The sequence below is a fragment of the Gorilla gorilla genome, chromosome 4 (assembly GCF_029281585.2).
Source record: "Gorilla gorilla gorilla isolate KB3781 chromosome 4, NHGRI_mGorGor1-v2.1_pri, whole genome shotgun sequence".
Lineage (NCBI taxonomy): Eukaryota > Metazoa > Chordata > Mammalia > Primates > Hominidae > Gorilla > Gorilla gorilla.
Window position 1 is genome coordinate 187,271,322 of NC_073228.2, and position 72,089 is coordinate 187,343,410.

The following is a 72,089-nucleotide window of genomic DNA, read 5'->3' on the forward strand; positions in this document are numbered from 1 at the left end:
TAGCGGTGTTTGTATTTCCATGTTCATACAGATAGCGGTGTTTGTATTTCCATGTTCATACAGATAGCGGTGTAGATATTTCCATGTTCATCCAGATGGCTGTGTAGGTATTTCCATGTTCATACAGATGGCGGTTAAGATATTTCCATGTTCATACAGATAGCGGTGTAGATATTTCCATGTTCATACAGATAGCGGTGTAGATATTTCCATGTTCATACAGATAGCGGTGTTTGTATTTCCATGTTCATACAGATAGCGGTGTAGATATTTCCATGTTCATCCAGATGGCTGTGTAGGTATTTCCATGTTCATACAGATAGCGGCGTAGATATTTCCATGTTCATACAGATAGCGGTGTAGATATTTCCATGTTCATCCAGATGGCTGCGTAGATATATCCATGTTCATACTGATGGCGGTGAAGATATTTCCATGTACATACAGGTAGCGGTGTAGATATTTCCATGTTCATACAGATAGCCGTGTAGATATTGCCATGTACATACCGATAGCGGTGCTGATACTTCCATGTTTATACAGGTAGCGGTGTACATATTTCCGTGTTTATAAAGATGGCTGTGTAGATATATCCATGTTCATACAGATGGCGGTGTAGATATTTCCATGTTCATACAGATAGCGGTTTAGATATTTCCATGTTCATCCAGATGGCTGTGCAGATATATCCATGTTCATACAGATGGTGGAGAAGATATTTCCATGTTCATACAGATCGCGGTGTAGATATTTCCATGTTCATACAGAGAGCGGTGTAGGTATTTCCATGTTCATACAGATAGCGGTGTAGATATTTCCATGTTCATACAGATAGCGGTGTATGTATTTCCATGTTCATACAGATAGCGGTGTAGATATTTCCATTTTCATGCAGATAGCGGTGTATATATTTCCCTGTTCAAACAGTTATCGGTTTAGATATTTCCATGTTCATAAAGACAGCGGTGTAGATATTTCCATGTTTATACAGAGAGCGGTGAAGATGTATGCATGTTTACACAGATTGCCGTGTACATATTTCCATGTTCATCCAGATGGCTGTGTAGATATATCCATGTTCATACAGATGGCGGTGAAGATATTTCCATGTTCATACAGATAGCGGTGTAGATATTTCCATGTTCATACAGATAGCGGTGCTGATATTTCCATGTTCATACAGGTAGCGGTGTAGATATTTCCATGTTGATACAGATAGCGGTGTAGATATCTCCATCTTAATACAGATGGCGGTGTAGATATTTATATGTTCATACAGATGGCGGTGCATATATTTCCATGTTCATACAGATGGCGGTGTAGATATTTCCATGTTCATACAGATAGCGGTGTAGTTATTTCCATGTGTAAAGAGATACCTGTGTAGATATTTCCATGTATATGCAGATAGCTGTGTAGCAATTTCCATTTTCATGCAGACAGCGGTGTATATATTTCCCTGTTCAAACAGATAGCGGTGTAGATATTTCCATGTTCATACAGATAGCGGTGTAGATATTTCCATGTTCATACTGAAAGCGGTGTAGATATTTCCATGTTCAAACAGATAGCGGTGTATGTATTTCCATGTTCATACAGTTAGCGATGTATATATTTCCATTTTCAAGCAGATAGCGGTGTATATACTTCCATGTTCAAACAGTTAGCGGTGTAGATATTTCCATGTTCATAAAGATATCGGTGTACATATTTCCATGTTTATACAGATAGCGGTGAAAATGTAGGCATGTTTACACAGATAGCGGTGTAGATATTTCCATGTTCATCCAGATGGCTGTGTAGATATATCCATGTTCATATAGATGGCGGTGAAAATATTTCCATGTTCATACAGGTAGCGGTGTAGGTATTTCCATGTTCATACAGATGGCGGTGTAGATATTTCCATGTTCATACAGATAGCGGTGTAGATATTTCCATGTTCATCCAGATGGCTGTGTAGATATTTCCATGTTCATACAGATAGCGTTGTAGATATTTCCATGTTCATACAGATAGCGGTGTAGATATTTCCATGTTCATACAGATGGCGGTGTAGATATTTCCATTTTCATACAGATAGCGGTGTAGTTATTTCCATGTGTAAAGAGATACCTGTGTAGATATTTCCAAGTATATGCAGATAGCTTTGTAGCAATTTCCATTTTCATGCAGACAACGGTGTATATATTTCCCTGTTCAAACTGATAGCGGTGTTGATATTTCCATGTTCATACAGATAGCGGTGTAGATATTTCCATGTTCATACAGATATCGGTGTAGATATTTCCATGTTCATACAGATAGCGGTGCTGATATTTCCATGTTTTTACAGGTAGCGGTGAAGATATTTCCATGTTTATACTGATAGCGGTGTAGATATTTCCATGTTTATACAGATAGCGGTGTAGATATTTCCATGTTTATACAGATAGCGGTGTAGATATCTCCATCTTAATACAGATGGCGGTGTAGATATTTATATGTTCATACAGATGGCGGTTCAGATATTTCCATTTTCATACAGATGGCGGTGTAGATATTTCCATGTTCATACAGATAGCGGTGTAGTTATTTCCATGTGTAAAGAGATAGCTGTGTAGATATTTCCATGTATATGCAGATAGCTGTGTAGATATTTCAATTCTCATGCAGATAGCGGTGTATATATTTCCCTGTTCAAACTGTTAGCGGTGTTGATATTTCCATGTTCAGAAAGATAGCGGTGTAGATATTTCCATGTTTATACAGATACCGGTGATGATGTATGCATGTTTACACAGATAGCGGTGTAGATATTTCCATGTTCATCCAGAAGGCTGTGTAGATATATCCATGTTCATACAGATACCGGTGTAGATATTTCCATGTTCATACAGATAGCGGTGCAGATATTTCCATGTTCATCCAGATGGCTGTGTAGATATATTCATGTTCATACTGATGACGGTGAAGATATTTCCATGTTCATTCAGAAAGCGGTGTAGATATTTCCATGTTCAAACAGATAGCGCTGTATGTATTTCCATGTTCATACAGATAGCGGTGTAGATATTTCCATTTTCAAGCAGATAGCTGTGTATATATTTCCAAGTTCAAACAGTTAGCGGTGTAGATATTTCCATGTTCATAAAGATAGCGGTGTAGATATTTCCATGTTCATACAGATAGCGGTGTTTGTATTTCCATGTTCATACAGATAGCGGTGTTTGTATTTCCATGTTCATACAGATAGCGGTGTAGATATTTCCATGTTCATCCAGATGGCTGTGTAGGTATTTCCATGTTCATACAGATGGCGGTTAAGATATTTCCATGTTCATACAGATAGCGGTGTAGATATTTCCATGTTCATACAGATAGCGGTGTAGATATTTCCATGTTCATACAGATAGCGGTGTTTGTATTTCCATGTTCATACAGATAGCGGTGTAGATATTTCCATGTTCATCCAGATGGCTGTGTAGGTATTTCCATGTTCATACAGATAGCGGCGTAGATATTTCCATGTTCATACAGATAGCGGTGAAGATATTTCCATGTACATACAGGTAGCGGTGTAGATATTTCCATGTTCATACAGATAGCCGTGTAGATATTGCCATGTACATACCGATAGCGGTGCTGATACTTCCATGTTTATACAGGTAGCGGTGTACATATTTCCGTGTTTATAAAGATGGCTGTGTAGATATATCCATGTTCATACAGATGGCGGTGTAGATATTTCCATGTTCATACAGATAGCGGTTTAGATATTTCCATGTTCATCCAGATGGCTGTGCAGATATATCCATGTTCATACAGATGGTGGAGAAGATATTTCCATGTTCATACAGATCGCGGTGTAGATATTTCCATGTTCATACAGAGAGCGGTGTAGGTATTTCCATGTTCATACAGATAGCGGTGTAGATATTTCCATGTTCATACAGATAGCGGTGTATGTATTTCCATGTTCATACAGATAGCGGTGTAGATATTTCCATTTTCATGCAGATAGCGGTGTATATATTTCCCTGTTCAAACAGTTATCGGTTTAGATATTTCCATGTTCATAAAGACAGCGGTGTAGATATTTCCATGTTTATACAGAGAGCGGTGAAGATGTATGCATGTTTACACAGATTGCCGTGTACATATTTCCATGTTCATCCAGATGGCTGTGTAGATATATCCATGTTCATACAGATGGCGGTGAAGATATTTCCATGTTCATACAGATAGCGGTGTAGATATTTCCATGTTCATACAGATAGCGGTGCTGATATTTCCATGTTCATACAGGTAGCGGTGTAGATATTTCCATGTTGATACAGATAGCGGTGTAGATATCTCCATCTTAATACAGATGGCGGTGTAGATATTTATATGTTCATACAGATGGCGGTGCATATATTTCCATGTTCATACAGATGGCGGTGTAGATATTTCCATGTTCATACAGATAGCGGTGTAGTTATTTCCATGTGTAAAGAGATACCTGTGTAGATATTTCCATGTATATGCAGATAGCTGTGTAGCAATTTCCATTTTCATGCAGACAGCGGTGTATATATTTCCCTGTTCAAACAGATAGCGGTGTAGATATTTCCATGTTCATACAGATAGCGGTGTAGATATTTCCATGTTCATACAGATTGCAGTGTAGATATTTCCATGTTCATACAGATAGCGGTGCTGAAATTTCCATGTTTATACAGGTAGCGGTGAAGCTATTTCCATGTTTATACTGATAGCGGTGTAGATATTTCCATGTTTATACAGATAGCGGTGTAGATATTTCCATGTTTATACAGATAGCGGTGTAGATATCTCCATTTTAATACAGATGGCGGTGTAGATATTTATATGTTCATACAGATGGCAGTTCAGAGATTTCCATTTTCATACAGATGGCGGTGTAGATATTTCCATGTTCATACAGATAGCGGTGTAGTTATTTCCATGTGTAGAGTGATAGCTGTGTAGATATTTCCATGTATATGCAGATAGCTGTGTAGATATTTCCATTTTCATGCAGATAGCGGTGTATATATTTCCCTGTTCAAACAGTTAGCGGTGTAGATATTTCCATGTTCAGAAAGATAGCGGTGTAGATACTTCCATGTTTATACAGATAGCGGTGAAGATATATGCATGTTTACACAGATAGCGGTGTAGATATTTCCATGTTCATCCAGATGGCTGTGTAGATATATCCATGTTCATACAGATAGCGGTGTAGATATTTCCATGTTCATACAGATAGCGGTGCAGATATTTCCATGTTCATCCAGATGGCTGTGTAGATATATCCATGTTCATACAGATGGCGGTGAAGATATTTCCATGTTCATACAGATAGCGTTGTAGATATTTCCATGTTCATAAAGAAAGCGGTGTAGATATTCCGTGTTCAAACAGATAGCGGTGTATGTATTTCCATGTTCATACAGATAGCGGTGTAGATATTTCCATTTTCAAGCAGATAGCGGTGTATATATTTCCATGTTCAAACAGTTAGCGGTGTAGATATTTCCATGTTCATAAAGATAGCGGTGTAGTTATTTCCATGTTTATACAGATAGCGGTGAAAATGTATGCATGTTTACACAGATAGCGGTGTAGATATTTCCATGTTCATCCAGATGGCTGTGTAGATATATCCATGTTCACACAGATGGCGGTGAAGATATTTCCATGTTCATACAGATAGCGGTGTAGATATTTCCATGTTCATACAGATAGCGGGGTAGATATTTCCATGTTCATACAGACAGCGGTGTATGTATTTCCATGTTCATACAGATAGCGGAGTAGATATTTCCATGTTAATCCAGATGGCTGTGTAGTTATTTCCATGTTCATACAGATAGCGGTGTAGTTATTTCCATGTTCATACAGATGGCGGTGAAGATATTTCCATGTACATACAGATAGCGGTGTAGATATTTCCATGTTCATACAGATAGCCGTGTAGATATTGCCATGTTCATACCGATAGCCGTGATGAAACTTCCATGTTTATACAGGTAGCGGTGTACATATTTCCGTGTTTATACAGATGGCTGTGTAGATATATCAATGTTCATACAGATGGCGGTGTAGATATTTCCATGTTCATACAGATAGCGGTTTAGATATTTCCATGTTCATCCAGATGTCTGTGTAGATATATCCATGTTCATACAGATGGTGGAGAAGATATTTCCATGTTCATACAGATGGCGGTGTAGATATTTCCATGTTCATACAGATAGCGGTGTAGATATTTCCATTTTTATGCAGATTGCTGTGTATATATTTCCCTGTTCAAACAGTTAGCGGTTTAGATATTTCCATGTTCATAAAGATAGCGGTGTAGATATTTCCATGTTTATACAGATAGCGGTGAAGATGTATGCATGTTTACACAGATAGCCGTGTACATATTTCCATGTTCATCCAGATGGCTGTGTAGATATATCCATGTTCATACAGATGGCGGTGAAGATATTTCCATGTTCATACAGATAGCGGTGTAGATATTTCCATGTTCATACAGATAGCGGTGCTGATATTTCCATGTTCATACAGGTAGCGGTGTAGATATTTCCATGTTGATACAGATAGCGGTGTAGATATCTCCATCTTAATACAGAAGGCGGTGTAGATATTTATCTGTTCATACAGATGGCGGTGCAGATATTTCCATGTTCATACAGATGGCGGTGTAGATATTTCCATGTTCATACAGATAGCGGTGTAGTTATTTCCATGTGTAAAGAGATACCTGTGTAGATATTTCCATGTATATGCAGATAGCTGTGTAGCAATTTCCATTTTCATGCAGACAGCGGTGTATATATTTCCCTGTTCAAACTGATAGCGGTGTAGATATTTCCATGTTCATACAGAGAGCGGTGTAGATATTTCCATGTTCATACAGATTGCGGTGTAGATATTTCCATGTTCATACAGATAGCGGTGCTGAAATTTCCATGTTTATACAGGTAGCGCTGAAGCTATTTCCATGTTTATACTGATAGCGGTGTAGATATTTCCATGTTTATACAGATAGCGGTGTAGATATTTCCATGTTTATACAGATAGCGGTGTAGATATCTCCATTTTAATACAGATGGCGGTGTAGATATTTATATGTTCATACAGATGGCGGTTCAGAGATTTCCATTTTCATACAGATGGCGGTGTAGATATTTCCATGTTCATACAGATAGCGGTGTAGTTATTTCCATGTGTAGAGAGATAGCTGTGTAGATATTTCCATGTATATGCAGATAGCTGTGTAGATATTTCCATTTTCATGCAGATAGCGGTGTATATATTTCCCTGTTCAAACAGTTAGCGGTGTAGATATTTCCATGTTCAGAAAGATAGCGGTGTAGATACTTCCATGTTTATACAGATAGCGGTGAAGATATATGCATGTTTACACAGATAGCGGTGTAGATATTTCCATGTTCATCCAGATGGCTGTGTAGATATATCCATGTTCATACAGATAGCGGTGTAGATATTTCCATGTTCATACAGATAGCGGTGCAGATATTTCCATGTTCATCCAGATGGCTGTGTAGATATATCCATGTTCATACAGATGGCGGTGAAGATATTTCCATGTTCATACAGATAGCGTTGTAGATATTTCCATGTTCATAAAGAAAGCGGTGTAGATATTTCCATGTTCAAACAGATAGCGGTGTATGTATTTCCATGTTCATACAGATAGCGGTGTAGATATTTCCATTTTCAAGCAGATAGCGGTGTATATATTTCCATGTTCAAACAGTTAGCGGTGTAGATATTTCCATGTTCATAAAGATAGCGGTGTAGTTATTTCCATGTTTATACAGATAGCGGTGAAAATGTATGCATGTTTACACAGATAGCGGTGTAGATATTTCCATGTTCATCCAGATGGCTGTGTAGATATATCCATGTTCACACAGATGGCGGTGAAGATATATCCATGTTCATACAGATAGCGGTGTAGATATTTCCATGTTCATACAGATAGCGGGGTAGATATTTCCATGTTCATACAGACAGCGGTGTATGTATTTCCATGTTCATACAGATAGCGGTGTAGATATTTCCATGTTAATCCAGATGGCTGTGTAGATATTTCCATGTTCATACAGATAGCGGTGTAGATATTTCCATGTTCATACAGATAGCGGTGTAGATATTTCCATGTTCATCCAGATGGCTGAGTAGATATATCCATGTTCATACAGATGGCGGTGAAGATATTTCCATGTACATACAGATAGCGGTGTAGATATTTCCATGTTCATACAGATAGCCGTGTAGATATTGCCATGTTCATACCGATAGCCGTGCTGAAACTTCCATGTTTATACAGGTGGCGGTGTACATATTTCCGTGTTTATACAGATGGCTGTGTAGATATATCCATGTTCATACGGATGGCGGTGTAGATATTTCCATGTTCATACAGATAGCGGTTTAGATATTTCCATGTTCCTCCAGATGGCTGTGTAGATATATCCATGTTCATACAGATGGTGGAGAAGATATTTCCATGTTCATACAGATGGCGGTGTAGATATTTCCATGTTCATACAGATAGCGGTGTAGATATTTCCATCTTCATACAGATAGCGGTGTAGATATTTCCATGTTCATACAGATAGCGGTGTATGTATTTCCATGTTCATACAGATAGCGGTGTAGATATTTCCATTTTTATGCAGATAGCGGTGTATATATTTCCCTGTTCAAACAGTTAGCGGTTTAGATATTTCCATGTTCATAAAGGTAGCGGTGAAGATATTTCCATGTTTATACAGATAGCGGTGAAAATATATGCATGTTTACACAGATAGCGGTGTAGATATTTCCATGTTCATCCAGAATGCTGTGTAGATATATCCATCTTCATACAGATGGCGGTGAAGATATTTCCATGTTCATACAGATAGCGGTGTAGATATTTCCATGTTCATACAGAAAGCGGTGTAGATATTTCCATGTTCAAACAGATAGCGGTGTATGTATTTCCATGTTCATACAGTTAGTGGTGTATATATTTCCATTTTCAAGCAGATAGCGGTGTATATACTTCCATGTTCAAACAGTTAGCGGTGTAGATATTTCCATGTTCATAAAGATAGCGGTTTAGATATTTCCATGTTTATACAGATAGCGGTAAAAATGTAGGCATGTTTACACAGATAGCGGTGTAGATATTTCCATGTTCATCCAGATGGCTGTGTAGATATATCCATGTTCATATAGATGGCGGTGAAAATATTTCCATGTTCATACAGATAGCGGTGTAGATATTTCCATGTTCATACAGATAGCGGTGTAGATATTTCCATGTTCATACAGATAGCGGTGTAGATATTTCCAAGTTCATCCAGATGGCTGTGTAGATATTTCCATGTTCATACAGATAGCGGTGTAGATATTTCCATGTTCATACAGATAGCGGTGTAGATATTTCCATGTTCATACAGATGGCGGTTTAGATATTTCCATTTTCATACAGATAGCTGTGTAGTTATTTCCATGTGTAAAGAGATACCTGTGTAGATATTTCCATGTATATGCAGATTGCTGTGTAGCAATTTCCATTTTCATGCAGAGAGCGGTGTATATATTTCCTTGTTCAAACCGATAGCGGTGTAGATATTTCCATGTTCATACAGATAGCGGTGTAGATATTTCCATGTTCATACAGATAGCGGTGTAGATATTTCCATGTTCATACAGATAGCGGTGCTGATATTTCCATGTTTTTACAGGTAGCGGTGAAGATATTTCCATGTTTATACAGATAGCGGTGTAGATATTTCCATGTTTATACAGATAGCGGTGTAGATATTTCCATGTTTATACAGATAGCGGTGTAGATATCTTCATTTTAATACAGATGGCGGTGTAGATATTTATATGTTCATACAGATGGCGGTTCAGATATTTCCATTTTCATACAGATTGCGGTGTAGATATTTCCATGTTCATACAGATAGCGGTGTAGTTATTTCCATGCGTAAAGTGATAGCTGTGTAGATATTTCCATGTATATGCAGATAGCTGTGTAGATATTTCCATTTTCATGCAGATAGCGGTGTATATATTTCCATGTTCAAACAGATAGCGGTGTAGATATTTACATGTTCATACAGATAGCGGTGTATGTATTTCCATGTTCATACAGATAGCGGTGTAGATATTTCCATGTTCATCCAGATGGCTGTGTAGATATATCCATCTTCATACAGATGGCGGTGAAGATATTTCCATGTTCATACAGATAGCGGTGTAGATATTTCCATGTTCATACAGAAAGCGGTGTAGATATTTCCATGTTCAAACAGATAGCGGTGTATGTATTTCCATGTTCATACAGTTAGTGGTGTATATATTTCCATTTTCAAGCAGATAGCGGTGTATATACTTCCATGTTCAAACAGTTAGCGGTGTAGATATTTCCATGTTCATAAAGATAGCGGTTTAGATATTTCCATGTTTATACAGATAGCGGTAAAAATGTAGGCATGTTTACACAGATAGCGGTGTAGATATTTCCATGTTCATCCAGATGGCTGTGTAGATATATCCATGTTCATATAGATGGCGGTGAAAATATTTCCATGTTCATACAGATAGCTGTGTAGATATTTCCATGTATATGCAGATAGCTGTGTAGATATTTCCATTTTCATGCAGATAGCGGTGTATATATTTCCATGTTCAAACAGATAGCGGTGTAGATATTTACATGTTCATACAGATAGCGGTGTATGTATTTCCATGTTCATACAGATAGCGGTGTAGATATTTCCATGTTCATCCAGATGGCTGTGTAGATATTTCCATGTTCATACAGATAGCGGTGTAGATATTTCCATGTTCATACAGATAGCGGTGTAGATATTTCCATGTTCATACAGATGGCGGTTTAGATATTTCCATTTTCATACAGATAGCTGTGTAGTTATTTCCATGTGTAAAGAGATACCTGTGTAGATATTTCCATGTATATGCAGATTGCTGTGTAGCAATTTCCATTTTCATGCAGACAGCGGTGTATATATTTCCTTGTTCAAACCGATAGCGGTGTAGATATTTCCATGTTCATACAGATAGCGGTGTAGATATTTCCATGTTCATACAGATAGCGGTGTAGATATTTCCATGTTCATACAGATAGCGGTGCTGATATTTCCATGTTTTTACAGGTAGCGGTGAAGATATTTCCATGTTTATACAGATAGCGGTGTAGATATTTCCATGTTTATACAGATAGCGGTGTAGATATTTCCATGTTTATACAGATAGCGGTGTAGATATCTTCATTTTAATACAGATGGCGGTGTAGATATTTATATGTTCATACAGATGGCGGTTCAGATATTTCCATTTTCATACAGATTGCGGTGTAGTTATTTCCATGTTCATACAGATAGCGGTGTAGTTATTTCCATGCGTAAAGTGATAGCTGTGTAGATATTTCCATGTATATGCAGATAGCTGTGTAGATATTTCCATTTTCATGCAGATAGCGGTGTATATATTTCCATGTTCAAACAGATAGCGGTGTAGATATTTACATGTTCATACAGATAGCGGTGTATGTATTTCCATGTTCATACAGATAGCGGTGTAGATATTTCCAAGTTAATCCAGATGGCTGTGCGGATATTTCCATGTTAATGCAGATAGCGGTGTAGATATTTCCATGTTCATACAGATAGCGGTGTAGATATTTCCATGTTCATCCAGATGGCTGCGTAGATATATCCATGTTCATACAGATGGCGGTGAAGATATTTCCATGTTCATACAGATAGCGGTGTAGATATTTCCATGTTCATACAGATAGCGGTGTAGATATTTCCATGTTCATACAGATAGCGGTGTATGTATTTCCATGTTCATACAGATAGCGGTGTAGATATTTCCATGTTAATCCAGATGGCTGTGTAGATATTTCCATGTTCATACAGATAGCGGTGTAGATATTTCCATGTTCATACAGATAGCGCTGTAGATATTTCCATGTTCATCCAGATGGCTGAGTAGATATATCCATGTTCATACAGATGGCGGTGAAGATATTTCCATGTACATACAGATAGCGGTGTAGATATTTCCATGTTCATACAGATAGCCGTGTAGGTATTGCCATGTTCATACCGATAGCCGTGCTGAAACTTCCATGTTTATACAGGTAGCGGTGTACATATTTCCGTGTTTATACAGATGGCTGTGTAGATATATCCATGTTCACACAGATGGCGGTGAAGATATTTCCATGTTCATACAGATAGCGGTGTAGATATTTCCATGTTCATACAGATAGCGGGGTAGATATTTCCATGTTCATACAGACAGCGGTGTATGTATTTCCATGTTCATACAGATAGCGGTGTAGATATTTCCATGTTAATCCAGATGGCTGTGTAGATATTTCCATGTTCATACAGATAGCGGTGTAGATATTTCCATGTTCATACAGATAGTGGTGTAGATATTTCCATGTTCATCCAGATGGCTGAGTAGATATATCCATGTTCATACAGATGGCGGTGAAGATATTTCCATGTACATACAGATAGCGGTGTAGATATTTCCATGTTCATACAGATAGCCGTGTAGATATTGCCATGTTCATACCGATAGCCGTGCTGAAACTTCCATGTTTATACAGGTGGCGGTGTACATATTTCCGTGTTTATACAGATGGCTGTGTAGATATATCCATGTTCATACAGATGGCGGTGTATATATTTCCATGTTAATCCAGATGGCTGTGTAGTTATTTCCATGTTCATACAGATAGCGGTGTAGTTATTTCCATGTTCATACAGATGAGGGTGAAGATATTTCCATGTACATACAGATAGCGGTGTAGATATTTCCATGTTCATACAGATAGCCGTGTAGATATTGCCATGTTCATACCGATAGCCGTGCTGAAACTTCCATGTTTATACAGGTAGCGGTGTACATATTTCCGTGTTTATACAGATGGCTGTGTAGATATATCAATGTTCATACAGATGGTGGTGTAGATATTTCCATGTTCATACAGATAGCGGTTTAGATATTTCCATGTTCATCCAGATGGCTGTGTAGATATATCCATGTTCATACAGATGGCGGTGAAGATATTTCCATGTTCATACAGATAGCGGTGTAGATATTTCCATGTTCATACAGATAGCGGTGCTGATATTTCCATGTTCATACAGGTAGCGGTGTATATATTTCCATGTTGAATCAGATAGCGGTGTAGATATCTCCATCTTAATACAGATGGCGGTGTAGATATTTATCTGTTCATACAGATGGCGGTGCAGATATTTCCATGTTCATACAGATGGCGGTGTAGATATTTCCATGTTCATACAGATAGCGGTGTAGTTATTTCCATGTGTAAAGAGATACCTGTGTAGATATTTCCATGTATATGCAGATAGCTGTGTAGCAATTTCCATTTTCATGCAGACAGCGGTGTATATATTTCCCTGTTCAAACAGATAGCGGTGTAGATATTTCCATGTTCATACAGATAGCGGTGTAGATATTTCCATGTTCATACAGATTGCGGTGTAGATATTTCCATGTTCATACAGATAGCGGTGCTGAAATTTCCATGTTTATACAGGTAGCGGTGAAGCTATTTCCATGTTTATACTGATAGCGGTGTAGATATTTCCATGTTTATACAGATAGCGGTGTAGATATTTCCATGTTCATCCAGATGGCTGTGTAGATATATCCATGTTCACACAGATGGCGGTGAAGATATTTCCATGTTCATACAGATAGCGGTGTAGATATTTCCATGTTCATACAGATAGCGGGGTAGATATTTCCATGTTCATACAGACAGCGGTGTATGTATTTCCATGTTCATACAGATAGCGGTGTAGATATTTCCATGTTAATCCAGATGGCTGTGTAGATATTTCCATGTTCATACAGATAGCGGTGTAGATATTTCCATGTTCATACAGATAGTGGTGTAGATATTTCCATGTTCATCCAGATGGCTGAGTAGATATATCCATGTTCATACAGATGGCGGTGAAGATATTTCCATGTACATACAGATAGCGGTGTAGATATTTCCATGTTCATACAGATAGCCGTGTAGATATTGCCATGTTCATACCGATAGCCGTGCTGAAACTTCCATGTTTATACAGGTGGCGGTGTACATATTTCCGTGTTTATACAGATGGCTGTGTAGATATATCCATGTTCATACAGATGGCGGTGTATATATTTCCATGTTAATCCAGATGGCTGTGTAGTTATTTCCATGTTCATACAGATAGCGGTGTAGTTATTTCCATGTTCATACAGATGGCGGTGAAGATATTTCCATGTACATACAGATAGCGGTGTAGATATTTCCATGTTCATACAGATAGCCGTGTAGATATTGCCATGTTCATACCGATAGCCGTGCTGAAACTTCCATGTTTATACAGGTAGCGGTGTACATATTTCCGTGTTTATACAGATGGCTGTGTAGATATATCAATGTTCATACAGATGGTGGTGTAGATATTTCCATGTTCATACAGATAGCGGTTTAGATATTTCCATGTTCATCCAGATGGCTGTGTAGATATATCCATGTTCATACAGATGGTGGAGAAGATATTTCCATGTTCATACAGATGGCGGTGTAGATATTTCCATGTTCATACAGATAGCGGTGTAGATATTTCCATGTTCATACAGATAGCGTTGTAGATATTTCCATGTTCATACAGATAGCGGTGTATGTATTTCCATGTTCATACAGATAGCTGTGTAGATATTTCCATTTTTATGCAGATAGCGGTGTATATATTTCCCTGTTCAAACAGTTAGCGGTTTAGATATTTCCATGTTCATAAAGATAGCGGTGTAGATATTTCCATGTTTATACAGATAGCGGTGAAGATGTATGCATGTTTACACAGATAGCCGTGTACATATTTCCATGTTCATCCAGATGTCTGTGTAGATATATCCATGTTCATACAGATGGCGGTGAAGATATTTCCATGTTCATACAGATAGCGGTGTAGATATTTCCATGTTCATACAGATAGCGGTGCTGATATTTCCATGTTCATACAGGTAGCGGTGTAGATATTTCCATGTTGAATCAGATAGCGGTGTAGATATCTCCATCTTAATACAGATGGCGGTGTAGATATTTATCTGTTCATACAGATGGCGGTGCAGATATATCCATGTTCATACAGATGGCGGTGTAGATATTTCCATGTTCATACAGATAGCGGTGTAGTTATTTCCATGTGTAAAGAGATACCTGTGTAGATATTTCCATGTATATGCAGACAGCTGTGTAGCAATTTCCATTTTCATGCAGACAGCGGTGTATATATTTCCCTTTTCAAACAGATAGCGGTGTAGATATTTCCATGTTCATACAGATAGCGGTGTAGATATTTCCATGTTCATACAGATTGCGGTGTAGATATTTCCATGTTCATACAGATAGCGGTGCTGAAATTTCCATGTTTATACAGGTAGCGGTGAAGCTATTTCCATGTTTATACTGATAGCGGTGTAGATATTTCCATGTTTATACAGATAGCGGTGTAGATATTTCCATGTTTATACAGATAGCGGTGTAGATATCTCCATTTTAATACAGATGGCGGTGTAGATATTTATATGTTCATACAGATGGCGGTTCAGAGATTTCCATTTTCATACAGATGGCGGTGTAGATATTTCCATGTTCATACAGATAGCGGTGTAGTTATTTCCATGTGTAGAGAGATAGCTGTGTAGATATTTCCATGTATATGCAGATAGCTGTGTAGATATTTCCATTTTCATGCAGATAGCGGTGTATATATTTCCCTGTTCAAACAGTTAGCGGTGTAGATATTTCCATGTTCAGAAAGATAGCGGTGTAGATACTTCCATGTTTATACAGATAGCGGTGAAGATATATGCATGTTTACACAGATAGCGGTGTAGATATTTCCATGTTCATCCAGATGGCTGTGTAGATATATCCATGTTCATACAGATAGCGGTGTAGATATTTCCATGTTCATACAGATAGCGGTGCAGATATTTCCATGTTCATCCAGATGGCTGTGTAGATATATCCATGTTCATACAGATGGCGGTGAAGATATTTCCATGTTCATACAGATAGCGTTGTAGATATTTCCATGTTCATAAAGAAAGCGGTGTAGATATTTCCATGTTCAAACAGATAGCGGTGTATGTATTTCCATGTTCATACAGATAGCGGTGTAGATATTTCCATTTTCAAGCAGATAGCGGTGTATATATTTCCATGTTCAAACAGTTAGCGGTGTAGATATTTCCATGTTCATAAAGATAGCGGTGTAGTTATTTCCATGTTTATACAGATAGCGGTGAAAATGTATGCATGTTTACACAGATAGCGGTGTAGATATTTCCATGTTCATCCAGATGGCTGTGTAGATATATCCATGTTCACACAGATGGCGGTGAAGATATATCCATGTTCATACAGATAGCGGTGTAGATATTTCCATGTTCATACAGATAGCGGGGTAGATATTTCCATGTTCATACAGACAGCGGTGTATGTATTTCCATGTTCATACAGATAGCGGTGTAGATATTTCCATGCTAATCCAGATGGCTGTGTAGATATTTCCATGTTCATACAGATAGCGGTGTAGATATTTCCATGCTCATACAGATAGCGGTGTAGATATTTCCATGTTCATCCAGATGGCTGAGTAGATATATCCATGTTCATACAGATGGCGGTGAAGATATTTCCATGTACATACAGATAGCGGTGTAGATATTTCCATGTTCATACAGATAGCCGTGTAGATATTGCCATGTTCATACCGATAGCCGTGCTGAAACTTCCATGTTTATACAGGTGGCGGTGTACATATTTCCGTGTTTATACAGATGGCTGTGTAGATATATCCATGTTCATACAGATGGCGGTGTAGATATTTCCATGTTCATACAGATAGCGGTTTAGATATTTCCATGTTCATCCAGATGGCTGTGTAGATATATCCATGTTCATACAGATGGTGGAGAAGATATTTCCATGTTCATGCAGATGGCGGTGTAGATATTTCCATGTTCATACAGATAGCGGTGTAGATATTTCCATCTTCATACAGATAGCGGTGTAGATATTTCCATGTTCATACAGATAGCGGTGTATGTATTTCCATGTTCATACAGATAGCGGTGTAGATATTTCCATTTTTATGCAGATAGCGGTGTATATATTTCCCTGTTCAAACAGTTAGCGGTTTAGATATTTCCATGTTCATAAAGGTAGCGGTGAAGATATTTCCATGTTTATACAGATAGCGGTGAAAATATATGCATGTTTACACAGATAGCGGTGTAGATATTTCCATGTTCATCCAGAATGCTGTGTAGATATATCCATCTTCATACAGATGGCGGTGAAGATATTTCCATGTTCATACAGATAGCGGTGTAGATATTTCCATGTTCATACAGAAAGCGGTGTAGATATTTCCATATTCAAACAGATAGCGGTGTATGTATTTCCATGTTCATACAGATAGCGGTGAAAATGTAGGCATGTTTACACAGATAGCGGTGTAGATATTTCCATGTTCATCCAGATGGCTGTGTAGATATATCCATGTTCATATAGATGGCGGTGAAAATATTTCCATGTTCATACAGATAGCGGTGTAGATATTTCCATGTTCATACAGATAGCGGTGTAGATATTTCCATGTTCATACAGATAGCGGTGTAGATATTTCCATGTTCATCCAGATGGCTGTGTAGATATTTCCATGTTCATACAGATAGCGGTGTAGATATTTCCATGTTCATACAGATAGCGGTGTAGATATTTCCATGTTCATACAGATGGCGGTTTAGATATTTCCATTTTCATACAGATAGCTGTGTAGTTATTTCCATGTGTAAAGAGATACCTGTGTAGATATTTCCATGTATATGCAGATTGCTGTGTAGCAATTTCCATTTTCATGCAGACAGCGGTGTATATATTTCCTTGTTCAAACCGATAGCGGTGTAGATATTTCCATGTTCATACAGATAGCGGTGTAGATATTTCCATGTTCATACAGATAGCGGTGTAGATATTTCCATGTTCATACAGATAGCGGTGCTGATATTTCCATGTTTTTACAGGTAGCGGTGAAGATATTTCCATGTTTATACAGATAGCGGTGTAGATATTTCCATGTTTATACAGATAGCGGTGTAGATATGTCCATGTTTATACAGATAGCGGTGTAGATATCTTCATTTTAATACAGATGGCGGTGTAGATATTTATATGTTCATACAGATGGCGGTTCAGATATTTCCATTTTCATACAGATTGCGGTGTAGATATTTCCATGTTCATACAGATAGCGGTGTAGTTATTTCCATGCGTAAAGTGATAGCTGTGTAGATATTTCCATGTATATGCAGATAGCTGTGTAGATATTTCCATTTTCATGCAGATAGCGGTGTATATATTTCCATGTTCAAACAGATAGCGGTGTACATATTTACATGTTCATACAGATAGCGGTGTATGTATTTCCATGTTCATACAGATAGCGGTGTAGATATTTCCAAGTTAATCCAGATGGCTGTGTGGATATTTCCATGTTAATGCAGATAGCGGTGTAGATATTTCCATGTTCATACAGATAGCGGTGTAGATAATTCCATGTTCATCCAGATGGCTGCGTAGATATATCCATGTTCATACAGATGGCAGTGAAGATATTTCCATGTTCATACAGATAGCGGTGTAGATATTTCCATGTTCATACAGATAGCGGTGTAGATATTTCCATGTTCATACAGACAGCGGTGTATGTATTTCCATGTTCATACAGATAGCGGTGTAGATATTTCCATGTTAATCCAGATGGCTGTGTAGATATTTCCATGTTCATACAGATAGCGGTGTAGATATTTCCATGTTCATACAGATAGCGCTGTAGATATTTCCATGTTCATCCAGATGGCTGAGTAGATATATCCATGTTCATACAGATGGCGGTGAAGATATTTCCATGTACATACAGATAGCGGTGTAGATATTTCCATGTTCATACAGATAGCCGTGTAGATATTGCCATGTTCATACCGATAGCCGTGCTGAAACTTCCATGTTTATACAGGTAGCGGTGTACATATTTCCGTGTTTATACAGATGGCTGTGTAGATATATCCATGTTCATACAGATGGCGGTGTAGATATTTCCATGTTCATACAGATAGCGGTTTAGATATTTCCATGTTCATCCAGATGGCTGTGTAGATATATCCATGTTCATACAGATGGTGGAGATGATATTTCCATGTTCATACAGATGGCGGTGTAGATATTTCCATGTTCATACAGATAGCGGGGTAGTTATTTCCATGTTCATACAGATAGCGTTGTAGATATTTCCATGTTCATACAGATAGCGGTGTATGTATTTCCATGTTCATACAGATAGCCGTGTAGATATTTCCATTTTTATGCAGATAGCGGTGTATATATTTCCCTGTTCAAACAGTTAGCGGTTTAGATATTTCCATGTTCATAAAGATAGCGGTGTAGATATTTCCATGTTTATACAGATAGCGGTGAAGATGTATGCATGTTTACACAGATAGCCGTGTACATATTTCCATGCTCATCCAGATGGCTGTGTAGATATATCCATGTTCATACAGATGGCGGTGAAGATATTTCCATGTTCATACATATAGCGGTGTAGATATTTCCATGTTCATACAGATAGTGGTGCTGATATTTCCATGTTCATACAGGTAGCGGTGTAGATATTTCCATGTTGATACAGATAGCAGTGTAGATATCTCCATCTTAATACAGATGGCGGTGTAGATATTTATATGTTCATACAGATGGCGGTGCAGATATTTCCATGTTCATACAGATGGCGGTGTAGATATTTCCATGTTCATACAGATAGCGGTGTAGTTATTTCCATGTGTAAAGAGATACCTGTGTAGATATTTCCATGTACATGCAGATAGCTGTGTAGCAATTTCCATTTTCATGCAGACAGCGGTGTATATATTTCCCTGTTCAAACAGATAGCGGTGTAGATATTTCCATGTTCATACAGATAGCGGTGTAGATATTTCCATGTTCATACAGATTGCGGTGTAGATATTTTCATGTTCATACAGATAGCGGTGCTGAAATTTCCATGTTCATACAGGTAGCGGTGTAGATATTTCCATGTTGATACAGATAGCAGTGTAGATATCTCCATCTTAATACAGATGGCGGTGTAGATATTTATATGTTCATACAGATGGCGGTGCAGATATTTCCATGTTCATACAGATAGCGGTGTAGATATTTCCATGTTCATACAGATGGCGGTTTAGATATTTCCATTTTCATACAGATAGCTGTGTAGTTATTTCCATGTGTAAAGAGATACCTGTGTAGATATTTCCATGTATATGCAGATTGCTGTGTAGCAATTTCAATTTTCATGCAGACAGCGGTGTATATATTTCCTTGTTCAAACCGATAGCGGTGTAGATATTTCCATGTTCATACAGATAGCGGTGTAGATATTTCCATGTTTTTACAGATAGCGGTGTAGATATTTCCATGTTCATACAGATAGCGGTGCTGATATTTCCATGTTTTTACAGGTAGCGGTGAAGATATTTCCATGTTTATACAGATAGCGGTGTAGATATTTCCATGTTTATACAGATAGCGGTGTAGATATTTCCATGTTTATACAGATAGCGGTGTAGATATCTTCATTTTAATACAGATGGCGGTGTAGATATTTATATGTTCATACAGATGGCGGTTCAGATATTTCCATTTTCATACAGATGGCGGTGTAGATATTTCCATGTTCATACAGATAGCGGTGTAGTTATTTCCATGCGTAAAGTGATAGCTGTGTAGATATTTCCATGTATATGCAGATAGCTGTGTAGATATTTCCATTTTCATGCAGATAGCGGTGTATATATTTCCATGTTCAAACAGATAGCGGTGTAGATATTTACATGTTCATACAGATAGCGGTGTATGTATTTCCATGTTCATACAGATAGCGGTGTAGATATTTCCAAGTTAATCCAGATGGCTGTGTGGATATTTCCATGTTAATGCAGATAGCGGTGTAGATATTTCCATGTTCATACAGATAGCGGTGTAGATATTTCCATGTTCATCCAGATGGCTGCGTAGATATATCCATGTTCATACAGATGGCAGTGAAGATATTTCCATGTTCATACAGATAGCGGTGTAGATATTTCCATGTTCATACAGATAGCGGTGTAGATATTTCCATGTTCATACAGACAGCGGTGTATGTATTTCCATGTTCATACAGATAGCGGTGTAGATATTTCCATGTTAATCCTGATGGCTGTGTAGATATTTCCATGTTCATACAGATAGCGCTGTAGATATTTCCATGTTCATCCAGATGGCTGAGTAGATATATCCATGTTCATACAGATGGCGGTGAAGGTATTTCCATGTACATACAGATAGCGGTGTAGATATTTCCATGTTCATACAGATAGCCGTGTAGATATTGCCATGTTCATACCGATAGCCGTGCTGAAACTTCCATGTTTATACAGGTAGCGGTGTACATATTTCCGTGTTTATACAGATGGCTGTGTAGATATATCCATGTTCATACAGATGGCGGTGTAGATATTTCCATGTTCATACAGATAGCGGTTTAGATATTTCCATGTTCATCCAGATGGCTGTGTAGATATATCCATGTTCATACAGATGGTGGAGAAGATATTTCCATGTTCATACAGATGGCGGTGTAGATATTTCCATGTTCATACAGATAGCGGGGTAGTTATTTCCATGTTCATACAGATAGCGTTGTAGATATTTCCATGTTCATACAGATAGCGGTGTATGTATTTCCATGTTCATACAGATAGCGGTGTAGATATTTCCATTTTTATGCAGATAGCGGTGTATATATTTCCCTGTTCAAACAGTTAGCGGTTTAGATATTTCCATGTTCATAAAGATAGCGGTGTAGATATTTCCATGTTTATACAGATAGCGGTGAAGATGTATGCATGTTTACACAGATAGCCGTGTACATATTTCCATGTTCATCCAGATGGCTGTGTAGATATATCCATGTTCATCCAGATGGCGGTGAAGATATTTCCATGTTCATACAGATAGCGGTGTAGATATTTCCATGTTCATACAGATAGCGGTGCTGATATTTCCATGTTCATACAGGTAGCGGTGTAGATATTTCCATGTTGATACAGATAGCAGTGTAGATATCTCCATCTTAATACAGATGGCGGTGTAGGTATTTATATGTTCATACAGATGGCGGTGCAGATATTTCCATGTTCATACAGATGGCGGTGTAGATATTTCCATGTTCATACAGATAGCGGTGTAGTTATTTCCATGTGTAAAGAGATACCTGTGTAGATATTTCCATGTATATGCAGATAGCTGTGTAGCAATTTCCATTTTCATGCAGACAGCGGTGTATATATTTCCCTGATCAAACAGATAGCGGTGTAGATATTTCCATGTTCATACAGATAGCGGTGTAGATATTTCCATGTTCATACAGATTGCGGTGTAGATATATCCATGTTCATACAGATAGCGGTGCTGAAATTTCCATGTTCATACAGGTAGCGGTGTAGATATTTCCATGTTGATACAGATAGCAGTGTAGATATCTCCATCTTAATACAGATGGCGGTGTAGATATTTATATGTTCATACAGATGGCGTGCAGATATTTCCATGTTCATACAGAAAGCGGTGTAGATATTTCCATGTTCATACAGATGGCGGTTTAGATATTTCCATTTTCATACAGATAGCTGTGTAGTTATTTCCATGTGTAAAGAGATACCTGTGTAGATATTTCCATGTATATGCAGATTGCTGTGTAGCAATTTCCATTTTCATGCAGACAGCGGTGTATATATTTCCTTGTTCAAACCGATAGCGGTGTAGATATTTCCATGTTCATACAGATAGCGGTGTAGATATTTCCATGTTCATACAGATAGCGGTGTAGACATTTCCATGTTCATACAGATAGCGGTGCTGATATTTCCATGTTTTTACAGGTAGCGGTGAAGATATTTCCATGTTTATACAGATAGCGGTGTAGATATTTCCATGTTTATACAGATAGCGGTGTAGATATTTCCATGTTTATACAGATAGCGGTGTAGATATCTTCATTTTAATACAGATGGCGGTGTAGATATTTATATGTTCATACAGATGGCGGTTCAGATATTTCCATTTTCATACAGATTGCGGTGTAGATATTTCCATGTTCATACAGATAGCGGTGTAGTTATTTCCATGCGTAAAGTGATAGCTGTGTAGATATTTCCATGTATATGCAGATAGCTGTGTAGATATTTCCATTTTCATGCAGATAGCGGTGTATATATTTCCATGTTCAAACAGATAGCGGTGTAGATATTTACATGTTCATACAGATAGCGGTGTATGTATTTCCATGTTCATACAGATAGCGGTGTAGATATTTCCAAGTTAATCCAGATGGCTGTGTGGATATTTCCATGTTAATGCAGATAGCGGTGTAGATATTTCCATGTTCATACAGATAGCGGTGTAGATAATTCCATGTTCATCCAGATGGCTGCGTAGATATATCCATGTTCATACAGATGGCAGTGAAGATATTTCCATGTTCATACAGATAGCGGTGTAGATATTTCCATGTTCATACAGATAGCGGTGTAGATATTTCCATGTTCATACAGACAGCGGTGTATGTATTTCCATGTTCATACAGATAGCGGTGTAGATATTTCCATGTTAATCCAGATGGCTGTGTAGATATTTCCATGTTCATACAGATAGCGGTGTAGATATTTCCATGTTCATACAGATAGCGCTGTAGATATTTCCATGTTCATCCAGATGGCTGAGTAGATATATCCATGTTCATACAGATGGCGGTGAAGATATTTCCATGTACATACAGATAGCGGTGTAGATATTTCCATGTTCATACAGATAGCCGTGTAGATATTGCCATGTTCATACCGATAGCCGTGCTGAAACTTCCATGTTTATACAGGTAGCGGTGTACATATTTCCGTGTTTATACAGATGGCTGTGTAGATATATCCATGTTCATACAGATGGCGGTGTAGATATTTCCATGTTCATACAGATAGCGGTTTAGATATTTCCATGTTCATCCAGATGGCTGTGTAGATATATCCATGTTCATACAGATGGTGGAGAAGATATTTCCATGTTCATACAGATGGCGGTGTAGATATTTCCATGTTCATAGAGATAGCGGGGTAGTTATTTCCATGTTCATACAGATAGCGTTGTAGATATTTCCATGTTCATACAGATAGCGGTGTATGTATTTCCATGTTCATACAGATAGCGGTGTAGATATTTCCATTTTTATGCAGATAGCGGTGTATATATTTCCCTGTTCAAACAGTTAGCGGTTTAGATATTTCCATGTTCATAAAGATAGCGGTGTAGATATTTCCATGTTTATACAGATAGCGGTGAAGATGTATGCATGTTTACACAGATAGCCGTGTACATATTTCCATGTTCATCCAGATGGCTGTGTAGATATATCCATGTTCATACAGATGGCGGTGAAGATATTTCCATGTTCATACAGATAGCGGTGTAGATATTTCCATGTTCATACAGATAGCGGTGCTGATATTTCCATGTTCATACAGGTAGCGGTGTAGATATTTCCATGTTGATACAGATAGCAGTGTAGATATCTCCATCTTAATACAGATGGCGGTGTAGATATTTATATGTTCATACAGATGGCGGTGCAGATATTTCCATGTTCATACAGATGGCGGTGTAGATATTTCCATGTTCATACAGATAGCGGTGTAGTTATTTCCATGTGTAAAGAGATACCTGTGTAGATATTTCCATGTATATGCAGATAGCTGTGTAGCAATTTCCATTTTCATGCAGACAGCGGTGTATATATTTCCCTGTTCAAACAGATAGCGGTGTAGATATTTCCATGTTCATACAGATAGCGGTGTAGATATTTCCATGTTCATACAGATTGCGGTGTAGATATTTCCATGTTCATACAGATAGCGGTGCTGAAATTTCCATGTTCATACAGGTAGCGGTGTAGATATTTCCATGTTGATACAGATAGCAGTGCAGATATCTCCATCTTAATACAGATGGCGGTGTAGATATTTATATGTTCATACAGATGGCGGTGCAGATATTTCCATGTTCATACAGATAGCGGTGTAGATATTTCCATGTTCATACAGATGGCGGTTTAGATATTTCCATTTTCATACAGATAGCTGTGTAGTTATTTCCATGTGTAAAGAGATACCTGTGTAGATATTTCCATGTATATGCAGATTGCTGTGTAGCAATTTCCATTTTCATGCAGACAGCGGTGTATATATTTCCTTGTTCAAACCGATAGCGGTGTAGATATTTCCATGTTCATACAGATAGCGGTGTAGATATTTCCATGTTCATACAGATAGCGGTGTAGATATTTCCATGTTCATACAGATAGCGGTGCTGATATTTCCATGTTTTTACAAGTAGCGGTGAAGATATTTCCATGTTTATACAGATAGCGGTGTAGATATTTCCATGTTTATACAGATAGCGGTGTAGATATTTCCATGTTTATACAGATAGCGGTGTAGATATCTTCATTTTAATACAGATGGCGGTGTAGATATTTATATGTTCATACAGATGGCGGTTCAGATATTTCCATTTCCATACAGATGGCGGTGTAGATATTTCCATGTTCATACAGATAGCAGTGTAGTTATTTCCATGCGTAAAGTGATAGCTGTGTAGATATTTCCATGTATATGCAGATAGCTGTGTAGATATTTCCATTTTCATGCAGATAGCGGTGTATATATTTCCATGTTCAAACAGATAGCGGTGTAGATATTTACATGTTCATACAGATAGCGGTGTATGTATTTCCATGTTCATACAGATAGCGGTGTAGATATTTCCAAGTTAATCCAGATGGCTGTGTGGATATTTCCATGTTAATGCAGATAGCGGTGTAGATATTTCCATGTTCATACAGATAGCGGTGTAGATATTTCCATGTTCATCCAGATGGCTGCGTAGATATATCCATGTTCATACAGATGGCAGTGAAGATATTTCCATGTTCATACAGATAGCGGTGTAGATATTTCCATGTTCATACAGATAGCGGTGTAGATATTTCCATGTTCATACAGACAGCGGTGTATGTATTTCCATGTTCATACAGATAGCGGTGTAGATATTTCCATGTTAATCCAGATGGCTGTGTAGATATTTCCATGTTCATACAGATAGCGGTGTAGATATTTCCATGTTCATACAGATAGCGCTGTAGATATTTCCATGTTCATCCAGATGGCTGAGTAGATATATCCATGTTCATACAGATGGCGGTGAAGATATTTCCATGTACATACAGATAGCGGTGTAGATATTTCCATGTTCATACAGATAGCCGTGTAGATATTGCCATGTTCATACCGATAGCCGTGCTGAAACTTCCATGTTTATACAGGTAGCGGTGTACATATTTCCGTGTTTATACAGATGGCTGTGTAGATATATCCATGTTCATACAGATGGCGGTGTAGATATTTCCATGTTCATACAGATAGCGGTTTAGATATTTCCATGTTCATCCAGATGGCTGTGTAGATATATCCATGTTCATACAGATGGTGGAGAAGATATTCCCATGTTCATACAGATGGCGGTGTAGATATTTCCATGTTCATACAGATAGCGGGGTAGTTATTTCCATGTTCATACAGATAGCGTTGTAGATATTTCCATGTTCATACAGATAGCGGTGTATGTATTTCCATGTTCATACAGATAGCGGTGTAGATATATCCATTTTTATGCAGATAGCGGTGTATATATTTCCCTGTTCAAACAGTTAGCGGTTTAGATATTTCCATGTTCATAAAGATAGCGGTGTAGATATTTCCATGTTTATACAGATAGCGGTGAAGATGTATGCATGTTTACACAGATAGCCGTGTACATATTTCCATGTTCATCCAGATGGCTGTGTAGATATATCCATGTTCATACAGATGGCGGTGAAGATATTTCCATGTTCATACAGATAGCGGTGTAGATATTTCCATGTTCATACAGATAGCGGTGCTGATATTTCCATGTTCATACAGGTAGCGGTGTAGATATTTCCATGTTGATACAGATAGCAGTGTAGATATCTCCATCTTAATACAGATGGCGGTGTAGATATTTATATGTTCATACAGATGGCGGTGCAGATATTTCCATGTTCATACAGATGGCGGTGTAGATATTTCCATGTTCATACAGATAGCGGTGTAGTTATTTCCATGTGTAAAGAGATACCTGTGTAGATATTTCCATGTATATGCAGATAGCTGTGTAGCAATTTCCATTTTCATGCAGACAGCGGTGTATATATTTCCCTGTTCAAACAGATAGCGGTGTAGTTATTTCCATGTTCATACAGATAGCGGTGTAGATATTTCCATGTTCATACAGATTGCGGTGTAGATATTTCCATGTTCATACAGATAGCGGTGCTGAAATTTCCATGTTTATACAGGTAGCGGTGAAGCTATTTCCATGTTTATACTGATAGCGGTGTAGATATTTCCATGTTTATACAGATAGCGGTGTAGATATTTCCATGTTTATACAGATAGCGGTGTAGATATCTCCATTTTAATACAGATGGCGGTGTAGATATTTATATGTTCATACAGATGGCGGTTCAGAGATTTCCATTTTCATACAGATGGCGGTGTAGATATTTCCATGTTCATACAGATAGCGGTGTAGTTATTTCCATGTGTAGAGAGATAGCTGTGTAGATATTTCCATGTATATGCAGATAGCTGTGTAGATATTTCCATTTTCATGCAGATAGCGGTGTATATATTTCCCTGTTCAAACAGTTAGCGGTGTAGATATTTCCATGTTCAGAAAGATAGCGGTGTAGATACTTCCATGTTTATACAGATAGCGGTGAAGATATATGCATGTTTACACAGATAGCGGTGTAGATATTTCCATGTTCATCCAGATGGCTGTGTAGATATATCCATGTTCATACAGATAGCGGTGTAGATATTTCCATGTTCATACAGATAGCGGTGCAGATATTTCCATGTTCATCCAGATGGCTGTGTAGATATATCCATGTTCATACAGATGGCGGTGAAGATATTTCCATGTTCATACAGATAGCGTTGTAGATATTTCCATGTTCATAAAGAAAGCGGTGTAGATATTTCCATGTTCAAACAGATAGCGGTGTATGTATTTCCATGTTCATACAGATAGCGGTGTAGATATTTCCATTTTCAAGCAGATAGCGGTGTATATATTTCCATGTTCAAACAGTTAGCGGTGTAGATATTTCCATGTTCATAAAGATAGCGGTGTAGTTATTTCCATGTTTATACAGATAGCGGTGAAAATGTATGCATGTTTACACAGATAGCGGTGTAGATATGTCCATGCTCATCCAGATGGCTGTGTAGATATATCCATGTTCACACAGATGGCGGTGAAGATATATCCATGTTCATACAGATAGCGGTGTAGATATTTCCATGTTCATACAGATAGCGGGGTAGATATTTCCATGTTCATACAGACAGCAGTGTATGTATTTCCATGTTCATACAGATAGCGGTGTTGATATTTCCATGTTAATCCAGATGGCTGTGTAGATATTTCCATGTTCATACAGATAGCGGTGTAGATATTTCCATGCTCATACAGATAGCGGTGTAAATATTTCCATGTTCATCCAGATGGCTGAGTAGATATATCCATGTTCATACAGATGGCGGTGAAGATATTTCCATGTACATACAGATAGCGGTGTAGATATTTCCATGTTCATACAGATAGCCGTGTAGATATTGCCATGTTCATACCGATAGCCGTGCTGAAACTTCCATGTTTATACAGGTGGCGGTGTACATATTTCCGTGTTTATACAGATGGCTGTGTAGATATATCCATGTTCATACAGATGGCGGTGTAGATATTTCCATGTTCATACAGATAGCGGTTTAGATATTTCCATGTTCATCCAGATGGCTGTGTAGATATATCCATGTTCATACAGATGGTGGAGAAGATATTTCCATGTTCATACAGATGGCGGTGTAGATATTTCCATGTTCATACAGATAGCGGTGTAGATATTTCCATGTTCATACAGAAAGCGGTGTAGATATTTCCATGTTCAAACAGATAGCGGTGTATGTATTTCCATGTTCATACAGTTAGCGTTGAATATATTTCCATTTTCAAGCAGATAGCGGTGTATATACTTCCATGTTCAAACAGTTAGCGGTGTAGATATTTCCATGTTCATAAAGATAGCGGTGTAGATATTTCCATGTTTATACAGATAGCGGTGAAAATGTAGGCATGTTTACACAGATAGCGGTGTAGATATTTCCATGTTCATCCAGATGGCTGTGTAGATATATCCATGTTCATATAGATGGTGGTGAAAATATTTCCATGTTCATACAGATTGCGGTGTAGATATTTCCGTGTTCATACAGATAGCGGTGTAGATATTTCCATGTTCATACACATAGCGGTGTAGATATTTCCATGTTCATCCAGATGGCTGTGTAGATATTTCCATGTTCATACAGATAGCGGTGTAGATAATTCCATGTTCATACAGATAGCGGTGTAGATATTTCCATGTTCATACAGATGGCGGTTTAGATATTTCCATTTTCATACAGATAGCTGTGTAGTTATTTCCATGTGTAAAGAGATACCTGTGTAGATATTTCCATGTATATGCAGATTGCTGTGTAGCAATTTCCATTTTCATGCAGACAGCGGTGTATATATTTCCTTGTTCAAACCGATAGCGGTGTAGATATTTCCATGTTCATACAGATAGCGGTGTAGATATTTCCATGTTCATACAGATAGCGGTGTAGATATTTCCATGTTCATACAGATAGCGGTGCTGACATTTCCATGTTTTTACAGGTAGCGGTGAAGATATTTCCATGTTTATACAGATAGCGTTGTAGATATTTCCATGTTTATACAGATAGCGGTGTAGATATTTCCATGTTTATACAGATAGCGGTGTAGATATCTTCATTTTAATACAGATGGCGGTGTAGATATTTATATGTTCATACAGATGGCGGTTCAGATATTTCCATTTTCATACAGATGGCGGTGTAGATATTTCCATGTTCATACAGATAGCGGTGTAGTTATTTCCATGCGTAAAGTGATAGCTGTGTAGATATTTCCATGTATATGCAGATAGCTGTGTAGATATTTCCATTTTCATGCAGATAGCGGTGTATATATTTCCATGTTCAAACAGATAGCGGTGTAGATATATCCATGTTCATACAGATAGCGGTGTATGTATTTCCATGTTCATACAGATAGCGGTGTAGATATTTCCAAGTTAATCCAGACGGCTGTGTGGATATTTCCATGTTAATGCAGATAGCGGTGTAGATATTTCCATGTTCATACAGATAGCGGTGTAGATATTTCCATGTTCATCCAGATGGCTGCGTAGATATATCCATGTTCATACAGATGGCGGAGAAGATATTTCCACGTACATACAGATAGCGGTGTAGATATTTCCATGTTCGTACAGATAGCCGTGTAGATATGGCCATCTTCATACCGATAGCGGTGCTGATACTTCCATGTTTATACAGGTAGCGGTTTACATATTTCCGTGTTTATACAGATGGCTGTGTAGATATATCCATGTTCATACAGATGATGGTGTAGATATTTCCATGTTCATACAGATAGCGGTTTAGATATTTCCATGTTCATCCAGATGGCTGTGTAGATATATCCATGTTCATACAGATGGCGGAGAAGATATTTCCATGTTCATACAGATGGCGGTGTAGATATTTCCATGTTCATACAGATAGCGGTGTAGGTATTTCCATGTTCATACAGATAGCGGTGTAGATATTTCCATGTTCATACAGATAGCGGTGTATGTATTTCCATGTTCATACAGATAGCGGTGTAGATATTTCCATTTTTATGCAGATAGCAGTGTATATATTTCCCTGTTCAAACAGTTATCGGTTTAGATATTTCCATGTTCATAAAGATAGCGGTGTAGATATTTCCATGTTTATACAGATAGCGGTGAAGAAGTATGCATGTTTACACAGATAGCCATGTACATATTTCCATGTTCATCCAGATGGCTGTGTAGATATATCCATGTTCATACAGATGGCGGTGAAGATACTTCCATGTTCATACAGATAGCGGTGTAGATATTTCCATGTTCATACAGATAGCGGTGCTGATATTTCCATGTTCATACATGTAGCGGTGTAGATATTTCCATGTTTATACATATAGCGGTGTAGATATTTCCATGTTTATACAGATGGCTGTGTAGATATATCCATGTTCATACAGATGGTGGAGAAGATATTTCCATGTTCATACAGATGGCGGTGTAGATATTTCCATGTTCATACAGATAGCAGTGTAGATATTTCCATGTTCATCCAGATGGCTGTGTAGATATATCCATGTTCATACAGATGGTGGAGAAGATATTTCCATGTTCATACAGATGGCGGTGTAGATATTTCCATGTTCATACAGATAGGGGTGTAGATATTTCCATGTTCATACAGATAGCGGTGTAGATACTTCCATGTTCATACAGATAGCGGTGTATGTATTTCCATGTTCATACAGGTAGCGGTGTAGATATTTCCATTTTTATGCAGAAAGCGGTGTGTATATTTCCTTGTTCAAACAGTTAGCGGTTTAGATATTTCCATGTTCATAAAGATAGCGGTGTAGATATTTCCATGTTTATACAGATAGCGGTGAAGATGTATGCATGTTTACACAGATAGCCGTGTACATATTTCCATGTTCATCCAGATGGCTGTGTAGATATATCCATGTTCATACAGGTGGCGGTGAAGATATTTCCATGTTCATACAGATAGCGGTTTAGATATTTCCATGTTCATAAAGATAGCGGTGTAGATATTTCAATGTTTATACAGATAGCGGTGAAAATGTATGCATGTTTACACAGATAGCGGTGTAGATATTTCCATGTTCATCCAGAATGCTGTGTAGATATATCCATCTTCATGCAGATGGCGGTGAAGATATTTCCATGTTCATACAGATAGCGGTGTAGATATTTCCATGTTCATACAGAAAGCGGTGTAGATATTTCCATGTTCAAACAGATAGCGGTGTATGTATTTCCATGTTCATACAGTTAGCGATGTATATATTTCCATTTTCAAGCAGATAGCGGTGTATATACTTCCATGTTCAAACAGTTAGCGGTGTAGATATTTCCATGTTCATAAAGATATCGGTGTACATATTTCCATCTTTATACAGATAGCGGTGAAAATGTAGGCATGTTTACACAGATAGCGGTGTAGATATTTCCATGTTCATCCAGATGGCTGTGTAGATATATCCATGTTCATACAGATAGCGGTGTAGATATTTCCATGTTCATACAGGTAGCGGTGTAGATATTTCCATGTTCACACAGATAGCGGTGCTGATATTTCCATGTTTATTCAGATAGCGGTGTAGATATTTCCATGTTGATACAGATAGCGGTGTAGATATCTCCATCTTAATACAGATGGCGGTGTAGATATTTATATGTTCATACAGATGGCCGTGCAGATATTTCCATGTTCATACAGATGGCGGTGTAGATATTTCCATGTTCATACAGATAGCGGTGTGGATATTTCCATGTTCATACAGATAGCGGTGTTTGTATTTCCATGTTCATATAGATAGCGGTGTAGATATTTCCATGTTCATCCAGATGGCTGTGTAGGTATTTCCATGTTCTTACAGATAGCGGTGTAGATATTTCCATGTTCATACAGATAGCGGTGTAGATATTTCCATGTTCATCCAGATGGCTGCGTAGGTATATCCATGTTCATACAGATGGCGGTGAAGATATTTCCATGTACATACAGATAGCGGTGTAGATATTTCCATGTTCATACAGATAGCCGTGTAGATATTGCCATGTACATACCGATAGCGGTGCTGATACTTCCATGTTTATACATGTAGCGGTGTACATATTTCCGTGATTATAAAGATGGCTGTGTAGATATATCCATGTTCATACAGATGGCGGTGTTGATATTTCCATGTTCATACAGATAGCGGTTTAGATATTTCCATGTTCATCCAGATGGCTGTGAAGATATATCCATGTTCATACAGATGGCGGAGAAGATATTTCCATGTTCATACAGATGGCGGTGTAGATATATCCATGTTCATACAGATAGCGGTGTAGGTATTTCCATGTTCATGCAGATAGCGGTGTAGATATTTCCATGTTCATACAGATAGCGGTGTATGTATTTCCATGTTCATACAGATAGCGGTGTAGATATTTCCATTTTCATGCAGATAGCGGTGTATATATTTCCCTGTTCAAACAGTTATCGGTTTAGATATTTCCATGTTCATAAAGATAGCGGTGTAGATATTTCCATGTTTATAAAGATAGCGGTGAACATGTATGCATGTTTACACAGATAGAAGTGTACATATTTCCATGTTCATCCAGATGGCTGTGTAGATATATCCATGTTCATACAGATGGCGGGGAAGATATTTCCATGTTCATACAGATAGCGGTGTAGATATTTCCATGTTCATACAGATAGCGGTGCTGATATTTCCATGTTCATACAGGTAGCGGTGTAGATATTTCCATGTTTATACAGATAGCGGTGTAGATATTTCCATGTTTATACAGATAGCGGTGTAGATATTTCCATGTTGATACAGATAGCGGTGTAGATATCTCCATCTTAACACAGATGGCGGTGTATTTATTTATATGTTCATACAGATGGCGGTGCAGATATTTCCATGTTCATACAGATGGCGGTGTAGATATTTCCAAGTTCATACAGATAGCGGTGTAGTTATTTCCATGTGTAAAGAGATACCTGTGTAGATATTTCCATGTATATGCAGATAGCTGTGTAGCAATTTCCATTTTCATGCAGACAGCGGTGTACATATTTCCCTGTTCAAACAGATAGCGGTGTAGATATTTCGATGTTCATGCAGATAGCGGTGTAGATATTTCCATGTTCATACAGATTGCGGTGTAGATATTTCCATGTTCATACAGATAGCGGTGCTGAAATTTCCATGTTTATACAGGTAGCGGTGAAGTTTTTCCATGTTTATACAGATAGCGGTGTAGATATTTCCATGTTTATACAGAAAGCGGTGTAGATATTTCCATGTTTATACAGATAGCGGTGTAGATATCTCCATTTTAATACAGATGGCGGTGTCGATATTTATATGTTCATACAGATGGCGGTTCAGAGATTTCCATTTTCATACAGATGGCGGTGTAGATATTTCCATGTTCATACAGATAGCGGTGTAGTTATTTCCATGTGTAGAGAGATAGCTGTGTAGATATTTCCATGTATATGCAGATAGCTGTGTAGATATTTCCATTTTCATGCAGATAGCTGTGTATATATTTCCCTGTTCAAACAGTTAGCGGTGTAGATATTTCCATGTTCATACAGATAGCGGTGTTGATATTTCTATGTTTATATAGATAGCGGTGAAGATGTATGCGTGTTTACACAGATAGCGGTGTAGATATTTCCATGTTCATCCAGATGGATGTGTAGATATATCCATGTTCATACAGATAGCGGTGTAGATATTTCCATGTTCATACAGATAGCGGTGTAGATATTTCCATGTTCATCCAGATGGCTGTGTAGATATATCCATGTTCATACAGATGGCGGTGAAGATATTTCCCTGTTCCTACAGATAGCGTTGTAGATATTTCCATGTTCATAAAGAAAGCGGTGTAGATATTTCCATGTTCAAACAGATAGCGGTGTATGTATTTCCATGTTCATACAGATAGCGGTGTAGATATTTCCATTTTCAAGCAGATAGCGGTGTATATATTTCCATGTTCAAACAGTTAGCGGTGTAGATATTTCCATGTTCATAAAGATAGCGGTGTAGATATTTCCATGTTTATACAGATAGCGGTGAAAATGTATGCATGTTTACACAGATAGCGGTGTAGATATTTCCATGTTCATCCAGATGGCTGTGTAGATATATCCATGTTCATACAGATGGCGGTGAAGATATTTCCATGTTCATACAGATAGCGGTGTAGATATTTCCATGTTCATACAGATAGCGGTGTAGATATTTCCATGTTCATACAGACAGCGGTGTATGTATTTCCATGTTCATACAGATAGCGGTGTAGATATTTCCATGTTAATCCAGATGGCTGTGTAGTTATTTCCATGTTCATACAGATAGCGGTGTAGATATTTCCATGTTCATACAGATAGCGGTGTAGATATTTCCATGTTCATCCTGATGGCTGAGTAGATATATCCATGTTCATACAGATGGCGGTGAAGATATTTCCATGTACATACAGATAGCGGTGTAGATATTTCCAGGTTCATCCAGATGGCTGTGTAGATATATCCATGTTCATACAGATGGCGGTGAAGATATTTCCATGTTCATACAGATAGCGGTGTATGTATTTCCATGTTCATACAGATAGCGGTGTAGATATTTCCATGTTCATCCAGATGGCTGTGTAGATATTTCCATGTTCATACAGATAGCGGAGTAGATATTTCCATGTTCATACAGATAGCGGTGTAGATATTTCCATGTTCATCCAGATGGCTGCGTAGATATATCCATGTTCATACAGATGGCGGTGAAGATATTTCCATGTACAGACAGATAGCGGTGTAGATATTGCCATGTACATACCGATAGCGGTGCTGATACTTCCATGTTTATACAGGTAGCGGTGTACATATTTCCGTGTTTATAAAGATGGCTGTGTAGATATATCCATCTTCATACAGATGGCGGTGTAGATATTTCCATGTTCATACAGATAGCGGTTTAGATATTTCCATGTTCATCCAGATGGCTGTGTAGATATATCCATGTTCATACAGATGGCGTAGAAGATATTTCCATGTTCATACAGATGGCGGTGTAGATATTTCCATGTTCATGCAGATAGCGGTGTAGATATTTCCATGTTCATACAGATAGCGGTGTATGTATTTCCATGTTCATACAGATAGCAGTGTTGATATTTCCATTTTCATGCAGATAGCGGTGTATATATTTCCCTGTTCAAACAGTTATCGGTTTAGATATTTCCATGTTCATAAAGATAGCGGTGTAGATATTTCCATGTTTATACAGATAGCGGTGAAGATGTATGCATGTTTACACAGATAGCCGTGTACGTATTTCCATGATCATCCAGATGGCTGTGTAGATATATCCATGTTCATACAGATGGCGGTGAAGATATTTTCATGCTCATACATATAGCGGTGTAGATATTTCCATGTTCATACAGGTAGCGGTGTAGATATTTCCATGTTCACACAGATAGCGGTGCTGATATTTCCATGTTTATTCAGATAGCGGTGTAGATATTTCCATGTTGATACAGATAGCGGTGTAGATATCTCCATCTTTATACAGATGGCGGTGTAGATATTTATATGTTCATACAGATGGCCGTGCAGATATTTCCATGTTCATACAGATGGCGATGTAGATATTTCCATGTTCATACAGATAGCGGTGTGGATATTTCCATGTTCATACAGATAGCGGTGTTTGTATTTCCATGTTCATATAGATAGCGGTGTAGATATTTCCATGTTCATCCAGATGGCTGTGTAGGTATTTCCATGTTCTTACAGATAGCGGTGTAGATATTTCCATGTTCATACAGATAGCGGTGTAGATATTTCCATGTTCATCCAGATGGCTGCGTAGGTATATCCATGTTCATACAGATGGCGGTGAAGATATTTCCATGTACATACAGATAGCGGTGTAGATATTTCCATGTTCATACAGATAGCCGTGTAGATATTGCCATGTACATACCGATAGCGGTGCTGATACTTCCATGTTTATACAGGTAGCGGTGTACATATTTCCGTGATTATAAAGATGGCTGTGTAGATATATCCATGTTCATACAGATGGCGGTGATGATATTTCCATGTTCATACAGATAGCGGTTTAGATATTTCCATGTTCATCCAGATGGCTGTGAAGATATATCCATGTTCATACAGATGGCGGAGAAGATATTTCCATGTTCATACAGATGGCGGTGTAGATATATCCATGTTCATACAGATAGCGGTGTAGGTATTTCCATGTTCATGCAGATAGCGGTGTAGATATTTCCATGTTCATACAGATAGCGGTGTATGTATTTCCATGTTCATACAGATAGCGGTGTAGATATTTCCATTTTCATGCAGATAGCGGTGTATATATTTCCCTGTTCAAACAGTTATCGGTTTAGATATTTCCATGTTCATAAAGATAGCGGTGTAGATATTTCCATGTTTATAAAGATAGCGGTGAACATGTATGCATGTTTACACAGATAGAAGTGTACATATTTCCATGTTCATCCAGATGGCTGTGTAGATATATCCATGTTCATACAGATGGCGGGGAAGATATTTCCATGTTCATACAGATAGCGGTGTAGATATTTCCATGTTCATACAGATAGCGGTGCTGATATTTCCATGTTCATACAGGTAGCGGTGTAGATATTTCCATGTTTATACAGATAGCGGTGTAGATATTTCCATGTTTATACAGATAGCGGTGTAGATATTTCCATGTTGATACAGATAGCGGTGTAGATATCTCCATCTTAACACAGATGGCGGTGTATTTATTTATATGTTCATACAGATGGCGGTGCAGATATTTCCATGTTCATACAGATGGCGGTGTAGATATTTCCAAGTTCATACAGATAGCGGTGTAGTTATTTCCATGTGTAAAGAGATACCTGTGTAGATATTTCCATGTATATGCAGATAGCTGTGTAGCAATTTCCATTTTCATGCAGACAGCGGTGTACATATTTCCCTGTTCAAACAGATAGCGGTGTAGATATTTCGATGTTCATGCAGATAGCGGTGTAGATATTTCCATGTTCATACAGATTGCGGTGTAGATATTTCCATGTTCATACAGATAGCGGTGCTGAAATTTCCATGTTTATACAGGTAGCGGTGAAGTTTTTCCATGTTTATACAGATAGCGGTGTAGATATTTCCATGTTTATACAGAAAGCGGTGTAGATATTTCCATGTTTATACAGATAGCGGTGTAGATATCTCCATTTTAATACAGATGGCGGTGTCGATATTTATATGTTCATACAGATGGCGGTTCAGAGATTTCCATTTTCATACAGATGGCGGTGTAGATATTTCCATGTTCATACAGATAGCGGTGTAGTTATTTCCATGTGTAGAGAGATAGCTGTGTAGATATTTCCATGTATATGCAGATAGCTGTGTAGATATTTCCATTTTCATGCAGATAGCTGTGTATATATTTCCCTGTTCAAACAGTTAGCGGTGTAGATATTTCCATGTTCATACAGATAGCGGTGTTGATATTTCTATGTTTATATAGATAGCGGTGAAGATGTATGCGTGTTTACACAGATAGCGGTGTAGATATTTCCATGTTCATCCAGATGGCTGTGTAGATATATCCATGTTCATACAGATAGCGGTGTAGATATTTCCATGTTCATACAGATAGCGGTGTAGATATTTCCATGTTCATCCAGATGGCTGTGTAGATATATCCATGTTCATACAGATGGCGGTGAAGATATTTCCCTGTTCCTACAGATAGCGTTGTAGATATTTCCATGTTCATAAAGAAAGCGGTGTAGATATTTCCATGTTCAAACAGATAGCGGTGTATGTATTTCCATGTTCATACAGATAGCGGTGTAGATATTTCCATTTTCAAGCAGATAGCGGTGTATATATTTCCATGTTCAAACAGTTAGCGGTGTAGATATTTCCATGTTCATAAAGATAGCGGTGTAGATATTTCCATGTTTATACAGATAGCGGTGAAAATGTATGCATGTTTACACAGATAGCGGTGTAGATATTTCCATGTTCATCCAGATGGCTGTGTAGATATATCCATGTTCATACAGATGGCGGTGAAGATATTTCCATGTTCATACAGATAGCGGTGTAGATATTTCCATGTTCATACAGATAGCGGTGTAGATATTTCCATGTTCATACAGACAGCGGTGTATGTATTTCCATGTTCATACAGATAGCGGTGTAGATATTTCCATGTTAATCCAGATGGCTGTGTAGTTATTTCCATGTTCATACAGATAGCGGTGTAGATATTTCCATGTTCATACAGATAGCGGTGTAGATATTTCCATGTTCATCCTGATGGCTGAGTAGATATATCCATGTTCATACAGATGGCGGTGAAGATATTTCCATGTACATACAGATAGCGGTGTAGATATTTCCAGGTTCATCCAGATGGCTGTGTAGATATATCCATGTTCATACAGATGGCGGTGAAGATATTTCCATGTTCATACAGATAGCGGTGTATGTATTTCCATGTTCATACAGATAGCGGTGTAGATATTTCCATGTTCATCCAGATGGCTGTGTAGATATTTCCATGTTCATACAGATAGCGGAGTAGATATTTCCATGTTCATACAGATAGCGGTGTAGATATTTCCATGTTCATCCAGATGGCTGCGTAGATATATCCATGTTCATACAGATGGCGGTGAAGATATTTCCATGTACAGACAGATAGCGGTGTAGATATTGCCATGTACATACCGATAGCGGTGCTGATACTTCCATGTTTATACAGGTAGCGGTGTACATATTTCCGTGTTTATAAAGATGGCTGTGTAGATATATCCATCTTCATACAGATGGCGGTGTAGATATTTCCATGTTCATACAGATAGCGGTTTAGATATTTCCATGTTCATCCAGATGGCTGTGTAGATATATCCATGTTCATACAGATGGCGTAGAAGATATTTCCATGTTCATACAGATGGCGGTGTAGATATTTCCATGTTCATGCAGATAGCGGTGTAGATATTTCCATGTTCATACAGATAGCGGTGTATGTATTTCCATGTTCATACAGATAGCAGTGTTGATATTTCCATTTTCATGCAGATAGCGGTGTATATATTTCCCTGTTCAAACAGTTATCGGTTTAGATATTTCCATGTTCATAAAGATAGCGGTGTAGATATTTCCATGTTTATACAGATAGCGGTGAAGATGTATGCATGTTTACACAGATAGCCGTGTACGTATTTCCATGATCATCCAGATGGCTGTGTAGATATATCCATGTTCATACAGATGGCGGTGAAGATATTTTCATGCTCATACATATAGCGGTGTAGATATTTCCATGTTCATACAGGTAGCGGTGTAGATATTTCCATGTTCACACAGATAGCGGTGCTGATATTTCCATGTTTATTCAGATAGCGGTGTAGATATTTCCATGTTGATACAGATAGCGGTGTAGATATCTCCATCTTTATACAGATGGCGGTGTAGATATTTATATGTTCATACAGATGGCCGTGCAGATATTTCCATGTTCATACAGATGGCGATGTAGATATTTCCATGTTCATACAGATAGCGGTGTGGATATTTCCATGTTCATACAGATAGCGGTGTTTGTATTTCCATGTTCATATAGATAGCGGTGTAGATATTTCCATGTTCATCCAGATGGCTGTGTAGGTATTTCCATGTTCTTACAGATAGCGGTGTAGATATTTCCATGTTCATACAGATAGCGGTGTAGATATTTCCATGTTCATCCAGATGGCTGCGTAGGTATATCCATGTTCATACAGATGGCGGTGAAGATATTTCCATGTACATACAGATAGCGGTGTAGATATTTCCATGTTCATACAGATAGCCGTGTAGATATTGCCATGTACATACCGATAGCGGTGCTGATACTTCCATGTTTATACAGGTAGCGGTGTACATATTTCCGTGATTATAAAGATGGCTGTGTAGATATATCCATGTTCATACAGATGGCGGTGATGATATTTCCATGTTCATACAGATAGCGGTTTAGATATTTCCATGTTCATCCAGATGGCTGTGAAGATATATCCATGTTCATACAGATGGCGGAGAAGATATTTCCATGTTCATACAGATGGCGGTGTAGATATATCCATGTTCATACAGATAGCGGTGTAGGTATTTCCATGTTCATGCAGATAGCGGTGTAGATATTTCCATGTTCATACAGATAGCGGTGTATGTATTTCCATGTTCATACAGATAGCGGTGTAGATATTTCCATTTTCATGCAGATAGCGGTGTATATATTTCCCTGTTCAAACAGTTATCGGTTTAGATATTTCCATGTTCATAAAGATAGCGGTGTAGATATTTCCATGTTTATAAAGATAGCGGTGAACATGTATGCATGTTTACACAGATAGAAGTGTACATATTTCCATGTTCATCCAGATGGCTGTGTAGATATATCCATGTTCATACAGATGGCGGGGAAGATATTTCCATGTTCATACAGATAGCGGTGTAGATATTTCCATGTTCATACAGATAGCGGTGCTGATATTTCCATGTTCATACAGGTAGCGGTGTAGATATTTCCATGTTTATACAGATAGCGGTGTAGATATTTCCATGTTTATACAGATAGCGGTGTAGATATTTCCATGTTGATACAGATAGCGGTGTAGATATCTCCATCTTAACACAGATGGCGGTGTATTTATTTATATGTTCATACAGATGGCGGTGCAGATATTTCCATGTTCATACAGATGGCGGTGTAGATATTTCCAAGTTCATACAGATAGCGGTGTAGTTATTTCCATGTGTAAAGAGATACCTGTGTAGATATTTCCATGTATATGCAGATAGCTGTGTAGCAATTTCCATTTTCATGCAGACAGCGGTGTATATATTTCCCTGTTCAAACAGATAGCGGTGTAGATATTTCCATGTTCATGCAGATAGCGGTGTAGATATTTCCATGTTCATACAGATTGCGGTGTAGATATTTCCATGTTCATACAGATAGCGGTGCTGAAATTTCCATGTTTATACAGGTAGCGGTGAAGTTTTTCCATGTTTATACAGATAGCGGTGTAGATATTTCCATGTTTATACAGAAAGCGGTGTAGATATTTCCATGTTTATACAGATAGCGGTGTAGATATCTCCATTTTAATACAGATGGCGGTGTCGATATTTATATGTTCATACAGATGGCGGTTCAGAGATTTCCATTTTCATACAGATGGCGGTGTAGATATTTCCATGTTCATACAGATAGCGGTGTAGTTATTTCCATGTGTAGAGAGATAGCTGTGTAGATATTTCCATGTATATGCAGATAGCTGTGTAGATATTTCCATTTTCATGCAGATAGCTGTGTATATATTTCCCTGTTCAAACAGTTAGCGGTGTAGATATTTCCATGTTCATACAGATAGCGGTGTTGATATTTCCATGTTTATACAGATAGCGGTGAAGATGTATGCGTGTTTACACAGATAGCGGTGTAGATATTTCCATGTTCATCCAGATGGCTGTGTAGATATATCCATGTTCATACAGATAGCGGTGTAGATATTTCCATGTTCATACAGATAGCGGTGTAGATATTTCCATGTTCATCCAGATGGCTGTGTAGATATATCCATGTTCATACAGATGGCGGTGAAGATATTTCCATGTTCCTACAGATAGCGTTGTAGATATTTCCATGTTCATAAAGAAAGCGGTGTAGATATTTCCATGTTCAAACAGATAGCGGTGTATGTATTTCCATGTTCATACAGATAGCGGTGTAGATATTTCCATTTTCAAGCAGATAGCGGTGTATATATTTCCATGTTCAAACAGTTAGCGGTGTAGATATTTCCATGTTCATAAAGATAGCGGTGTAGATATTTCCATGTTTATACAGATAGCGGTGAAAATGTATGCATGTTTACACAGATAGCGGTGTAGATATTTCCATGTTCATCCAGATGGCTGTGTAGATATATCCATGTTCATACAGATGGCGGTGAAGATATTTCCATGTTCATACAGATAGCGGTGTAGATATTTCCATGTTCATACAGATAGCGGTGTAGATATTTCCATGTTCATACAGACAGCGGTGTATGTATTTCCATGTTCATACAGATAGCGGTGTAGATATTTCCATGTTAATCCAGATGGCTGTGTAGTTATTTCCATGTTCATACAGATAGCGGTGTAGATATTTCCATGTTCATACAGATAGCGGTGTAGATATTTCCATGTTCATCCAGATGGCTGAGTAGATATATCCATGTTCATACAGATGGCGGTGAAGATATTTCCATGTACATACAGATAGCGGTGTAGATATTTCCATGTTCATACAGATAGCCGTGTAGATATTGCCATGTTCATACCGATAGCCGTGCTGAAACTTCCATGTTTATACAGGTAGCGGTGTACATATTTCCGTGCTTATACAGATGGCTGTGTAGATATATCCATGTTCATACAGATGGCGGTGTAGATATTTCCATGTTCATACAGATAGCGGTTTAGATATTTCCATGTTCATCCAGATGGCTGTGTAGATATATCCATGTTCATACAGATGGTGGAGAAGATATTTCCATGTTCATACAGATGGCGGTGTAGATATTTCCATGTTCATACAGATAGCGGTGTAGATATTTCCATGTTCATACAGATAGCGGTGTATATATTTCCATGTTCATACAGATAGCGGTGTAGATATTTCCATTTTTATGCAGATTGCGGTGTATATATTTCCCTGTTCAGTTAGCGGTTTAGATATTTCCATGTTCATACAGATAGCGGTGTAGATATTTCCATGTTTATACAGATAGCGGTGAAGATGTATGCATGTTTACGCAGATAGCCGTGTACATATTTCCATGTTCATCCAGATGGCTGTGTAGATATATCCATGTTCAAACAGATGGCGGTGAAGATATTTCCATGTTCATACAGATAGCGGTGTAGATATTTCCATGTTCATACAGATAGCGGTGCTGATATTTCCATGTTCATACAGGTAGCCGTGTAGATATTTCCATGTTGATACAGATAGCAGTGTAGATATCTCCATCTTAATACAGATGGCGGTGTAGATATTTATATGTTCATACAGATGGCGGTGCAGATATTTCCATGTTCATACAGATGGCGGTGTAGATATTTCCATGTTCATACAGATAGCGGTGTAGTTATTTCCATGTATAAAGAGATACCTGTGTAGATATTTCCATGTATATTCAGATAGCTGTGTAGCAATTTCCATTTTCATGCAGACAGCGGTGTATATATTTCCCTGTTCAAAGAGATAGCGGTGTAGATATTTCCATGTTCATACAAATAGCGGTGTAGATATTTCCATGTTCATACAGATTGCGGTGTAGATATTTCCATGTTCATACAGATAGCGGTGCTGAAATTTCCATGTTTATACAGGTAGCGGTGATGCTATTTCCATGTTTATACAGATAGCGGTGTAGATATTTCCATGTTTATACAGATAGCGGTGTAGATATTTCCGTTTATACAGATAGCGGTGTAGATATCTCCATTTTAATACAGATGGCGGTGTAGATATTTATATGTTCATACAGATGGCGGTTCAGAGATTTCCATTTTCATACAGATGGCGGTGTATATATTACCATGTTCATACAGATAGCGGTGTAGTTATTTCCATGTGTAGAGAGATAGCTGTGTGGATATTTCCATGTAGATGCAGATAGCTGTGTAGATATTTCCATTTTCATGCAGATAGCAGTGTAGATATTTCCATGTTCATGTAGCTGGCTGTGTAGATATATCCATGTTCATACAGATGGCGGAGAAGATATTTCCATGTTCATACAGATGGCGGTGTAGATATTTCCATGTTCATACAGATAGCGGTGTAGATATTTCCATGTTCATACAGATAGCGGTGTAGATATTTCCATGTTCATACAGATAGCGGTGTATGTATTTCCATGTTCATACAGATAGCGGTGTAGATATTTCCATTTTTATGCAGATAGCGGTGTATATATTTCCCTGTTCAAACAGTTAGCGGTTTAGATATTTCCATGTTCATAAAGATAGCGGTGTAGATATTTCCATGTTTATACAGATAGCAGTGAAAATGTAGGCATGTTTACACAGATAGCGGTGTACATATTTCCATGTTCATCCAGATGGCTGTGTAGATATATCCATGTACATATAGATGGCGGTGAAAGTATTTCCATGTTCATACAGATAGCGGTGTAGATATTTCCATGTTCATACAGATAGCGGTGTATGTATTTCCATGTTCATACAGATAGCGGTGTAGATATTTCCAAGCTAATCCAGATGGCTGTGTAGATATTTCCATGTTAATACAGATAGCGGTGTAGATATTTCCATGTTCATACAGATAGCGGTGTAGATATTTCCATGTTCATCCAGATGGCTGCGTAGATATATCCATGTTCATACAGATGGCGGAGACGATATTTCCATGTAAATACAGATAGCGGTGTAGATATTTCCATGTTCATACAGATAGCCGTGTGGATATTGCCATGTTCATACCGATAGCGGTGCTGATACTTCCATGTTTATACAGGTAGAGGTGTACATATTTCCGTGTTTATACAGATGGCTGTGTAGATATATCCATGTTCATACAGATGGCGGTGTAGATATTTCCATGTTCATACAGATATCGGTTTAGATATTTCCATGTTTATACAGATAGCGGTGAAGATGTATGCATGTTTACTCAGATAGCGGTGTAGATATTTCCATGTTCTTCCAGATGGCTGTGTAGATATATCCATGTTCATACAGATAGCGGTGTAGATATTTCCATGTTCATACAGATAGCGGTGCAGATATTTCCATGTTCATACAGATGGCTGTGTAGATATATCCATGTTCATACAGATGGTGGTGAAGATATTTCCATGTTCCTACAGATAGCGTTGTAGATATTTCCATGTTCATAAAGAAAGCGGTGTAGATATTTCCATGTTCAAACAGATAGCGGTGTATGTATTTCCATGTTCATACAGATAGCGGTGTAGATATTTCCATTTTCAAGCAGATAGCGGTGTATATATTTCCATGTTCAAACAGTTAGCGGTGTAGATATTTCCATGTTCATAAAGATAGCGGTGTAGAAATTTCCATGTTTATACAGATAGCGGTGAAAATGTATGCATGTTTACACAGATAGCGGTGTAGATATTTCCATGTTCATCCAGATGGCTGTGTAGATATATCCATGTTCATACAGATGGCGGTGAAGATATTTCCATGTTCATACAGATAGCGGTGTAGATATTTCCATGTTCATACAGATAGCGGTGTAGATATTTCCATGTTCATACAGACAGCGGTGTATGTATTTCCATGTTCATACAGATAGCGGTGTAAATATTTCCATGTTAATCCAGATGGCTGTGTAGATATTTCCATGTTCATACAGATAGCGGTGTAGATATTTCCATGTTCATACAGATAGCGGTGTAGATATTTCCATGTTCATCCAGATGGCTGAGTAGATATATCCATGTTCATACAGATGGCGGTGAAGATATTTCCATGTACATACAGATAGCGGTGTAGATATTTCCATGTTCATACAGATAGCCGTGTAGATATTGCCATGTTCATACCGATAGCCGTGCTGAAACTTCCATGTTTATACAGGTAGCGGTGTACATATTTCCGTGCTTATACAGATGGCTGTGTAGATATATCCATGTTCATACAGATGGCGGTGCAGATATTTCCATGTTCATACAGATAGCAGTTTAGATATTTCCATGTTCATCCAGATGGCTGTGTAGATATATCCATGTTCATACAGATGGAGGAGAAGATATTTCCATGTTCATACAGATGACGGTGTAGATATTTCCATGTTCATACAGATAGCGGTGTAGATATTTCCATGTTCATACAGATAGCGGTGTAGATATTTCCATGTTCATACAGATAGCGGTGTATGTATTTCCATGTTCATACATATAGCGGTGTAGATATTTCCATCTTTATGCAGATAGCGGTGTATATATTTCCCTGTTCAAACAGTTAGCGGTTTAGATATTTCCATGTTCATAAAGATAGCGGTGTAGATATTTCCATGTTTATACAGATAGCGGTGAAGATGTATGCATGTTTACACAGATAGCCGTGTACATATTTCCATGTTCATCCAGATGGCTGTGTAGATATATCCATGTTCATACAGATGGCGGTGAAGATATTTCCATGTTCATACAGATAGCGTTGTATATATTTCCATGTTCATACAGATAGCGGTGCTGATATTTCCATGTTCATACAGGTAGCGGTGTAGATATTTCCATGTTGATACAGATAGCGGTGTAGATATCTCCATCTTAATACAGATGGCGGTGTAGATATTTATATGTTCATACAGATGGCGGTGCAGATATTTCCATGTTCATACAGATGGCGGTGTAGATATTTCCATGTTCACACAGATAGCGGTGTAGTTATTTCCATGTGTAAAGAGATACCTGTGTAGATATTTCCATGTATATGCAGATAGCTGTGTAGCAATTTCCATTTTCATGCAGACAGCGGTGTATATATTTCCCTGTTCAAACAGATAGCGGTGTAGATATTCCCATGTTCATACAGATAGCGGTGTAGATATTTCCATGTTCTTTCAGATTGCGGTGTAGATATTTCCATGTTCATACAGATAGCGGTGCTGAAATTTCCAAGTTTATACAGGTAGCAGTGAAGCTATTTCCATGTTTATACAGATAGCGGTGTAGATATTTACATGTTTATACAGATAGCGGTGTAGATATTTCCATGTTTATACAGATAGCTGTGTAGATATCTCCATTTTAATACAGATGGCGGTGTCGATATTTATATGTTCATACAGATGGCGGTTCAGAGATTTCCATTTTCATACAGATGGCGGTGTAGATATTTCCATGTTCATACAGATAGCGGTGTAGTTATTTCCATGTGTAGAGAGATAGCTGTGTAGATATTTCCATGTATATGCAGATAGCTGTGTAGATATTTCCATTTTCATGCAGATAGCAGTGTATATATTTCCCCGTTCAAACAGTTAGCGGTGTAGATATTTCCATGTTCAGAAAGATAGCGGTGTAGATATTTCCATGTTTATACAGATAGCGGTGAAGATGTATGCATGTTTACACAGTTAGCGGTGTAGATATTTCCATGTTCATCCAGATGGCTGTGTAGATATATCCATGTTCATACAGATAGCGGTGTAGATATTTCCATGTTCATACAGATAGCGGTGCAGATATTTCCATGATCATCCAGATGGCTGTGTAGTTATATCCATGTTCATACAGATGGCGGTGAAGATATTTCCATGTTCATACAGATAGCATTGTAGATATTTCCATATTCATAAAGAAAGCGGTGTAGATATTTCCATGTTCAAACAGATAGCGGTGTATGTATTTCCATGTTCATACAGATAGCGGTGTAGATATTTCCATTTTCAAGCAGATAGCGGTGTATATATTTCCATGTTCAAACAGTTAGCGGTGTAGATATTTCCATGTTCATAAAGATAGCGGTGTAGTTATTTCCATGTTTATACAGATAGCGGTGAAAATGTATGCATGTTTACACAGATAGCGGTGTAGATATTTCCATGTTCATCCAGATGGCTGTGTAGATATATCCATGTTCATACAGATGGCGGTGAAGATATTTCCATGTTCATACAGATAGCGGTGTAGATATTTCCATGTTCATACAGATAGCGGTGTAGATATTTCCATGTTCATACAGACAGCGGTGTATGTATTTACATGTTCATACAGTTAGCGGTGTATATGTTTCCATTTTCAAGCAGATAGCGGTGTATATACTTCCATGTTCAAACAGTTAGCGGTGTAGATATTTCCATGTTCATAAAGATAGCGGTGTAGATATTTCCATGTTTATACAGATAGCGGTGAAAATGTAGGCATGTTTACACAAATAGCGGTGTAGATATTTCCATGTTCATCCAGATGGCTGTGTAGATATATCCATGTTCATATAGATGGCGGTGAAAATATTTCCATGTTCATACAGATAGCGGTGTAGATATTTCCATGTTCATACAGATAGCGGTGTAGATATTTCCATGTTCATACAGATAGCTGTGTAGATATTTCCATGTTCATCCAGATGGCTGTGTAGATATTTCCATGTTCATACAGATAGCGGTGCTAATATCTCCATGTTTTTACAGGTAGCGGTGAAGATATTTCCATGTTTATACAGATAGCGGTGTAGATATTTCCATGTTTATACAGATAGCGGTGTAGATAACTCCATTTTAATACAGATGGCGGTGTAGATATTTATATGTTCATACAGATGGCGGTTCAGATATTTCCATTTTCATACAGATGGCGGTGTAGATATTTCCATGTTCATACAGATAGCGGTGTAGTTATTTCCGTGCGTAAAGTGATAGCTGTGTAGATATTTCCATGTATATGCAGATAGCTGTGTAGATATTTCCATTTTCATGCAGATAGCGGTGTATATATTTCCATGTTCATACAGATAGCGGTGTAGATATTTCCATGTTCATACAGATAGCGGTGTATGTATTTCCATGTTCATACAGATAGCGGTGTAGATATTTCCAAGTTAATCCAGATGGCTGTGTAGATATTTCCATGTTAATACAGATAGCGGTGTAGATATTTCCATGTTCATACAGATAGCGGTGTAGATATTTCCATGTTCATCCAGATGGCTGCGTAGATATATCCATGTTCATACAGATGGCGGAGACGATATTTCCATGTAAATACAGATAGCGGTGTAGGTATTTCCATGTTCATACAGATAGCCGTGTAGATATTGCCATGTTCATACCGATAGCGGTGCTGATACTTCCATGTTTATACAGGTAGCGGTGTACATATTTCCGTGTTTATACAGATGGCTGTGTAGATATATCCATGTTCATACTGATAGCGGTGTAGATATTTCCATGTTCATACAGATAGCGGTGTATGTATTTCCATGTTCATACAGTTAGCGGTGTATATGTTTCCATTTTCAAGCAGATAGCGGTGTATATACTTCCATGTTCAAACAGTTAGCGGTGTAGATATTTCCATGTTCATAAAGATAGCGGTGTAGATATTTCCATGTTTATACAGATAGCGGTGAAAATGTAGGCATGTTTACAGAGATAGCGGTGTAGATATTTCCATGTTCATCCAGATGGCTGTGTAGATATATCCATGTTCATATAGATGGCGGTGAAAATATTTCCATGTTCATACAGATAGCGGTGTAGATATTTCCATGTTCATACAGATAGCGGTGTAGATATTTCCATGTTCATACAGATAGCGGTGTAGATATATCCATGTTCATCCAGATGGCTGTGTAGATATTTTCATGTTCATACAGATAGTGGTGTAGATATTTCCATGTTCATACAGATAGCGGTGCAGATATTTCCATGTTCATACAGATGGCGGTGTAGATATTTCCATTTTCATACAGATAGCGGTGTAGTTATTTCCATGTGTAAAGAGACACCTGTGTAGATATTTCCATGTATATGCTGATAGCTGTGTACAAATTTCCATTTTCATGCAGACAGCGGTGTATATATTTCCCTGTTCAAACCGATAGCGGTGTAGATATTTCCATGTTCATACAGATAGCGGTGTAGATATTTCCATGTTCATACAGATAGCGGTGCTAATATCTCCATGTTTTTACAGGTAGCCGTGAAGATATTTCCATGTTTATACAGATAGCGGTGTAGATATTTCCATGTTTATACAGATAGCGGTGTAGATATTTCCATGTTTATACAGATAGCGGTGTAGATAACTCCATTTTAATACAGATGGCGGTGTAGATATTTATATGTTCATACAGATGGCGGTTCAGATATTTCCATTTTCATACAGATGGCGGTGTAGATATTTCCATGTTCATACAGATAGCGGTGTAGTTATTTCCATGCGTAAAGTGATAGCTGTGTAGATATTTCCATGTATATGCAGATAGCTGTGTAGATATTTCCATTTTCATGCAGATAGCGGTGTATATATTTCCATGTTCAAACAGATAGCGGTGTAGATATTTCCATGTTCATACAGATAGCGGTGTATGTATTTCCATGTTCATACAGATAGCGGTGTAGATATTTCCAAGTTAATCCAGATGGCTGTGTAGATATTTCCATGTTAATAACGATAGCGGTGTAGATATTTCCATGTTCATACAGATAGCGGTGTAGATATTTCCATGTTCATCCAGATGGCTGCGTAGATATATCCATGTTCATACAGATGGCGGAGACGATATTTCCATGTACATACAGATAGCGGTGTAGATATTTCCATGTTCATACAGATAGCCGTGTAGATATTGCCATGTTCATACCGATAGCGGTGCTGATACTTCCATGCTTATGCAGGTAGCGGTGTACATATTTCCGTGTTTATACAGATGGCTGTGTAGATATATCCATGTTCATACAGATAGCGGTTTAGATATTTCCATGTTCATCCAGATGGCTGTGTAGATATATCCATGTTCATACAGATGGCGGAGAAGATATTTCCATGTTCATACAGATAGCGGTGTAGATATTTCCATGTTCATACAGATAGCGGTGTATGTATTTCCATGTTCATACAGATAGCGGTGTAGATATTTCCATTTTCATGCAGATAGCGGTGTATATATTTCCCTGTTCAAACAGTTATCGGTTTAGATATTTCCATGTTCATAAAGATAGCAGTGTAGATATTTCCATGTTTATACAGATAGCGGTGAAGATGTATGCATGTTTACACAGATAGCCGTGTACATATTTCCATGTTCATCCAGATGGCTGTGTAGATATATCCATGTTCATACAGATAGCGGTGTAGTTATTTCCATGTGTAAAGAGATAGCTGTGTAGATATTTCCATGTATATGCAGATAGCTGTGTAGATATTTCCATTTTCATGCAGATAGCGGTGTAGATATTTCCATGTTCAAACAGATAGCGGTGTAGATGTTTCCATGTTCATACAGATAGCGGTGTAGATATTTCCATGTTTATACAGATTGCGGTGAAGATGTATGCATATTTACACAGATAGCGGTGTAGATATTTCCATGTTCATAAAGATTGCGTTGTAGATATTTCCATGTTTATACAGATAGCGGTGAAGATGTATGCATGTTTACACAAATAGCTGTGTTGATATTTCCATCTTCATACAGATAGTGGTGTAGATATTTCCATGTTCATCCAGATGGCTGTGGAGACATATTCATGTTCATTCAGATGGCGGTGAAGATATTTCCATGTTAATACAGATAGCGGTGTTGACATTTCCATGTTCATACAGATAGCGGTGTATATATTTCCATGTACATACAGATGGCTGTGTAGATATATCCATGTTCATACAGATGGCGGTGAAGATATTTCCATGTTCATAGAGATGGCGGTGTAGATATTTCCATATTCATTCCGATAGCGGTGCTGATATTTCCATGTATATACAGGTAGCGGTGTAGATATTTCCATGTTTATACAGATAGCGGTGTAGATATTTCCATGTTTATACACATAGCAGTGTAGATATTTCCATGTTTATACAGATAGCGGCGTAGATATTTCCATCTTTATACAGAAAGCGGTGTAGATATCTCCATCTTAATACAGTTGGCGGTGTAGATATTTATATGTTCATACAGATGGCGTTTCGGATATTTCCATGTTCATACAGATCGCGGTGTAGATATTTCCATGTTCATACAGATAGCGGTGTAGTTATTTACATGTGTAAAGAGATAGCTGTGTAGATATATCCATCTATATGCAGATAGCTGTGTAGATATTTCCATTTTCATGCAGATAGCGGTGTATATATTTCCCTGTTCAAACAGTTAGTGGTGTAGATATTTCCCTGTTCAGAAAGATAGCGGTGTAGATATTTCCATGTTTATACAGATAGCGGTGAAGATGTAAGCATGTTTACACTGATAGCGGTGTAGATATTTCCATGTTCATCCAGATAGCTGTGTAGATATATCTATGTTCATACAGATAGCGGTGTAGATATTTCCATGTTCATACAGACAGTGGTGCAGATATTTCCATGTTAATCCAGATGGCTGTGTAGATATATCCATGTTCATACAGATGGCGGTGAAGATATTTCCATGTTCATACAGATAGCGGTGTAGATATTTCCATGTTTATTCAGATAGCGGCGTAGATATTTCCATGTTCATACAGATAGCGGTGCAGATATTTCCATGTTCATACAGATGACGGTGAAGATATTTCCATGTTCATACAGATAGCGGTGTAGATATTTCCATGTTCAAACAGATAGCGGTGTATGTATTTCCATGTTCATACAGATAGCGGTGTAGATATTTCCATTTTCATGCAGATAGCGTTGTATATATTTCCCTGTTCAATCAGTTAGTGGTGTAGATATTTCCATGTTCAGAAAGATAGCGGTGTAGATATTTCCATGTTTATACAGATAGCGGTGAAGATGTGTGCATGTTTACACTGATAGCGGTGTAGATATTTCCATGTTTATATAGATAGCGGTGTAGTTATTTCCATGTGTAAAGAGATAGCTGTGTAGGTATTTCCATATATTTGCAGATTGCTGTGCAGATATTTCCATTTTCATGCAGATAGCGGTGTAGATATTTCCATGTTCAAACAGATAGCGTTGTAAACATTTCCATATTCATACAGATAGCGGTGTAGATATTTCCATGTTTATACAGATGGCTGTGTAGATATATCCATGTTCATACAGATGGCGGTGTATATATTTCCATGTTCATGCATATAGCGGTTTAGATATTTCCATGTTCATCCAGATGGCTGTGTAGATATATCCATGTTCAAACAGATGGCGGAGAAGATATTTCCATGTTCATACAGATGGCGGTGTAGATATTTCCATGTTCATACAGATAGCGGTGTAGATATTTCCATGTTCATACAGATAGCGGTGTAGATATTTCCATGTTCATACAGATAGCGGTGTATGTATTTCCATGTTCATACAGATAGCGGTGTAGATATTTCCATTTTCATGCAGATAGCAGTGTCTATATTTCCCTGTTCAAACAGTGAGCGGTTTAGATATTTCCATGTTCATCAAGATAGCGGTGTAGATATTTCCATGTTTATACAGATAGCGGTGAAGATGTATGCATGTTTACACAGATAGCGGTGTAGTTATTTCCATGTTCATCCAGATGGCTGTGTAGATATATCCATGTTCCTACAGATGGCGGTGAAGATATTTCCATGTTCATACAGATAGCGGTGTAGATATTTCCATGTTCATACAGATAGCGGTGTAGATATTTCCATGTTCATACAGATGGCGGTGTAGATATTTCCATTTTCATACAGATAGCGGTGTAGTTATTTCCATGTGTAAAGAGATACCTGTGTAGATATTTCCATGTATATGCAGATAGCTGTGTAGCAATTTCCATTTTCATGCAGACAGTGGTGTATATATTTCCCTGTTCAAACCGATAGCGGTGTAGATATTTCCATGTTCATACAGATAGCGGTGCTAATATCTCCATGTTTTTACAGGTAGCGGTGAAGATATTTCCATGTTTATACAGATAGCGGTGTAGATATTTCCATGTTTATACAGATAGCGGTGTAGATATTTCCATGTTTATACAGATAGCGGTGTAGATAACTCCATTTTAATACAGATGGCGGTGTAGATATTTATATGTTCATACAGATGGCGGTTCAGATATTTCCATTTTCATACAGATGGCGGTGTAGATATTTCCATGTTCATACAGATAGCGGTGTAGTTATTTCCATGCGTAAAGTGATAGCTGTGTAGATATTTTCATGTATATGCAGATAGCTGTGTAGATATTTCCATTTTCATGCAGATAGCGGTGTATATATTTCCATGTTCAAACAGATAGCGGTGTAGATATTTCCATGTTCATACAGATAGCGGTGTATGTATTTCCATGTTCATACAGATAGCGGTGTAGATATTTCCATGTTCATACAGATAGCGGTGTAGATATTTCCATGTTCATACAGATAGCTGTGTAGATATTTCCATGTTCATCCAGATGGCTGTGTAGATATTTCCATGTTCATACAGATAGCGGTGTAGATATTTCCATGTTCATACAGATAGCGGTGTAGATATTTCCATGTTCATACAGATGGGGGTGTAGATATTTCCATTTTCATACAGATGGCTGTGTAGATATTTCCATGTTCATACAGATAGCGGTGTAGATATTTCCATGTTCATACAGATAGCGGTGTAGATATTTCCATGTTCATACAGATGGCTGTGTAGATATTTCCATTTTCATACAGATAGCGGTGTAGTTATTTCCATGTGTAAAGAGATACCTGTGTAGATATTTCCATGTATATGCAGATAGCTGTGTAGCAATTTCCATTTTCATGCAGATAGCGGTGTATATATTTCCCTGTTCAAACCGATAGCGGTGTAGATATTTCCATGTTCATACAGATAGCGGTGTAGATATTTCCATGTTCATACAGATAGCGGTGCTAATATCTCCATGTTTTTACAGGTAGCGGTGAAGATATTTCCATGTTTATACAGATAGCGGTGTAGATATTTCCATGTTTATACAGATAGCGGTGTAGATAACTCCATTTTAATACAGATGGCGGTGTAGATATTTATATGTTCATACAGATGGCGGTTCAGATATTTCCATTTTCATACAGATGGCGGTGTAGATATTTCCATGTTCATACAGATAGCGGTGTAGTTATTTCCGTGCGTAAAGTGATAGCTGTGTAGATATTTCCATGTATATGCAGATAGCTGTGTAGATATTTCCATTTTCATGCAGATAGCGGTGTATATATTTCCATGTTCATACAGATAGCGGTGTAGATATTTCCATGTTCATACAGATAGCGGTGTATGTATTTCCATGTTCATACAGATAGCGGTGTAGATATTTCCAAGTTAATCCAGATGGCTGTGTAGATATTTCCATGTTAATACAGATAGCGGTGTAGATATTTCCATGTTCATACAGATAGCGGTGTAGATATTTCCATGTTCATCCAGATGGCTGCGTAGATATATCCATGTTCATACAGATGGCGGAGACGATATTTCCATGTACATACAGATAGCGGTGTAGGTATTTCCATGTTCATACAGATAGCCGTGTAGATATTGCCATGTTCATACCGATAGCGGTGCTGATACTTCCATGTTTATACAGGTAGCGGTGTACATATTTCCGTGTTTATACAGATGGCTGTGTAGATATATCCATGTTCATACTGATAGCGGTGTAGATATTTCCATGTTCATACAGATAGCGGTGTATGTATTTCTATGTTCATACAGTTAGCGGTGTATATGTTTCCATTTTCAAGCAGATAGCGGTGTATATACTTCCATGTTCAAACAGTTAGCGGTGTAGATATTTCCATGTTCATAAAGATAGCGGTGTAGATATTTCCATGTTTATACAGATAGCGGTGAAAATGTAGGCATGTTTACAGAGATAGCGGTGTAGATATTTCCATGTTCATCCAGATGGCTGTGTAGATATATCCATGTTCATATAGATGGCGGTGAAAATATTTCCATGTTCATACAGATAGCGGTGTAGATATTTCCATGTTCATACAGATGGCGGTGTAGATATTTCCATTTTCATACAGATAGCGGTGTAGTTATTTCCATGTGTAAAGAGACACCTGTGTAGATATTTCCATGTATATGCTGATAGCTGTGTACAAATTTCCATTTTCATGCAGACAGCGGTGTATATATTTCCCTGTTCAAACCGATAGCGGTGTAGATATTTCCATGTTCATACAGATAGCGGTGTAGATATTTCCATGTTCATACAGATAGCGGTGCTAATATCTCCATGTTTTTACAGGTAGCCGTGAAGATATTTCCATGTTTATACAGATAGCGGTGTAGATATTTCCATGTTTATACAGATAGCGGTGTAGATATTTCCATGTTTATACAGATAGCGGTGTAGATAACTCCATTTTAATACAGATGGCGGTGTAGATATTTATATGTTCATACAGATGGCGGTTCAGATATTTCCATTTTCATACAGATGGCGGTGTAGATATTTCCATGTTCATACAGATAGCGGTGTAGTTATTTCCATGCGTAAAGTGATAGCTGTGTAGATATTTCCATGTATATGCAGATAGCTGTGTAGATATTTCCATTTTCATGCAGATAGCGGTGTATATATTTCCATGTTCAAACAGATAGCGGTGTAGATATTTCCATGTTCATACAGATAGCGGTGTATGTATTTCCATGTTCATACAGATAGCGGTGTAGATATTTCCAAGTTAATCCAGATGGCTGTGTAGATATTTCCATGTTAATAACGATAGCGGTGTAGATATTTCCATGTTCATACAGATAGCGGTGTAGATATTTCCATGTTCATCCAGATGGCTGCGTAGATATATCCATGTTCATACAGATGGCGGAGACGATATTTCCATGTACATACAGATAGCGGTGTAGATATTTCCATGTTCATACAGATAGCCGTGTAGATATTGCCATGTTCATACCGATAGCGGTGCTGATACTTCCATGCTTATGCAGGTAGCGGTGTACATATTTCCGTGTTTATACAGATGGCTGTGTAGATATATCCATGTTCATACAGATAGCGGTTTAGATATTTCCATGTTCATCCAGATGGCTGTGTAGATATATCCATGTTCATACAGATGGCGGAGAAGATATTTCCATGTTCATACAGATAGCGGTGTAGATATTTCCATGTTCATACAGATAGCGGTGTATGTATTTCCATGTTCATACAGATAGCGGTGTAGATATTTCCATTTTCATGCAGATAGCGGTGTATATATTTCCCTGTTCAAACAGTTATCGGTTTAGATATTTCCATGTTCATAAAGATAGCAGTGTAGATATTTCCATGTTTATACAGATAGCGGTGAAGATGTATGCATGTTTACACAGATAGCCGTGTACATATTTCCATGTTCATCCAGATGGCTGTGTAGATATATCCATGTTCATACAGATAGCGGTGTAGTTATTTCCATGTGTAAAGAGATAGCTGTGTAGATATTTCCATGTATATGCAGATAGCTGTGTAGATATTTCCATTTTCATGCAGATAGCGGTTTAGATATTTCCATGTTCAAACAGATAGCGGTGTAGATATTTCCATGTTCATACAGATAGCGGTGTAGATATTTCCATGTTTATACAGATTGCGGTGAAGATGTATGCATATTTACACAGATAGCGGTGTAGATATTTCCATGTTCATAAAGATTGCGTTGTAGATATTTCCATGTTTATACAGATAGCGGTGAAGATGTATGCATGTTTACACAGATAGCTGTGTTGATATTTCCATCTTCATACAGATAGTGGTGTAGATATTTCCATGTTCATCCAGATGGCTGTGGAGACATATTCATGTTCATTCAGATGGCGGTGAAGATATTTCCATGTTAATACAGATAGCGGTGTTGACATTTCCATGTTCATACAGATAGCGGTGTATATATTTCCATGTACATACAGATGGCTGTGTAGATATATCCATGTTCATACAGATGGCGGTGAAGATATTTCCATGTTCATAGAGATGGCGGTGTAGATATTTCCATATTCATTCCGATAGCGGTGCTGATATTTCCATGTATATACAGGTAGCGGTGTAGATATTTCCATGTTTATACAGATAGCGGTGTAGATATTTCCATGTTTATACACATAGCAGTGTAGATATTTCCATGTTTATACAGATAGCGGCGTAGATATTTCCATCTTTATACAGAAAGCGGTGTAGATATCTCCATCTTAATACAGTTGGCGGTGTAGATATTTATATGTTCATACAGATGGCGTTTCGGATATTTCCATGTTCATACAGATCGCGGTGTAGATATTTCCATGTTCATACAGATAGCGGTGTAGTTATTTACATGTGTAAAGAGATAGCTGTGTAGATATATCCATCTATATGCAGATAGCTGTGTAGATATTTCCATTTTCATGCAGATAGCGGTGTATATATTTCCCTGTTCAAACAGTTAGTGGTGTAGATATTTCCCTGTTCAGAAAGATAGCGGTGTAGATATTTCCATGTTTATACAGATAGCGGTGAAGATGTAAGCATGTTTACACTGATAGCGGTGTAGATATTTCCATGTTCATCCAGATAGCTGTGTAGATATATCTATGTTCATACAGATAGCGGTGTAGATATTTCCATGTTCATACAGACAGTGGTGCAGATATTTCCATGTTAATCCAGATGGCTGTGTAGATATATCCATGTTCATACAGATGGCGGTGAAGATATTTCCATGTTCATACAGATAGCGGTGTAGATATTTCCATGTTTATTCAGATAGCGGCGTAGATATTTCCATGTTCATACAGATAGCGGTGCAGATATTTCCATGTTCATACAGATGACGGTGAAGATATTTCCATGTTCATACAGATAGCGGTGTAGATATTTCCATGTTCAAACAGATAGCGGTGTATGTATTTCCATGTTCATACAGATAGCGGTGTAGATATTTCCATGTTTATACAGATGGCTGTGTAGATATATCCATGTTCATACAGATGGCGGTGTATATATTTCCATGTTCATGCATATAGCGGTTTAGATATTTCCATGTTCATCCAGATGGCTGTGTAGATATATCCATGTTCAAACAGATGGCGGAGAAGATATTTCCATGTTCATACAGATGGCGGTGTAGATATTTCCATGTTCTTACAGATAGCGGTGTAGATATTTCCATGTTCATACAGATAGCGGTGTATGTATTTCCATGTTCATACAGATAGCGGTGTAGATATTTCCATTTTCATGCAGATAGCGGTGTCTATATTTCCCTGTTCAAACAGTGAGCGGTTTAGATATTTCCATGTTCATCAAGATAGCGGTGTAGATATTTCCATGTTTATACAGATAGCGGTGAAGATGTACGCATGTTTACACAGATAGCGGTGTAGTTATTTCCATGTTCATCCAGATGGCTGTGTAGATATATCCATGTTCCTACAGATGGTGGTGAAGATATTTCCATGTTCATACAGATAGCGGTGTAGATATTTCCATGTTCATACAGATAGCGGTGTAGATATTTCCATGTTCATACAGATGGCGGTGTAGATATTTCCATTTTCATACAGATAGCGGTGTAGTTATTTCCATGTGTAAAGAGATACCTGTGTAGATATTTCCATGTATATGCAGATAGCTGTGTAGCAATTTCCATTTTCATGCAGACAGTGGTGTATATATTTCCCTGTTCAAACCGATAGCGGTGTAGATATTTCCATGTTCATACAGATAGCGGTGCTAATATCTCCATGTTTTTACAGGTAGCGGTGAAGATATTTCCATGTTTATACAGATAGCGGTGTAGATATTTCCATGTTTATACAGATAGCGGTGTAGATATTTCCATGTTTATACAGATAGCGGTGTAGATAACTCCATTTTAATACAGATGGCGGTGTAGATATTTATATGTTCATACAGATGGCGGTTCAGATATTTCCATTTTCATACAGATGGCGGTGTAGATATTTCCATGTTCATACAGATAGCGGTGTAGTTATTTCCATGCGTAAAGTGATAGCTGTGTAGATATTTTCATGTATATGCAGATAGCTGTGTAGATATTTCCATTTTCATGCAGATAGCGGTGTATATATTTCCATGTTCAAACAGATAGCGGTGTAGATATTTCCATGTTCATACAGATAGCGGTGTATGTATTTCCATGTTCATACAGATAGCGGTGTAGATATTTCCATGTTCATACAGATAGCGGTGTAGATATTTCCATGTTCATACAGATAGCTGTGTAGATATTTCCATGTTCATCCAGATGGCTGTGTAGATATTTCCATGTTCATACAGATAGCGGTGTAGATATTTCCATGTTCATACAGATAGCGGTGTAGATATTTCCATGTTCATACAGATGGGGGTGTAGATATTTCCATTTTCATACAGATGGCTGTGTAGATATTTCCATGTTCATACAGATAGCGGTGTAGATATTTCCATGTTCATACAGATAGCGGTGTAGATATTTCCATGTTCATACAGATGGCTGTGTAGATATTTCCATTTTCATACAGATAGCGGTGTAGTTATTTCCATGTGTAAAGAGATACCTGTGTAGATATTTCCATGTATATGCAGATAGCTGTGTAGCAATTTCCATTTTCATGCAGATAGCGGTGTATATATTTCCCTGTTCAAACCGATAGCGGTGTAGATATTTCCATGTTCATACAGATAGCGGTGTAGATATTTCCATGTTCATACAGATAGCGGTGCTAATATCTCCATGTTTTTACAGGTAGCGGTGAAGATATTTCCATGTTTATACAGATAGCGGTGTAGATATTTCCATGTTTATACAGATAGCGGTGTAGATAACTCCATTTTAATACAGATGGCGGTGTAGATATTTATATGTTCATACAGATGGCGGTTCAGATATTTCCATTTTCATACAGATGGCGGTGTAGATATTTCCATGTTCATACAGATAGCGGTGTAGTTATTTCCGTGCGTAAAGTGATAGCTGTGTAGATATTTCCATGTATATGCAGATAGCTGTGTAGATATTTCCATTTTCATGCAGATAGCGGTGTATATATTTCCATGTTCATACAGATAGCGGTGTAGATATTTCTATGTTCATACAGATAGCGGTGTATGTATTTCCATGTTCATACAGATAGCGGTGTAGATATTTCCAAGTTAATCCAGATGGCTGTGTAGATATTTCCATGTTAATACAGATAGCGGTGTAGATATTTCCATGTTCATACAGATAGCGGTGTAGATATTTCCATGTTCATCCAGATGGCTGCGTAGATATATCCATGTTCATACAGATGGCGGAGACGATATTTCCATGTACATACAGATAGCGGTGTAGGTATTTCCATGTTCATACAGATAGCCGTGTAGATATTGCCATGTTCATACCGATAGCGGTGCTGATACTTCCATGTTTATACAGGTAGCGGTGTACATATTTCCGTGTTTATACAGATGGCTGTGTAGATATATCCATGTTCATACTGATAGCGGTGTAGATATTTCCATGTTCATACAGATAGCGGTGTATGTATTTCTATGTTCATACAGTTAGCGGTGTATATGTTTCCATTTTCAAGCAGATAGCGGTGTATATACTTCCATGTTCAAACAGTTAGCGGTGTAGATATTTCCATGTTCATAAAGATAGCGGTGTAGATATTTCCATGTTTATACAGATAGCGGTGAAAATGTAGGCATGTTTACAGAGATAGCGGTGTAGATATTTCCATGTTCATCCAGATGGCTGTGTAGATATATCCATGTTCATATAGATGGCGGTGAAAATATTTCCATGTTCATACAGATAGCGGTGTAGATATTTCCATGTTCATACAGATAGCGGTGTAGATATTTCCATGTTCATACAGATAGCGGTGTAGATATATCCATGTTCATCCAGATGGCTGTGTAGATATTTTCATGTTCATACAGATAGTGGTGTAGATATTTCCATGTTCATACAGATAGCGGTGTAGATATTTCCATGTTCATACAGATGGCGGTGTAGATATTTCCATTTTCATACAGATAGCGGTGTAGTTATTTCCATGTGTAAAGAGACACCTGTGTAGATATTTCCATGTATATGCTGATAGCTGTGTACAAATTTCCATTTTCATGCAGACAGCGGTGTATATATTTCCCTGTTCAAACCGATAGCGGTGTAGATATTTCCATGTTCATACAGATAGCGGTGTAGATATTTCCATGTTCATACAGATAGCGGTGCTAATATCTCCATGTTTTTACAGGTAGCCGTGAAGATATTTCCATGTTTATACAGATAGCGGTGTAGATATTTCCATGTTTATACAGATAGCGGTGTAGATATTTCCATGTTTATACAGATAGCGGTGTAGATAACTCCATTTTAATACAGATGGCGGTGTAGATATTTATATGTTCATACAGATGGCGGTTCAGATATTTCCATTTTCATACAGATGGCGGTGTAGATATTTCCATGTTCATACAGATAGCGGTGTAGTTATTTCCATGCGTAAAGTGATAGCTGTGTAGATATTTCCATGTATATGCAGATAGCTGTGTAGATATTTCCATTTTCATGCAGATAGCGGTGTATATATTTCCATGTTCAAACAGATAGCGGTGTAGATATTTCCATGTTCATACAGATAGCGGTGTATGTATTTCCATGTTCATACAGATAGCGGTGTAGATATTTCCAAGTTAATCCAGATGGCTGTGTAGATATTTCCATGTTAATAACGATAGCGGTGTAGATATTTCCATGTTCATACAGATAGCGGTGTAGATATTTCCATGTTCATCCAGATGGCTGCGTAGATATATCCATGTTCATACAGATGGCGGAGACGATATTTCCATGTACATACAGATAGCGGTGTAGATATTTCCATGTTCATACAGATAGCCGTGTAGATATTGCCATGTTCATACCGATAGCGGTGCTGATACTTCCATGCTTATGCAGGTAGCGGTGTACATATTTCCGTGTTTATACAGATGGCTGTGTAGATATATCCATGTTCATACAGATAGCGGTTTAGATATTTCCATGTCCATCCAGATGGCTGTGTAGATATATCCATGTTCATACAGATGGCGGAGAAGATATTTCCATGTTCATACAGATAGCGGTGTAGATATTTCCATGTTCATACAGATAGCGGTGTATGTATTTCCATGTTCATACAGATAGCGGTGTAGATATTTCCATTTTCATGCAGATAGCGGTGTATATATTTCCCTGTTCAAACAGTTATCGGTTTAGATATTTCCATGTTCATAAAGATAGCAGTGTAGATATTTCCATGTTTATACAGATAGCGGTGAAGATGTATGCATGTTTACACAGATAGCCGTGTACATATTTCCATGTTCATCCAGATGGCTGTGTAGATATATCCATGTTCATACAGATAGCGGTGTAGTTATTTCCATGTGTAAAGAGATAGCTGTGTAGATATTTCCATGTATATGCAGATAGCTGTGTAGATATTTCCATTTTCATGCAGATAGCGGTGTAGATATTTCCATGTTCAAACAGATAGCGGTGTAGATATTTCCATGTTCATACAGATAGCGGTGTAGATATTTCCATGTTTATACAGATTGCGGTGAAGATGTATGCATATTTACACAGATAGCGGTGTAGATATTTCCATGTTCATAAAGATTGCGTTGTAGATATTTCCATGTTTATACAGATAGCGGTGAAGATGTATGCATGTTTACACAGATAGCTGTGTTGATATTTCCATCTTCATACAGATAGTGGTGTAGATATTTCCATGTTCATCCAGATGGCTGTGGAGACATATTCATGTTCATTCAGATGGCGGTGAAGATATTTCCATGTTAATACAGATAGCGGTGTTGACATTTCCATGTTCATACAGATAGCGGTGTATATATTTCCATGTACATACAGATGGCTGTGTAGATATATCCATGTTCATACAGATGGCGGTGAAGATATTTCCATGTTCATAGAGATGGCGGTGTAGATATTTCCATATTCATTCCGATAGCGGTGCTGATATTTCCATGTATATACAGGTAGCGGTGTAGATATTTCCATGTTTATACAGATAGCGGTGTAGATATTTCCATGTTTATACACATAGCAGTGTAGATATTTCCATGTTTATACAGATAGCGGCGTAGATATTTCCATCTTTATACAGAAAGCGGTGTAGATATCTCCATCTTAATACAGTTGGCGGTGTAGATATTTATATGTTCATACAGATGGCGTTTCGGATATTTCCATGTTCATACAGATCGCGGTGTAGATATTTCCATGTTCATACAGATAGCGGTGTAGTTATTTACATGTGTAAAGAGATAGCTGTGTAGATATATCCATCTATATGCAGATAGCTGTGTAGATATTTCCATTTTCATGCAGATAGCGGTGTATATATTTCCCTGTTCAAACAGTTAGTGGTGTAGATATTTCCCTGTTCAGAAAGATAGCGGTGTAGATATTTCCATGTTTATACAGATAGCGGTGAAGATGTAAGCATGTTTACACTGATAGCGGTGTAGATATTTCCATGTTCATCCAGATAGCTGTGTAGATATATCTATGTTCATACAGATAGCGGTGTAGATATTTCCATGTTCATACAGACAGTGGTGCAGATATTTCCATGTTAATCCAGATGGCTGTGTAGATATATCCATGTTCATACAGATGGCGGTGAAGATATTTCCATGTTCATACAGATAGCGGTGTAGATATTTCCATGTTTATTCAGATAGCGGCGTAGATATTTCCATGTTCATACAGATAGCGGTGCAGATATTTCCATGTTCATACAGATGACGGTGAAGATATTTCCATGTTCATACAGATAGCGGTGTAGATATTTCCATGTTCAAACAGATAGCGGTGTATGTATTTCCATGTTCATACAGATAGCGGTGTAGATATTTCCATTTTCATGCAGATAGCGTTGTATATATTTCCCTGTTCAATCAGTTAGTGGTGTAGATATTTCCATGTTCAGAAACATAGCGGTGTAGATATTTCCATGTTTATACAGATAGCGGTGAAGATGTGTGCATGTTTACACTGATAGCGGTGTAGATATTTCCATGTTTATATAGATAGCGGTGTAGTTATTTCCATGTGTAAAGAGATAGCTGTGTAGGTATTTCCATGTATTTGCAGATTGCTGTGCAGATATTTCCATTTTCATGCAGATAGCGGTGTAGATATTTCCATGTTCAAACAGATAGCGTTGTAAACATTTCCATATTCATACAGATAGCGGTGTAGATATTTCCATGTTTATACAGATGGCTGTGTAGATATATCCATGTTCATACAGATGGCGGTGTATATATTTCCATGTTCATGCATATAGCGGTTTAGATATTTCCATGTTCATCCAGATGGCTGTGTAGATATATCCATGTTCAAACAGATGGCGGAGAAGATATTTCCATGTTCATACAGATGGCGGTGTAGATATTTCCATGTTCATACAGATAGCGGTGTAGATATTTCCATGTTCATACAGATAGCGGTGTAGATATTTCCATGTTCATACAGATAGCGGTGTATGTATTTCCATGTTCATACAGATAGCGGTGTAGATATTTCCATTTTCATGCAGATAGCGGTGTCTATATTTCCCTGTTCAAACAGTGAGCGGTTTAGATATTTCCATGTTCATCAAGATAGCGGTGTAGATATTTCCATGTTTATACAGATAGCGGTGAAGATGTATGCATGTTTACACAGATAGCGGTGTAGTTATTTCCATGTTCATCCAGATGGCTGTGTAGATATATCCATGTTCCTACAGATGGCGGTGAAGATATTTCCATGTTCATACAGATAGCGGTGTAGATATTTCCATGTTCATACAGATAGCGGTGTAGATATTTCCATGTTCATACAGATGGCGGTGTAGATATTTCCATTTTCATACAGATAGCGGTGTAGTTATTTCCATGCGTAAAGTGATAGCTGTGTAGATATTTTCATGTATATGGAGATAGCTGTGTAGATATTTCCATTTTCATGCAGATAGCGGTGTATATATTTCCATGTTCAAACAGATAGCGGTGTAGATATTTCCATGTTCATACAGATAGCGGTGTATGTATTTCCATGTTCATACAGATAGCGGTGTAGATATTTCCAAGTTAATCCAGATGTCTGTGTAGATAATTCCATGTTAATACAGATAGCGGTGTAGATATTTCCATGTTCATACAGATAGCGGTGTAGATATTTCCATGTTCATCCAGATGGCTGCGTAGATATATCCATGTTCATACAGATGGCGGAGACGATATTTCCATGTACATACAGATAGCGGTGTAGATATTTCCATGTTCATACAGATAGCCGTGTAGATATTGCCATGTTCATACCGATAGCGGTGCTGATACTTCCATGTTTATACAGGTAGCGGTGTACATATTTCCGTGTTTATACAGATGGCTGTGTAGATATATCCATGTTCATACAGATAGCGGTGTAGATATTTCCATGTTCATACAGATAGCGGTGTAGATATTTCCATGTTCATACAGACAGCGGTGTATGTATTTCCATGTTCATACAGTTAGCGGTGTATATGTTTCCATTTTCAAGCAGATAGCGGTGTATGTACTTCCATGTTCAAACAGTTAGCGGTGTAGATATTTCCATGTTCATAAAGATAGCGGTGTAGATATTTCCATGTTTATACAGATAGCGGTGAAAATGTAGGCATGTTTACACAGATAGCGGTGTAGATATTTCCATGTTCATCCAGATGGCTGTGTAGATATATCCGTGTTCATATAGATGGCGGTGAAAATATTTCCATGTTCATACAGATAGCGGTGTAGATATTTCCATGTTCATACAGATAGCGGTGTAGATATTTCCATGTTCATACAGATAGCGGTGTAGATATTTCCATGTTCATCCAGATGGCTGTGTAGACATTTCCATGTTCATACAGATAGCGGTGTAGATATTTCCATGTTCATACAGATAGCGGTGTAGATATTTCCATGTTCATACAGATGGCGGTGTAGATATTTCCATTTTCATACAGATAGCGGTGTAGTTATTTCCATGTGTAAAGAGATTCCTGTGTAGATATTTCCATGTATATGCAGATAGCTGTGTAGCAATTTGCATTTTCATGCAGACAGCGGTGTATATATTTCCCTGTTCAAACCGATAGCGGTGTAGATATTTCCATGTTCATACAGATAGCAGTGTAGATATTTCCATGTTCATACAGATAGCGGTGCTAATATCTCCATGTTTTTACAGGTAGCGGTGAAGATATTTCCATGTTTATACAGATAGCGGTGTAGATATTTCCATGTTTATACAGATAGCGGTGTAGATATTTCCATGTTTATACAGATAGCGGTGTAGATAACTCCATTTTAATACAGATGGCGGTGTAGATATTTATATGTTCATACAGATGGCGGTTCAGATATTTCCATTTTCATACAGATGGCGGTGTAGATATTTCCATGTTCATACAGATAGCGGTGTAGTTATTTCCATGCGTAAAGTTATAGCTGTGTAGATATTTCCATGTATATGCAGATAGCTGTGTAGATATTTCCATTTTCATGCAGATAGCGGTATATATATTTCCATGTTCAAACAGATAGCGGTGTAGATATTTCCATGTTCATAAAGATAGCGGTGTATGTATTTCCATGTTCATACAGATAGCGGTGTAGATATTTCCAAGTTAATCCAGATGGCTGTGTAGATATTTCCATGTTAATACAGATAGCGGTGTAGATATTTCCATGTTCATACAGATAGCGGTGTAGATATTTCCATGTTCATCCAGATGGCTGCGTAGATATATCCATGTTCATACAGATGGCGGAGACGATATTTCCATGTACATACAGATAGCGGTGTAGATATTTCCATGTTCATACAGATAGCCGTGTAGATATTGCCATGTTCATACCGATAGCGGTGCTGATACTTCCATGTTTATACAGGTAGCGGTGTACATATTTCCGTGTTTATACTGATGGCTGTGTAGATATTTCCATGTTCATACAGATAGAGGTTTAGATATTTCCATGTTCATCCAGATGGCTGTGTAGATATATCCATGTTCATACAGATGGCGGAGAAGATATTTCCATGTTCATACAGATGGCGGTGTAGATATTTCCATGTTCATACAGATAGCGGTGTAGGTATTTCCATGTTCATACAGATAGCGGTGTAGATATTTCCATGTTCATACAGACAGCGGTGTATGTATTACCATGTTCGTACAGACAGCGGTGTAGATATTTCCATTTTCATGCAGATAGCGGTGTATATATTTCCCTGTTCAAACAGTTATCGGTTTAGATATTTCCATGTTCATAAAGATAGCGGTGTCGATATTTCCATTTTTATACAGATAGCGGTGAAGATGTATGCATGTTTACACAGATAGCCGTGTACATATTTCCATGTTCATCCAGATGGCTGTTTAGATATATCCATGTTCATACAGATAGCGGTTTAGTTATTTCCATGTGTAAAGAGATAGCTGTGTAGATATTTCCATGTATATGCAGATAGCTGTGTAGATATTTCCATTTTCATGCAGATAGCGGTGTAGATATTTCCATGTTCAAACAGATAGCGGTGTAGATATTTCCATGTTCATACAGATAGCGGTGTAGATATTTCCATGTTTATACAGATTGCGGTGAAGATGTATGCATATTTACACAGATAGCGGTGTAGATATTTCCATGTTCATAAAGATAGCGGTGTAGATATTTCCATGTTTATACAGATAGCGGTGAAGATGTATGCATGTTTACACAGATAGCTGTGTTGATATTTCCATCTTCATACAGATAGTGGTGTAGATATTTCCATGTTCATCCAGATGGCTGTGGAGACATATTCATGTTCATTCAGATGGCGGTGAAGATATTTCCATGTTAATACAGATAGCGGTGTAGACATTTCCATGTTCATACAGATAGCGGTGTAGATATTTCCATGTACATACAGATGGCTGTGTAGATATATCCATGTTCATACAGATGGCGGTGAAGATATTTCCATGTTCATAGAGATGGCGGTGTAGATATTTCCATATTCATTCCGATAGCGGTGCTGATATTTCCATGTTTATACAGGTAGCGGTGTAGATATTTCCATGTTTATACAGATAGCGGTGTAGATATTTCCATGTTTATAAGCATAGCGGTGTAGATATTTCCATGTTTATACAGATAGCGGCGTAGATATTTCCATCTTTATACAGAAAGCGGTGTAGATATCTCCATCTTAATACAGTTGGCGGTGTAGATATTTATATGTTCATACAGATGGCGGTTCAGATATTTCCATGTTCATACAGATCGCAGTGTAGATATTTCCATGTTCATACAGATAGCGGTGTAGTTATTTACATGTGTAAAGAGATAGCTGTGTAGATATATCCATGTATATGCAGATAGCTGTGTAGATATTTCCATTTTCATGCAGATAGCGGTGTATATATTTCCCTGTTCAAACAGTTAGTGGTGTAGATACTTCCCTGTTCAGAAAGATAGCGGTGTAGATATTTCCATGTTTATACAGATAGCGGTGAAGATGTATGCATGTTTACACTGATAGCGGTGTAGATATTTCCATGTTCATCCAGATAGCTGTGTAGATATATCTATGTTCATACAGATAGCGGTGTAGATATTTCCATGTTCATACAGATAGCGGTGCAGATATTTCCATGTTAATCCAGATGGCTGTGTAGATATATCCATGTTCATACAGATGGCGGTGAAGATATTTCCATGTTCATACAGATAGCGGTGTAGATATTTCCATGTTTATTCAGATAGCGGCGTAGATATTTCCATGTTCATACAGATAGCGGTGCAGATATTTCCATGTTCATAAAGATGACGGTGAAGATATTTCCATGTTCATACAGATAGCGGTGTAGATATTTCCATGTTCAAACAGATAGCGGTGTATGTATTTCCATGTTCATACAGATAGCGGTGTAGATATTTCCATTTTCATGCAGATAGCGGTGTATATATTTCCCTGTTCAATCAGTTAGTGGTGTATATATTTCCATGTTCATAAAGATAGCGGTGTAGATATTTCCATGTTTATATAGATAGCGGTGTAGTTATTTCCATGTGTAAAGAGATAGCTGTGTAGGTATTTCCATGTATTTGCAGATTGCTGTGCAGATATTTCCATTTTCATGCAGATAGCGGTGTAGATATTTCCATGTTCAAACAGATAGCCTTGTAAACATTTCCATATTCATACAGATAGCGGTGTAGATATTTCCATGTTTATACAGATGGCTGTGTAGATATATCCATGTTCATACAGATGGCGGTGTAGATATTTCCATGTTCATGCATATAGCGGTTTAGATATTTCCATGTTCATCCAGATGGCTGTGTAGATATATCCACGTTCAAACAGATGGCGGTGTAGATATTTCCATGTTCATACAGATAGCGGTGTAGATATTTCCATGTTCATACAGATAGCGGTGTATGTATTTCCATGTTCATACAGATAGCGGTGTAGATATTTCCATTTTCATGCAGATAGCGGTGTCTATATTTCCCTGTTCAAACAGTGAGCGGTTTAGATATTTCCATGTTCATAAAGATAGCGGTGTAGATATTTCCATGTTTATACAGATAGCGGTGAAGATGTATGCATGTTTACACAGATAGCGGTGTAGTTATTTCCATGTTCATCCAGATGGCTGTGTAGATATATCCATGTTCCTACAGATGGCGGTGAAGATATTTCCATGTTCATACAGATAGCGGTGTAGATATTTCCATGTTCATACAGATAGCGGTGCTGATATTTCCATGTTTTTACAGGTAGCGGTGAAGCTATTTCCATGTTTATACAGATAGTGGTGTAGATATTTCCATGTTTATACAGATAGCGGTGCAGATAACTCCATCTTAATACAGATGGCGGTGTAGATATTTATATGTTCATACAGATGCCGGTTCAGATATTTCCATTTTCATACAGATGGCGGTGTAGATGTTTCCATGTTCATACAGATAGCGGTGTAGTTATTTCCATGTGTAAAGAGATAGCTGTGTAGATATTTCCATGTATATGCAGATAGCTGTGTAGATATTTCCATTTTCATGCAGATAGCGGTGTATATATTTCCCTGTTCAAACAGTTAGCGGTGTAGATATATCCATGTTCATACAGATAGCGGTGTAGATATTTCCATGTTCATACAGATAGC